Source organism: Elaeis guineensis, chromosome 13, assembly GCF_000442705.2.
Source record: "Elaeis guineensis isolate ETL-2024a chromosome 13, EG11, whole genome shotgun sequence".
Taxonomy (NCBI): domain Eukaryota; kingdom Viridiplantae; phylum Streptophyta; class Magnoliopsida; order Arecales; family Arecaceae; genus Elaeis; species Elaeis guineensis.
In genome coordinates this window covers 26764630-26836718 of record NC_026005.2, presented here as the reverse complement: position 1 = coordinate 26836718, position 72089 = coordinate 26764630, and the positions used below count along the sequence as shown (strand labels likewise).

The following is a 72089-nucleotide window of genomic DNA, read 5'->3' as shown; positions in this document are numbered from 1 at the left end:
CAATTAAAAACCACCGTCTGATTTACCTTAGACACCAACTGGTTTAATTAGTTTCGATTAGATCAATCTAACAGTTCGCTAGACCGCTTAGCCAAGAATCAAATCCATTTGTTCTCGTTAAAGACATGGACTTGACCAACTACAACTATTGTAATTGATCTAGAGAATCTTTGACCTAATCTAAGACAACAATTGATTAGATTTAGGCAATTCTCTAATTAAGTCCATCTTTAATCTAACCATAGGTCTAACCCAATTAATGGACCTAATTCTCACTAACCCATTAACCAATGTGTTAGGTTTGTGTCTTAGGTTCTTCAATTCACAATCCTAAACCTAATCAAACAACTTCTTAATTCTTAATTAAGTTTTGGGCTGATTGGTTTGGCTTTTCAAAAAATAATTTTCATATTTGTAAAATAATACAATATGATTCTACCAACCATATTGCATGTTTGATTCATAATCAAGATACAAGAGAAATAAACATGAAACTACTTTAGATCTAATCTAAACAGGTTCATGTAATTGAAACAATTTCAACTTTAAACAATTTCTTTGCACAAAAATTATTAACAAAGAGATTTTATTTCAGATTTAAATATCTTTTAAATATAATAAATTATAAATTTAATCTAGAATCTAATCTAACAAATTTATGATTAAAGATAGATCTACACAAACTAGGATAACCTTTGCACTGTAAGGGGTAACCTTACAGCAGGACAACCTTGCAGTTTGAGATTGATCTAAAATTTTTAATTTCAGATTTAATAATCAGATTATAAATTAGATCTAATTTAAGAAATAATCTAAGCATGATAAATAATCATGTAATAAAGAACCTAGGCTCTGATACCAATTGTAGGAACCAGATCTAGGGTTTCAGAGTTAGATCTTGAAATTTTTTCAAGATCAGGCATCGGAAGACTAAATAAATCAAAATTATTTTTTAAAATCAAAAATCCTTAGATCTAAGATTCTATTATATAATTATTACATAATATTAAATCAAAAATTAAAATATAAATATAGCATGAACTACATGTTGATCATATCAACATGTTTCTATACTACATCTAATGTATGTATTAACAATAGATCAGATCTATTACCTTGCAAGTTAGACGTTCTAACCTCGCTGATCTGGCTTGAGGATGATGTTGCAAGCCGCACATGCATCCGGCCTCTAGGAGTCGTCCACACGAGCCCACGAATCTCGATCAGAAGTCCTACTTCAGAAAATCAGCACAGTATGCTAGTACTGCGCTGATCCTTCTTTGATGGTTGATCAGGTGCCTCCTTCTTCTTGATTTGGACTCTTCCAAAGATGAAAAGTAAAAGGAGGAGTTTCAGATCTGATACGCTCTCAGGAAACTCAAGATGGAGGGAGGAAAGATATGAAAACAAACAACCCTAGAAGAAGACCCTCTTCTTCTTCTCGTTTTTCTCTCTAGACACCCTAACTTGTGTCTTTTATATCTCCACGATCCAAAGGTCTTTCTCTCTAATTTTGGATGGCCCAAAGGTCTCTCAAATCTCTATCTTTTTCGAAAATTTTATGAAAAACACATCTTATATAGAGAGATATGATAGAGTCCTTGTCTAGGTCAAATACCTAGTCAAGGCTTATCCAAACATGGCAAGTTAAGGGGCGCCCAACTCTTGAGCACCTCCTCCATATTTTCGTGCATGGATCACCAGCAAAGGGTGCACAATGTATACCCTAAAAGCCATAAAAATTTTAAAAAAAAATTGGATAAATTTGATGCAAAATTGAAAGAGTTTTGGATTTCTAAAACTCTATCTCATAGAATTCGAAATCCGAACTTATTCTTTTTTTATTTGATCCAAACCACCTTCCATGTAAGAAAGAAGAGAGGAGACCTTTTGTGAATGTGGGAGAGACCTGGGAGAGGCTTTTGTCGCACAAAATAAGAGGAGATTGGCGTTGAATGAGAGAGAGGGCATGGGGAAGGCTTATGTGGTGCAAGGTGGAATCCTAGTCTTACTAGGATTCTATCTTATGACTTGTTTTAATTTGGTTTCTCAATCAAATCAAACCAAAATTAGATCAACCCAATTAAAATAGATCTTAACCCAATTAAGAACCTAATTTAATCAGATTAAATTAGATTTAAATCTGATTTAATTTTTAATCAAATTAGAAATTAGATTGACCCAAGTCCTAGTTGAACTAGGATTAGTTTTTTCTTGCACTTGGCTTATCCAATAAACCAATTGGACTTGATCCAATCAAGTCCAAACTAAATATAATTAAATCATATTTAATTAGACTTAATCTCAGCCCATTGGCTTAATCAAATTAAGCCAATTAGTAATCAAATTACTAATCGATCCTCCTGCAATACTTGCACTGGGTTAAATGTCAATCGTATTGATCATTTAATCCTAGAATAATTCTTAATCATTGATCAACCATCCGATCAGATTATGAACTCTAATGTGTATGACCTCATAGGTCCGAACGTAAGTCGGTAGCACAAGAATAAATTTCTATATCAATTGAAGTGACCATCTAGCAATGATACCCGACGATCGGATAGGTCGAATGTGTAGAACAACATCCTTAGAACCCATGCGGATATAGTTTTCATATAATTCATCCCCTTGACCAAAATGATCATAGGACACCCCAGAGTTCAACTATCAACTCTGATCAGGTTGTCCACATTGTATTTCAAAATATCAAATCCATCTGATGGATTACCCTGGCCAAGGTTTTGCTAAATTGAAATACAGCGACTCATTCTTCGCCAACTCTTGGAGTGGTCAATCCCATCTCGATCACGCTCTGACTTCGCAAGTACTTGACTGTGTCCAGAAGCCTTCTATCTCTGAATTAGAAATTCAGTTAGTCCAGTACCAAAGCACAGTGAGTTGCTTGCAAGTCACTGAGGCGATCTCAAGTCTAAGGGACACTTATACCTATATCCCATCAGAGACATTCTCGACAACAGAATACTCTGGAGTTGGTCGCGTTCAATGATGATGTACCAGTACATCTCACCTGTATGGCATACCAGTATCTCCACACTCTTTGGTTAAGAGGACAACCAACCCATATAGCCTACAGCGACCTATGCTCGATAGAAGCTGTCGTCCTTATTAACAACCTATCATTTGGTCGTGAACTATTTTAAGGACTAATCGATAAATCCTCTCTTTATCGAATCTAAATAGTCCTAAGGACTTCATCATAACAACGGAGTTCATTAGAAGATAAAAGTTTATGATAAAAATACCAAATATATTTTATTTATTAACAAATCAATTACAATACTTGGTTGCTCAACCGTCAACAGCTTGACGATTGGCTTTTTGGGACACATTTCCCAACAAAGAGGTCATTAGAGAGTTTTTATGGAGTATCCACCTGCTAAATTAGGCCTCAAGGTGGGTGCCAAGATCAGATTGGGCGTGCGCCCCATGTGGATAAGGATAGAGTCCCATGAGATGAGGACTCTATGCCTTGATCGACTCAAACTGTTGGGCGCTAATCTCACTGTGTTTATCCAGTGTTGGTGCCAACAGTAGGAGGGTTTGGTGAAATTTTTATCTAATATGATCAGATGACATCACTCCACCAATCAAAATTTTTTCAGAATTAATTAAAATTTTTTGATTGATCGAATGATGTGGCACTGCATGGCATAGCAGGGTCTATTTAAACCCTATCTGCGCCTAGGGTTTAGAGAATCTACTCAATCTCCAGCAAAAGCCTGATATCCCTCCACTTCTCTATACCTCCTCTGGTCCTCTCTCTCCCCTCTTCACATCCAAAAAGTTGGGCATCCATCTGGTGCTTGTCCAAGATGTGGTGGCTCCCTGATCGGAAGGCTGCAGAGATTTGTCGAGAAGCTGCTGCTCCAGCTTCAGAAGATCTTTTGAAGATCTTCTAGATCAGATCCAGATCTAATTTTTAGAGCAGAGATTTGCAAGGAGAAGACAATCCAGATCCTGCATGAGTGGATATCGATAGAGGTCAGGCGACTGTGTGGCTATTTTTGAACCTCGAGCATTGCTGCAATCATCTACAGGGTAATCTAGTTATCCTAGAGGTATTTCCATAATCTTCAAGTTTTAGATTTAATTTTAGATTAAATATCAGATAATAAGAATTAGATCTAATAGACCTTAGATCTAAAATAAAGTAAGATAATTTTTTTTTAAAATATTCCGCCTCAGATCTCATTAGATCTGGAAGATCTTACAAGAAAAAAGGCGGTTTTTCCTTCAACTGATATCAGAGCTAGGTTGATGGCTCTATTTCAGATCTAATTTAGATCTAATTTTTATTTTTATTTATTTGATATTAATAAATTTTAGATATCACATCAGATATGATTGGATCTAAAATTAAAAAATTTAAAATTAAATCTAAGTAGATCTAACATGTATGAGATGCATGACTAGACTAGAAATAGTTTAAACTATGAATAGTTTTGAAGTTTTATATTTTAATATGATTAAAATATAAATTAGATCTAATTTATTCTCTAATTTTTTGATATTATAAATATTATATTTAGATCAAAAAATAAAAAATAAAATTTAATTAATTCATAAGATTGATCTGCTGCATGCCTAGACTAATTGTAGAATTGTTCTAGTAACTGTCTAGAAAAAATTTTATATTGAATAGTTCAATTTAAATTTTATTTTTCAGATATTGCATGTATCGGATCTGAAAGTATGCTAATTAGATCAGATTTTAATACATGAGATGTATGCAAAGCATGTATAAGTTAGATCTGAAATTATATATATGATATGTAACTTAGATCTAACTAGTTTTATAGTTAAATCAATATTTCTGATTAAGGTGTTCCTCATAACCGTCTGGTCATAAGAATAAAGTAGGGTTTAAGACCCTCTCCTCCCATTCAATAGGGTATTCTTATGGCGTGTAGGGGTGCTGTGCGTTCATCTTTAATCAGAAATTAAACTTACTTTTCTGCAAAATCCTAGATCCTAAAATCCTAGAATTTATTTTACATATTTTGTTTATGAATTCAAGACTTAATTAATGAATTAAGCTTATAAAATTAAATTAGGTCTAAAATTGAGAATTTTATATCTAAGTCATTTTCATAAAATTGGGTTCATGCTTGGGTAGCTCAATTAGGTCTAGTGGTTGATCAAACCGAATCAAAAGTTAGTTAGGTGGGATCATGAAAGCTAATAATTGACCAGCCTAATAGGATTAAGTCTAGATCAAGGTCGAATCACATTCATATATAACTCGATCAAGTTAAGACCTAATTTAGCTCAATGGTTAGAGCATGGATTGTAGGCTAACCCAATTGGTTCTGGTTCAACAATTTGGTGTCTAAGGTAAGTTGGGTAGATGCGATCGAATAGTTTTTAATTGGGAGCTACTCGACTCGAATGCATTCTTGTCGAGTTAATAGCATACCCCTTCCACCGATCTCACTTTCCTGGTCATATGTGTCGACCCAGTTCTGATTTGAGGTGACTAACAATTCAAGCTAACCCATGCCACTAGGTTAGTCATAATTGTTATGACTATGTCAAGTCAAGTTTAATGAGACCTAAATTAAATCTTTCTAAGAAAATATTAAGTCTAAGGTCTTCCACCATTGTGGATGTGCGGGCCCTTCCCGGGATTGATTGTTCTCGGCTGGTTACAGTGGTTCAGTTGCACCGGGAATATGCAACCATATCCATTAGGCATTGGATGCTACAGATTAGAGGATGGGTTGTGCTCAATATTCCGGATACGGTGAGGGACTCAATCAGGAATCTAGTTCGTACAAATGGTAGGTCTGACTTAACTAAGGATTAGAGCAATATTCCGGACACGGTGAGCTTCATGAATTAGAGATCAAGTTTTGGGTGCACCATGATTAGAGAATCATTGGACAAGAGTTGTCCACTCATCGGTTGACCCATCACCAATAACTGTTAGGTGAGGTGGTGAGCCAGTCGGTGAGACCGCACCACCCACTAGAAATCACTAATCATGAAAATTTTCACATCTCTACCTAGGGAGTGTAGGGATCTGAGAAAATAGTGGGAGCCTAATTTGTTTAAAAATGAAACCCCTAAATAAATTAGTTAAGTCTGATTACAAAATCTAACTAGAAACTTTTGACTCTCTACAGAAAATATGTCTGCATCCAACCCCCTGACCAAAATACTAGACACCCACAGATTGATTGGACCCAATTTCAAGGACTGATTGAGGAACTACAGAATTATTCTGAGTTTCGAAAAACTAACTCATGTCTTGGATCAGGACCCACCTACCATGCCAGCACGTCCGACTACTGAACAGAGAGCATCTCTGAAAAAGTGGATGGATAAAGATAACAAAGCCAGGTACTACATGTTGGGTGCAATATCTGATGACTTACAGCGCCAACATGAGAACATTATGACTATCTGCCAAATATTGGCTCACCTACAAGAGTTGTTTGGTGAACAAAGTCGCGCAGCCAAGTATCAAGTCTGCCAAAGACTTTTTAAGGCTAAAATACGTGATGGGCAGTCAGTCCAAGATCATTGTTTGACAATGATCAAAGACTTTGAGGAGCTTGAGAAGCTTGGTATCATCTTAGATAAGGATTTTTAGATTGATGTGATCCTTCAGTCCTTGTTCGATGCATATGGTCAGTTCATCATGAACTTCCATATGCATAAGATGCAGTATACCTTGGCTGAGTTAATAAACATGTTGATTATGGCTGAGCTTTCTTTGAAGAGTTCAAAAGGCTCAGTCCTTACTGTAGAGCGGACTTCTTCCAAGAGAAAGTCTTTTGGAAAGAAGAAAAAGTCTGTGAAGAAGCAAAAGGTGGATGGGAAGAAAAAGAAGACGGAACCAAAGAAGAAGGCTACTGAAAAGAAAAAATATTTCCACTGCAATTCAGATGGCCATTGAAAACGAAACTGTCCTCAGTACCTGGCCACCCTGAAGAACAAGAAGGATGGTCCTTCTAGAGGTATGCTCGTTATAAAATCTAATCTAACAGTTTCCTCTGCATCTAGTTGGATACTTGACTCTGGCTCTAGTGTTCATTTGTACACTTCTATGCAGGATCTTGAGGAGAGCAGGAGGCTGAGGGATGGGGATATGATCCTATGCGTCGGGAACAGAGCAAGAGTTGCTACTGTGGTCGTGGAAATCTACCCTCTGTAATTACTGTTAGGATTAGATTTAGTTCTTAGAGACTGTTATTATGTGCTTGCAGCAAGTAGGAATTTGATTTCTGTTTCATGTTTAGCACAAGAAGGCTATGTGATTAGCTTTCATAAGGACCATTGTACAATATTTTATGAAAATAATAAAGTTGTAAATAATTTTCTTATTAATGGTCTCTATCAGCTACATATTGATGTATCTGTATTTAATATCGAGCAAAATGTGAATGCCACAGAAATTAAAAGGCCTAGAGATAGTCTAAATAATAGGTATTTGTGGCACCTAAGACTAGGTCATATAGCGGAAGACAAGATTAACAAATTAGAGAAATTCGAATAATTGAGTCCATTGACTTTCGAGTCATATCTAGTTTGTGAATCATGCCTTCAAGATAAAATGACCAAGCTCCCTTTTGTGGGATATGGGAAAAGGGCCACAGACCTACTTGCCCTAGTACATACGGATGTGTGCGGCCTATTTGATGTACCGACTAGAGGCAACTATGTCTACTTCATTACCTTTACCGATGATATATCTAGGTACGGATATGTGTTTTTAATGAAACACAAGTCTGAAGTCTTTGAAAAGTTCAAAGAATTCAGGCATGAGGTAGAAAAACAAACAGGAAAGCCCATTAAAGTTCTTCGATCAGATCAAGGAGGTGAATACCTTAGTCTGGAGTTTCTAGACTATCTTAAGGATAATGGCATAATCTCTCAATAGACTCCACTTGGAACGCCACAACTCAACGAGATTTCAGAACGAAGAAATCGGACCCTATTAGATATGGTCTGTTCCATGATGAGCTTCACGGACCTCCCTAAGTTTCTTTAGGGATATTATCTCATGACAGCAATATATGTATTGAATAGGGTTTCCTCTAAAATTATTTCTACCACACCGTATGAGATATGGCATGGTAAGAAACCAAGTCTGAGTCATCTCAGAATTTGGGGTTGTCCGGCTCATGTCAAGAGACATCAGGCGGACAAGATAGAGTCAGATCTTTTAGAGCTCGGTTCATAGGATATCCTAAAGAGTCATTAAGATACTATTTCTATATTCTGAAAGATCACAATGTGATTGTGAATCGACATGCTATTTTTTTTGAAAAATAGTTTATTCAAGATGGTGGCATCGGAAGAATAATTAAGCTCAAGGAGAATGTCTCCCAAGAGCAACGAGCTAAAGAACCTGAGAAACCCAATCAATTAGAACCAGTCCTAACACAACCTCTTTCACCTCGTAGATCGACTAGGATTTCCCATCCTCCTGAAATGTACTTAGGTACCATACAAGAGGATGTAGAGGAAATGTTCCTCATGGAAAATGGAGCTCATGGTAATGACCCCAAGACCTATGACAAGGCGATATCAGATATCGACTCCGAGAAATGGTTAGAGGCAATGAGATCAGAAATTGACTCGATGCACTCAAATCAAGTCTGGATCTTGGTAGATCCACCTGAAGGTATTGCACCTATTAGGTGTAAATGGATCTTCAAGAGAAAGGTGCAGATAGGAATGTGGAGACATTCAAGGCTAGGCTCATAGCGAAAGGTTATAGTCAATGCGAAGGCATTGACTATCAGGATACCTTCTTGTCCGTAACCATGCTAAAATCCATCCGTACATTGCTTGCTGTTGCAGCCTATTTCGATTATGAAATATGACAGATGGATGTAAAAACAGCATTCTTAAATAGATATCTTAAGGAAGATATCTATATGGAACAATCGCTTGATTTCACATCCAGTGATGATAATCATAAGGTCTGCAAGCTGCAAAGGTCCATTTATGGACTTAAGCAAGCATCTCGAAGCTGGAATACTCGTTTCAATGATGTGATCAAAATGTTTGGTTTCATCAAGAACGAGAAGGAACCATGTGTATTCAAGAAGGTCAATGGAAGTGCAGTTGTCTTCCTCGTACTGTACGTTGATGACATCCTCCTAATTAAAAATGATATTTTCATGTTGACCTCAGTCAAAATATGGTTGTCTAAGGAGTTCTCTATGAAAGATCTAGGAGAAGCATCCTTTATACTGGATATTAAGGTCTATAGAGATAGACCAAATAGGATGCTAGGACTTTCACAAAAGATGTACATTGATGTGCAAATCTTAAAATTTGTAAATAAAACTGCAAGCGCACGATGTGCAATGTAGCACGACCAGCGAGTACGGGTCGATCCCATAGAGACTTGGTTTAAAAATGATTTTCAAATCTATGCTCAAGCGAGCTTTAACGAAAATCAAAAATCGAAAGTTGTTTGCTAAAGACAATAAGATTAAGGATCTAGGGTTTTTGAATCCACTAGATCTAGATTAGGGAATTCTACCTAGAATTTTTCTTATTGATCCTAACGACTACTCCTCTTGTCTTTCCCAAGCATAGATTATGAAGGGACTAAGGTCCAACGATAACCCATCAAGATTCTTTACAGGGGAGTAGTAACTAGGATCCCTTAGGGTTTTCTCCTCCTATGCACTGAATCAAGCATGAACTATGAAGGGACTCTGACCCAACTGTAGTTCATCAAAAATTCTTGGCAAAAGAGGAAGAAAAAGAAACCCTAAGAAAAAGAAAGAACCCTATGTAAAATCCCTACTCATGATCTAGCTTCATCGCAAACCCTAGAAGGGATGCTTAGCTAGACATGATCTAAATCTACTTGCAAAATTTAAATACAGAAAAATAAACTACCCTAATTTCATAAATAAAACTATCCTAATTGCATAAATTTAAACTGCATAATTTAAAACTATCCTAATTGCATAAAATTAAATTGCATAAATTAAACTATCCTAATTGCAAGAAAAATAAATTACATAATGTAAAGAGATAAAATTGCATAAAAATAAGATTTTATATATAAAAAAAAATTATTACAAAAATCTCAAAGCTCGAGGCTTGAGAAGAAAGCTAAAAACTCCACTATCTAGGGTTACAAACTTGATCGGAAGGAAAGAATCCCCCTTGTAAACAAGGGCCTTTGGGGGCTTTTTATAGGCATTTGGGGGTTGTAAGGTTTTCAAAACTTTAGATGTGAGACTAAGAGATTTTAGAGGGATGTTAGAGGGGTTTAGGGGCTCAAATCTCGCTCAAAAAGCACTTAAATCCATCAAGAAACCCTAGAAATTGTTTCAACCGTCCGATCTTCATCTAAAGGACCCAATTCATCTAATAAATCAAGCCGGAAGCGATTCTGGGCTGTCGGATCACGATCTGGGTGAAGCGCTGCCGTTGGATCGCGCTGCAGAGATGGGATCAGATCGGATGCATCGCGGACCGTCCGATCAAGGCGTTGGAAGATTTCGTCCATTGGATCGCGCTGCAGAAGGATCCCGTGTTGTCCTAGTGTTTATTGATTCTTGCAATTGCCTTGATTACTGTTGGATCTTGACCGGCTGCGATGATGGCCGTCTGATGGCGCAAAAAATGTGAAGCATTAGATCTTGATCAGAGAAGATCGGACCATCGAGTGATGTGAAGTTACCAGGTTGCCCTTCGGACCTTCTTCTCTCTCCTCATGAGCCTTGGACCGCGCGCGTGGATCGGGCTCGCGATGCGTTGCGGTGAGCCGAGACTCGCTGATTGGCTGGTTTATGGTGTGCCGATGGGTCCATGATCCAGGCGCCTGTTGCTGTGGACCAGGCGGCTAACCAGATCACCAAATCAGTTGATTTTTGATCAATTTTGACTTGATTTGACTCGGGTTTGACCCAATTGAGTTTTCTTTCTTCATTCTTCAATTTCTGGGTCAATTTAACTCCGTTTTGCATAAAATTTAGGTCGTTAGAATTCTCTTTCCTTGTTCTTTCTATTGATGACCTCTTCTTCTGCAAAATATAATAACAAATATCAATTTTTTAATAAAGTTAGATAATTTAGATATTAATTGATACTTTTTATGTCAATTTGTGACATAAATCACACCCCCCAACTTAATCATTGCTAGTCCCTTAGCAATGTACCAAAATAAGATCATATTCCAAAAAGATCCTTCCTTTGCAAATTAATTTAAGATCGAAATTCAAGAAGTTTTCTAGTATTACTAAGTAATGAGCTTCGAATTAGAATCGATAGTCAGTCTACTTAGTAGCTTTCTTAGATTACACTTAAAGTTTTATAGCACTTGTGTGAGTGATAACTAACTTAGTATTTTAGTATTAACTTGTACAGACCAATTGTATCATTTTTCATAACTTAGTTCGATTAATTTTCTATACACCCCAGATTAAACAAAGAACTAAGGTAGCTTTCACACTTTTTTTTTTTGCTTTTTTTTTTTTTTTTGCTGAGCATCCTGGTCTTTCCACCACTGTTTGACACGAATCTCAACACTTGACTTAGGTGAAGAGACCCAGTTACTAGGCTTAGGGCAATCCACATTTACTCTGTGTTTTGCATTTTATTTCAGGCAGGTAGCTCTTTCCTTAAATTCAAATTTTTTTAATTGGGGTGTAGAGAAAATTATCTAATTTGAATAATACTCAAATCCTTAATTGGCCTTACAATTAACACCTACTTTACCTTGTTAGTGTGCATGTGCAATTGGAAGTGCTAATAGTCTTTAAATGATCTAGGCCACCAAGAGTCTAACCAGCTAATCTTCTCCGTGACTCACTACATTTATTAGCAAATACTTTCTAACTTACTCTTATTTCTTTTCTAGATTAATTTATTTAAAAAAAAAAATTTTTAATATATTAAATGCAAGAAATAACTCATAGTGGAAGGAAAAGGAAATGATAACACCTGATTTTGTTCAAGCTCTCCCCCCAACTTGACCGACATTGTCCCAAATGGAGTTTATCTAATTTATTTGTCCTAAGCAAACTGAAAACAAAGAAAGTATTAGAAATTAAATAAGCTGGGTTGCCTCCCAGAAGCGCTAAGTTTTATGTCTTCAGCCAGACCAAACCTCAAAGCAATTTAATCAGAATAAGTTGGTTCATAAAGAACCATGGCATCTTCAACAGTCTCGACAGATAATTCCAAGAATGGTTTTAATCGTTGACCATTAACTTTAAAGATAACACCATTACTTGGGTTTCTATCTCAACAGCTCCATATGAAAAGACTTTCTTTACTAAAAATGGTCCTGTCCATCTAGACCTAAGCTTTCCTGAGAACAGATGTAATCTAGAGTTATATAAGAGCACCTTTTGTCCGATATTGAAAGTTTTTCTCATAATTGATTGATCATGAAATGCTTTGGTTCGTTCCTTGTATATCCTTGCATTTTCATATGCTTCATTTCTAAGTTCTTCTAATTCATTCAACTGAAGCTTCCTATGGTTTCCAGCGTCGTTCAAATTTGTATTTAGTTGTTTGATGGCCCATATGGCTTTGTGTTCTATCTTAATAGGCAAGTGACATGGTTTACCAAACATAATCCTATAAGGAGACATTCCTAGATTGGTCTTGAAAGCGGTTCGGTATGCCCAAAGTGCATCAATTAATTTCAAAGACCAATCCTTTCTATTGGCACTAACAATTTTTTTCAGGATCTGTTTGATTTGTCGGTTTGACACTTCAACTTGCCCACTGGTTTGAGGATGATATGGTGTGGTCAATTTATGGGTGACATTATACTTTTTCATCAATATTGCAAAAGGTCGGTTACAAAAATGGGTTCCCCGATCACTAATGATTGCCCTAGGAATACCGAAACGGGAGAGAATATTTTCTTTAAGAAACTTAATGACCATTTTGCTATCGGGTGTTCTACATGCAATTGCTTCTACCCATTTTGAAACATAATCAACTGCTACTAGAATATATTCATTTTCAAAGAAATTTGGAAATGGTCCCATGAAATCGATCTCCCAAACATCAAAAACTTCAACTACCAAGATTGGGTTGAGTGGCATCATGTGTCGCTTGGTGATTCGACCTATTTTCTAACATTGAGCACAACTTTTACAATATTCATGAGCATCCTTAAACAAATTGGGCCAATAAAAACCACATTGGAGAACCTTAGTAGCAGTTTTCTTAGACGCGAAGTGATCCCCACATGCTTGATCATGACAAAAAGATAAAATATTCATGACTTCGTTATCTGGGATACACCTTCTAATAATTTGATCAGGACATTGTTTAAAAAGATAAGGATCATCCCAAATGAAATACTTCACTTGGGCAAAGAATTTATATTTATCCTGCTTAGTCCAATGAGAAGGTATCTTACCTATGACTAAATAATTTACAATATCAGCAAACCAAGGTTCAGTAGACACAGACATGAGTTGCTTATCTGGGAAAGATTCATTGATGGGTGGTTCACTAGATGGTGCGACTGGAATTCGGGATAAATAATCTGCTACAACGTTCTCAGTGCCTTTCTTGTCCCTAATTCTAGGTCAAATTCTTGAAGGAGCAAAATCCATCTGATCAAGCATGCCTTGGCATCCTTCTTTGCTAGGAGATGTCTAATGGCTGAGTGATCGGTGTAAACAATGGTGTGGGTCCCAACCAAATAAGATCTAAATTTCTCTAAAGCAAAGACAACGACAAGAAACTCCTTTTCAGTTGTGGTATAGTTAAGCTGCGCATCATTTAAGATTTTACTTACATAATATATCACTCTAGGCAGCTTATTTATCCGTTGACCTAAGATTGCGCCCACAACATGATCGGACGCATCACACATTAATTCAAATGGTTCAGACCAGACAGGAGGATGAATGATTGGAGCTGATACAAGTACTTTTTTTAGAAATTCAAAAGATTCCAAGCACTCATGAGTAAATTCAAATTTGGTATCCTTTGCCAAAAGATTAGTCAGTGGATGTGCTACTTTGCTAAAGTTGGCAATAAACCTTCTATAGAATCCAGCATGACCTAAAAATGAACGTATTTCTTTCACAGGTTTAGGTGGTGGAAGACTTGCAATTAGATCTATTTTGGCCTTGTCCACTTCAATCCCCTTTTTAGAAATGACATGGCCAAGAACTATTCCCTGTTTGACCATAAATTGATATTTTTTTCAATTGAGAACTAAGTGCTTCTCCTTACATTGTTCTAGAACTAATTGCAGGTGATTCAGACACTCGGAGAAGGTTAGGCCAAAAACAGAAAAGTCATCCATAAAAATTTCTAGAAATCATTCTATCATATCTGAAAACATGTTGATCATGCATCTCTGGAAGGTTGCCGGTGCATTACATAGTCCAAAGGACATTCGTCTATAGGCAAAAGTACCAAATGGACAGGTGAATGTAGTTTTTTCTTGATCTTCAGCGGCTATGGGGATCTGGTTGTAACCGGAGTATCCATCCAAAAAACAGTAAAACTCTTGTCTGGCTAGTCTTTCCAACATTTGATCAATAAATGACAAAGGAAAGTGATCTTTCCTTGTCGCAGCATTCAACTTTCTATAGTCTATACAGACCCTCCATCCCGTTTGGATCCTAGATGGGATAAATTCATTTGTATCATTTTGGACCACTGTTACCTCAGATTTCTTGGGTACTACTTGAACTGGGCTTACCCAAGAACTATCAGAAATAGGATAAATTATTCCACTATCTAGGAGTTTCAGAATCTCTTTTTTAACTACATCCTTCATAGCTGGATTAAGCCTTCTTTGGGCTTCTCTTGTTGGTTTAGCCTCTTCCTCTAAGTATATTCTATGTTGAACTATAGAAGGGCTTATTCCTTTGATATCTGCTATAGTCCAACCTATTGCTTCTTGATTTGCTTTTAGAACTGACACTAACTCCTCTTGCTTAGGATCTAGGTCTGATGCAATAATTATAGGCAAAGTTTCTTTGGGTCCTAGATATGCATACTTGAGATGTTCTGGAAGGGGTTTCAGTTCTAAAATGGGTGCTTCCTCTATCGATGGTTTAGTTGATGATTTCACCATCTCAATGATTGGTTCAGTAGGAAGTGTCGATTCCTAATTAATCTGATTTTCTTTAAGTATTTCATTGACATCCTCAGACTCATGGATTAACCAGGGGTTAGACTCTAGGTCGACTTCATCATCACTAATGTCAATGGATTCATAAATACCATCTTGGACTACATTGACATCAGCATAAGAAGAGGATTCCTGTTCTAAGTTAAAAACATTAAACTCAATGGTCATATTCCCAAAGGATAACTTCATTAGACCATTTCGATAATTGATTTCAGCATTGGCCGTAGCTAAGAATGGTCTTCCTAAAATGACAGGTATATGTCCTTTAGGATTCGCAACTGGCTCAGTCTCTAAAACAATAAAATCTACAGGGAAAATGAAATTTTCAACCTTTATCAGAACATCCTCGACCATTCCCTTAGGGATCCTGAGAGATCTATCGATTAACTGTAATGTGATCCCAGTAGGTTGAAGTTTTTCTAATCCTAGTTGCTCATACACCGAATATGGAAGGATATTCACACTAGCTCCTAGATCTAGCAAGGCCTTTTTTATATTGATTTCTCCAATAACACAAGAAATTGTTGGAGCTCCAGGGTCCTTATATTTAATTGGCACATGGCTAGATAGGTATGAACTGACACTTGCAGCCAAAAATGCTTTCTTTGGTACATTAGTGGTCCTTTTCCTAGTGCAAAGATCTTTTAAAAATTTGGCATAAGTTGGAACCTGATGGATTATATCTAAAAGAGGAATATTAACTTGGACTTGTTTAAATACCTCTAAAATTTTGTCTAAATGTTCAGATTTATTAGATTTCAGTCTGTTTGGAAAAGGAGCTCTAGGACTTTTAAGTACTGGACTAGGTGAATTTTTAGTTTCTGGTGCTTGAGGTTGAAAGGTAGTAGTTTTAGAAGATGACTCGGCAGATGAATCCTCTATATCATCAAGTGCAACTACCTTATTGTCTATTTGTTTTCCCGATCTTAAGATATGAATGGCATTTACACCATTAATTTAGTTTCCTTGTTGGGGTCGTGGACCATTTTGGTTCCTAGGATTTGGCTCAGGTTGGCTAGGTAACCTACCATGTTCTCGTTCACTAATGGTCGAAGCCAGCTGACTTGCATTTTCAGACGGGCTATAGCTTGGGTGTTATTATTTATGAGTTGATCCGTGGTTTGCATAAAGCTGGTATGTGTCTTCATCATGGCTTCTAGGCTTTTCTCTAAAGAGATAATTTTCTTGTCATTATCATGGAAGCCTGGCGGGTTGTTCATCACTGGGTTGGACCTTAGATTTTGCTGATTGAAATTTGAATTGCCTACATTAAGATTCTGGGACCATGAGAAATTCGGATGATTCCTCCAACCTGGGTTATATGTGGGTGCATAAGGATTGTTCAATGGTCCTTGATAGGTGGCATTCACCTGTGCACACTCATTCGAGTAGGAACATTCTTCTAAGACATGGTCGGGTGCATTGCACCCTTTACACATGGGTGCAGATATTTGATTTACATTGGCTGGTCTCTGTAATTCTAAGGCTTCCAATCTACGTGTTAAGGTTGCAATCTTGGCCTCTGATGTTAGGGTTGGTTGAATTTGATGCATTCCTCCTCTTGAAGGTGTAGCTTTATCAAGTTCCCTAGTTGTTTCCCACTGTAAATTTTTCTCGGCTAGGTCTTTTAAGAATTGCCAAGCTTCAGTAGTTTCTTTATCCATAAATTGGCCTTGGCACATGGACTCTAGCATGGTTCTTGAGTTTGAATCTAACCCCTCATAGATGATCTGGCATAGTCTCCAAGTTTCTATTCCATGGTGTGGGCATTGGGTCAAAAGATTCTTGAAACGATCAAAGTACTTTCAAAATGATTCACCAGCTAGTTGGTAAAATTGATTTATTTCATTCCTAATCCTAGCTGTTTTATGATGGGGGAAATACTTTTTCAAAAATATTCTCACAAAGCCCTCCCAGGTAGTGACAGAATGGTTTGGCAGACTATAAAGCCACTTCTTAGCATTATCCTTAAGGGCAAAGTTGATTAATCTAAGTTTGACATCATCCTCTGTTAATTACAGTTTCATGGTTGCACATACCTCCTCAAATTCTCTAATAAATATATAAGCATCCTCTAATCCTGTGAATTTTGGAAGCATATTTATGATTTGAGATTTGATTTCAAAATTATTAGCTGTGGATTGTGGCAACCTGATACAAGATGGTTGGATGGAGCCAACTGGATAACACAAATCCTTAAGGGCCATGGGTTGGATTGGTTTAGCCATTGGAACAACAGGAATTGACTCAATTCTAACTAGACGATCCGACACTCTTCTCCATACACGAGGTGTACGTTCTCGATGTTTATACAATTTTTTTTTTATAAAATTTTTATGTATAAGAAAAAAAAAGAAAAAAGAAAAAGTTCTAAAGAAAAGATCCTAAGGAGTCTTAAATCTAAAAAAAAGTAACCAAATTAATTTAAATTTTAATAAATTTTTTTTTTATTTTTCAAACAAGTGAAATAATAAATTAAACTCAATCTATCCTAGGGTTAACCTAAATCTAGACAGCTCCTAACTGTTCCAAGATGACCCTTCAAGCCTTCCAAGTGGAGATTGATCAACTAGTTAGCCAGGTAAGTATAAGAGGTGGGAAGTTCACTCATCGTTGCCTTTCTAGACACCAAACGAGTTGGCCAGGCCAGCAACTGAACCAATTTAACAAACCACCCTTAGAGATTTGCCTAGACACCAACTAATTAAACAACTCAAACTTGGTAGAACTCTTAGGGTTCCTTATCCTATTGAGCTCGAATTCCTTAAGATTGATGTCTAATTGATTTTAAGATTAAAGGTCTAGGCAATGCAATATGATGGAGATGGTTTTTGGGCTAAGGAAGGGTAATGAAATCCCCACCTTATCTTGTTAATAGGTTGATGCCCTTAGATTAATTATGAAAATGCAAATGCAAATAAACAAGATGACCAAGAATGTAAAAGATTTTAATTTAGATTTTTTTTTATTTTGATATTTTACTTCACGATTATGAAATATCTTTTGTTTTATTTTATTTTTTTTTAATTAAGTAAATTCAAATGATTAGGTCTAAAAGGAAAAGTAATTAACTAAAAATAATAAAAGAGAAATTAGAAGCGTACCTGAGTTTTTCAGCAATCACCAACTAAATCTAGAAACCTAAAGGAAAAAGAAAGAGAGTTATAAAGCATGAAGAATAAATATTTGAAAATAATTTAAAATGCCAAATCTCCGGCAACGGCGCCAAAAACTTGATGTGCAAATCTTAAAATTTATAAATAAAATCGCAAGCGCACGGTGTGCAATGTAGCACGACCAGCGAGTACGGGTCGATCCCACAGAGACTTGGTTTAAAAATAATTTTTAAATCTATGCTCAAGCGAGCTTTAACGAAAATCAAAAATCGAAAGTTGTTTGCTAAAGACAATAAGATTAAGGATCTAGGGTTTTTGAATCCACTAGATCTAGATTAAGAAATTTTACCTAGAATTTTTTTTATTGATCCTAACGACTACTCCTCTTGTCTTTCCCAAGCATAGATTATGAAGGGACTAAGGTCCAACGATAACCCATCAAGATTCTTTACAGGGGAGTAGTAACTAGGATCCCTTAGGGTTTTCTCCTCCTATGCACTGAATCAAGCATGAACTATGAAGGGACTCTGACCCAACTGTAGTTCATCAAAAATTTTTGACAAAAGAGGAAGAAAAAAAAATCCTAAGAAAAAGAAAGAACCCTATGTAAAATCCCTACTCATGATCTAGCTTCATCGCAAACCCTAGAAGGGATGCTTAGCTAGACATGATCTAAATCTACTTACAAAATTTAAATACAAAAAAATAAACTACCCTAATTTTATAAATAAAACTATCCTAATTGCATAAATTTAAACTGCATAATTTAAAACTATCCTAATTGCATAAATTAAACTATCCTAATTGCAAGAAAAATAAATTGCATAATGTAAAGAGATAAAATTACATAAAAATAAGATTTTATATAAAAAAAAATTATTACAAAAACCTCAAAGCTCGAGGCTTAAGAAGAAAGCTAAAAATCCCACTATCTAAGGTTACAAGCTTAATCGGAAGGAAAGAATCCCCCTTGTAAATAAGGGCCTTTGGGGGCTTTTTATAGGCATTTGGGGGTTATAAGATTTTCAAAACTTTAGATGTGGGACTAAGAAGTTTTAGAGGGCTGTTAGGGGGGTTTAGGAGCTCAAATCTCACTCAAAAAGCACTTAAATCCATCAAGAAATCTTAGAAATTGTTTCAGCCGTCCGATCTTCATCTAAAGGACCCAATTCATCTAATAAATCAAGTCAGAAGCGATTCTGGGCCGTCGGATCACGATTTGGGTGAAGCGCTGCCGTTGGATCGCGCTGCAGAGATGGGATCAGGTCGGATGCATCGCGGACCGTCCGATCAAGGCGCTGGAAGATTTCGTCCGTTGGATCACGCTGCAGAAGGATCCCGTGTTGTCCTAGTGTTTATTGATTCTTGCAATTGCCTTGATTACGGTTAGATCTTGACCGGCTGCGATGATGGCCGTCCGATGGCGCAAAAAATATGAAGCGTTGGATCTTGATCAGAGAAGATCGGACCATCGAGTGATGTGAAGTTACCAGGTTGCCCTTCGGACCTTCTTCTCTCTCCTCATGAGCCCTGGACCGCGTGCATGGATCGGACTCGCGATGCATTGCGGTGAGCCGAGACTCGCTGATTGGCTGGTTTATGGTGCGCCGATGGGTCCATGGTCCAGACGCCTGTTGCTGTAGACCAGGCGGCTAACCAGATCACCAAATCAGTTGATTTTTGACCAATTTTGACCTGATTTGACTCGAGTTTGATCCAATTGAGTCTTCTTTCTTCATTCTTCAATTTCTGGATCAATTTAACTTCGTTTTGCGTAAAATTTGGGTCGTTAGAATCCTCTTTCCTTGTTCTTTCTATTGATGACCTCTTCTTCTGAAAAATATAATAACAAGTATCAATTTCCTAATAAAGTTAGATAATTTAGATATTAATTGATACTTTTTATGTCAATTTGTGACATAAATCATACATAGAGGAGGTGCTAAAAAGGTTTAGCATGAAAAACTCCAAAAGATGTTTGGTACCTTTTAGACATGACATTCATCTCTCCAAGAAGATATGCCCTGGCACACCTGAGGAGATTGAACGTATGAGCAAGATCCCTTATACTTCGGCAATAAGAAGCCTCATGTATGCCATGTTATGTACACGACCTGATATAACCCATACTGTGAGTGTCACAAGCAGATATCAGTCGAATCCAGGTGAAGAGCACTAGACTTCTGTGAAATGTATCCTTAAGTACTTGAGAAGGACTAAGGATATGTTTCTAGTCTTTGAGAATGGAGAACTCTAGGTTCAGGGATTTACAGACTCAGACTTTATGTCTGATATAGATGATCGAAAGTCGACATCTAGGAGTCTGTTCATTTGCAATGGTGGTACAGTTAGCTGGAAGAGTTTCAAGTAGACGGTGATTGCTGATTCTACCATGGAGGCAGAGTATATTACTGCATCGAAAGCTACGAAGGAGACATTCTGGTACAAGAAGATTGCCGCAGAGCTTGGAGTGATGCCATCAGATGCCATCCCTCTTTACTGCGACAATAATGGCGCCATAGCCCTAGCTAAGGAGCCAAGATCTCACCAGAAGTCTAAGCATATCGAGTGACAATTCCATCTGATCCATGATTACCTCGAAAAAGGTTATGTCGAGGTTAAGAGAGTCCACTCCACAGACAATACAACAGACCCACTGACAAAACCATTAGGCTAGCAGAAGATTGAAGCCCACCTTGAAAAGATGGAACTTAGATATGTAGCCAATTGGCATTAAGTCAAGTGAAAGTTTGTTAGATGTGTGCCCTAGATGCCAGATTGGCTGACACATTCCTGTACAAATATAAGGATAAATTTATAATTTTGACTATAAATGAATAAAAGGGTTATTCTACTATCACATTGTGTACATTATGTCTGTGATACATCCTTTGAGTTAGTAGGAATGTTAATTCATATTTTCAAGAGTTGAAAATTTAAAGCATAAATTTACATAACAAACTCATAAACAGCTCCTGACTATAGGATCATCACGAGGATGGTGATCGATCCGAAAGGTTGGTGTACGATCGCTTCCTTAGAGTAGATGTGTCTTGAGTCTATGTTGTGTAGACATCGAAGTGAGAGTACAGATATTCGTTGAGAATGAGAGTACTGAGCGTGACCACCTCGAGCAGTCATAAGGAAGTCTACCTTCTCGTCGATGACTAGCTCGATGCTGCAGCTGTGTGTTTAGTTCTTTGACCCGAGGTACATCGACAGTTCACCTTGAGTGTGTTATAGTTTGACTACACCATAACTCGATCTCTTAGCCATTCAGAACTCTGAGGTGTATATTGGCTGTAGCATATTCATTGTAGGAACCAGATCGCACCAAGAAAGGATATATCAACCTCGATAGATGAGAGGAGTAGTCCTATGATGATCGAAAGATCGAGTCCTTAAGCCCATGGCCATGGCAGAGTGAAATAATGAAAAAGAGTTTTCCATTGGGATTTCACATCAGACTCGGATCGATCGATTGATTCATATGACTGATGTTGGATTTGACGAGTTCACCTTAACCCTAATTCAGTTGGGACTCATGATAGAGGAACTCAATCACACAGGTAGCTGCACCGAGAGGTTCGTCTTTATTTCTGATGGATTGCCACCATATACTGCTAGGTGTCACTGATGGATTTTGGAAGCAATTAGAATGATATTGATGATCGATCATTCTAAATTATCTGAATCAGAAGAGTTCTAGTCCATCGAAAGGAGTTTCGATAATGTCGATGATGAGATCATGACATGTCTCATTACCATATGAAAATAAATTTAATTGAGTCACACAAACAAAAGTTAGGATCTGGATGCCATCAATCAAGCTAACCCAGTTCGATTGATTTGGATTAGATCCAATTAGGTTCAAGAAAATCGTGCTAGCACACGATTGAGCCTAACTTTCTCCTCGTGCAATCTTTTTCATCTCGACTGAGCCAAATGTGATTTGACTCACCCAGAGAATCTTGAGAAGGTTTCTCTCAGTCTGACTGGAGCCAGTCCAGTTCAGAAAAGTTTTATCTTATATCATGAGATGAATTTAAAACAATACCTGCCAATTTCTGTTACCTGTCATTTTCGTTTTAGGACATCGATCAAACATTGACTTATGGATCTTAAACTGAAGGCCACTTGGCAAGAGATCATTAGAGAATTTTTGTGGAGTGTCCATTTGCTAAATTAGGCCTCAAAGTGGGCACCAAGATCAGATTGGGCGTGCGCCCCAAGTGGATAAGGATAGAGTCCCATGAGATGAGGACTCTATGCCTTGATTGACTCAAACTGTTGGGCGTCAATCTCACTATGTTTATCCAGTGTTGGTGCCAACAGTAGGAGGGTTTGGTAGGATTCTTATCTGATATGATCAGATGACATCACTCTACCAATCAGAATTTTTTCAGAATTAATTAAAATTTTCTGATTAGTCGAATGATGTGGCACTGCATGGCGCAGTAGGGTCTATTTAAACCCTGTCTGCACCTAGGATTTAGAGAATCTGCTCAATCTCCAACAAAAACCTGATATCCCTCCACTTCTCTACGCCCCTTCTGGTCCTCTCTCTCTCCTTCATTTTGGATTTCATGGCCTCAAGCCACTTCTCAAAGTTAGACCCCTGCATTGCATCCATATAGATGATCGGATCCTTGTTATTCTCGTAAAGCTCAATAGAATCACCGTCCTGGATCAAGAAATAATAGTATCTGTCTGACTGATGCGATATTCTACTGGATCACCTCAAGGGTGCCTCTACATCAAAATTCGGGTTTGATCTAATCAAATTCGATTCAGATTTAGTTATTTGTATCGATTCTTCTACCTATCGAACTTCATCATGCTCAACTTTAGAAGTATTAATTCCTTCACTAAGAAACTTTTTTTCCAAAAAGTATGCCTTATTACTGACAAACACCTTTTATTCATCAGTAAGGTAGAAGTAATATTCTCTCATTTTCTTGAGATATCCTACAAAATAATACTTATTAGACCTAGGTCTGAGCTTGTTGGCCTGTAAATATTTGACATAAGCCAGATATCCCTAGACCCTGAGAGAGAGCATCAACCTATGCCCTGATCATACCTCATATGGTGTTTTATCGACAGACTCACTCGAAATATTATTGAACACAAAACAAGCTGTCTCAAGTGCATATCCCAAAAAGAAGATTGGCAGACTCACAAACCCCACATGAATCGAACCATATCTAACAGAGTTCGACTCCTCCTTTCAACCACTCCATTGTGTTGTGGTGTTCTAGGAGGTGTCTATTGTGAGAGAATCTTATTCTCTTCTAGATATATCATAAACTCATTAGAAAGATATTCTCCTCATTGATCTAACTGAAGAGTTTTAATACTCTTTTCAATTTATTTCTCTACTTCATTACGGAATTATTTGAATATTTTAAATGATTCAGACTTATATTTCACAAGATAGATATATCCATATCTAGATAGATCATCAGTAAACATAATAAAATAGTAATACCCACCTCTGGTATTAGTGTTCATAGGTCTACATACATCACTATGTATTAGGCCTAAAATTTTACTGACTTATTCATCTTTTTCAGTAAAAAGTGACTTAGTCATCTTTTTCAGAACATAAGATTCATAGATCAGCAATGATTCACAATCATTAATGTTGAGGATATCCTCTTGAGCCAACCTATTTTTTCTATTCTTATTAAAATAACTAAGCTTAAAATGCCAAAGGTAGGCATCCATGATATTATCTAATTTAGGATATTTATTTGAAGTATAGATTACCCTAACATACTGTAAGAGAATATAAATGCTATTTTTTAATTATCTTCATATTATTGTAACACAATTCATAATGATATCACAATAATCATTCTTTATTAAGAAATAATAATCATCTTTGGCCAAAAGACTAACAGAGATTACATTCATCAAGAAAGACAGATAATAGTGACAATCACTCAAAATGACACTATAAGAATTGAAAACAAGCTCGATAATTTCCAAAACTAAGATTGAAACTTGACTTCTATCTCCAACATTTAGGAATCTTTCGCTATTCTCAAATTTTTTACTAACCTAAAGTTTTTGCAATGAATTGCAAATATGAGTCAGATTTTCGGTATTCGATACCTAGGTAGTAGTGTCACATACAGAGAAATTATAAGGTGTTATCATATAAGCACCTTGACCAGCAACCAATTGCTGATTTTTTTTTTGACCTATTTGGATCCAGAAACTAAGAAAATTTCTCTTCCAATGATCGAGCTTCTTACAAAAGAAGCGCTCTACTAGACTTAGATCAGCCCTAGACTTCTGCACCTTCTTTCCTCTTTTAGAGAACTGACAACCTGCTGAGGAAAATTCATTCAACATTTGAAGGATTTTTTCAAACTGTGAATCTATGAATTTGCTACTAAATTCATTGTTTATAGCCACCCTCATTATACTCCGCATTGTGGTTCGATCACTGAGCCACTTCTGGTGTCTCTGACCGCATCACATATGTTAGACGCAAGTTCTTCAGATGTAGGCTCCATAAGGACATAGAGAATCCTTTCATGCTCAAGAACAATTCTCAACTTTCGATACCAACAATCGAAGTTGGATCCCATAAGCTTGTCACTATCTAACGATGTATAGAGTGACAAGGTACTAGCCATTTCTAAAAAGAAAGAAAAATATAAATCTATTAGTATATAAATTATAAATTCTAAAGATTTAGACTTTAGTCTAAAGATTCTCTCACTATTTTATATGAATTGTTAGTCTCTACCTTCAATTCGAGAAATTATCTTAATTTCTTAGCGGATAGTAGAATCCACACAGACTGCATACGGGCCCGAGTATGGCTCGACCAACCCTTATGCATCTATGGGTATGTTCTTAACCAATTATTTCTCTAAATATTTTTTAATAATAATTTTATTTCAAATTTTATTTTAGTAGGCTAGGATCTTCACTGAAAGTTTTGATTAGGTCCAACCATTAATATGACCCTACTTATGATTCTAACTAGTGAATGATTCGATCCGAGTATGGCTCGACCAACCCAATCATTCATTAGATAGTACAATAGAGTCATCATATAATGAATAATAATTTCATCATTCAGAGAAATATCAAATGTAAGGCACCTTCAATGTCAATCTGAAATAATAAACCTATTACCATTCACCTTAATGGAAGGCTATGAACTTGTTATCCCCATAACTTGTTCATTTTAAGGACCTAATAATTTAAAAGATTTGATTAACTATTTAAGAGAAGAGAAGAGATTGACCAGCTAATCATAATTCTTCTACTGACTTCACTAAGTTGGATCAAAGAAGACTAGAGATGAGCTGGTTAAATCGATAAGTCATAAATCCTCCCACTGACTTCATCAAGTCATGAAGAAGACTATAGACAAGTCATTCTATGGGCACCTAAATCAGTCATACTAATTTTTTAACTAGCATGGGTCAACTCAAATCACTTAATGATCTAATCAAAATATAATTTATTATGTTGGTCAGGTAAGTGAGATTAGTGGGAGGGATATGCCATTTGCTCATCATAGACTCAATATAGTTAAGTAGCTCTCAATTAATGACCACTGATCAAAACTGCCAAACTTATCTTAGATACTAACTGATTAATTAGTTTAGATTTGATTAGCCGAATGACTCAGACTCAATCACTGAGCCACAATCAAGATCTATTTGGTCTAATCAAAGATATGGACTTGACCAACTATAACTATTATATTGGATCTAAAGAAATTCTGATTTAGTCTAATTCAACTTTTAGTTAGATTTAATCATTTTCTCCAAATAGTCCATGTTACATTTGATTCTAACCTTAGGTCTAACCCAATTAAGAGGATCTGATTTGAGCTAACCTAGGCCCCTATATTTTATATAATATTATTAGATCTTTAATTCATAATTTTAGATCTAATTGATTCAACCCTTAATTCTCAATTAAGTTTGAATCTAACATGGGTTCAGGTTGGGTTTGAAATAATTTTAATCAAATTTTATGCATAATTTTTTAATTTTGAAACTGAATCGGTTTATCCCTAGACTGAGCCAGCTCACTACAGTGGATCGACTAAATTTGCTACTTAGTCGACTCACTGTAAGTGAATAGTAACCTGTTATAACTACTTGCTACAACTAGATTAGCTCAGTTGGAAATTGGACCGACTAACTAGGAGACTGAGTCAACTCAGTCCAAGACTGAGTCAGCTCGGCAGACGTGCCAGCAACAATTACAAAGTTTTAAATCAAAAAATTTTGCATAAACTAAAATAAAATCAATCATAAATAATTTTTTAAATCTAATCTAAATCTTTTATGATTTTAGATTTTATTTTTTATGATTAAAATAATTTTAAGTATTAAGATTAGATGTTACTATCTTTCATACAAATTGTATCACATACAACAAAATCTAGGGTATTCAGATTTAGAATTTTGTAAAAAAATAATTTTTTTTCTTTTACATTCTTCTTCATGAGATATAATCACATGGCACCCCTACACATCATAAAAGCATCCCATCAAATGAGAAGAGATGATCTTTAAACCCTACTTGCTCTTATGATCAGACAGACCTAATGACCAACCTAATCGGAGTACTTGACTAATCGATCATCTAATCTTATATGAATAAGACTGATCAAAATTAGATCTGAACATAAGCATCATTTAGATCTAATCTAAATAATCAAATTTTAGATTTTAAGAGCATAAAAAATATGTTATGCAATCTATGGCTCTGATACCAATTAAAAGAAGAGGTAGTTCCATGCATGCAATTTTAAAATTTTAAAGCAGAATCATGTTAGATTAAATAATTTAATCTACACTATATGTAAGAGATCTGATCTAAACTATCATGCCAGGATCTATAACATGATTTAAGATATAATTAAAATTTGAAAATAAAAAAAAAATTTGCATCGATCACATCGATGTCCTAGATCAGATCTAACTATTAAATCTGATCTGATCTAATAAATTCAGAACCTATTACCTTTGTGCGGATTGATGAATACCACTGATGATCACATAGATTGAGATCTTACTCGATGTCGTATAGCTGTACAAGATGTTCGACCTCTATGGATTGTCCACACGAAGCCCTTATCATGATCAGCCTTTTCGGGAGTGCTAGCTCGTATGAAGATTATCTGATGGTAGATCTGATCTGATCTCTATCTTCGAACAACGTGGATCCTTCTGATACTAAAGATAGATTGAAGGAGGATGTAGGTGGTGGAAGAAAGATAGAGAAACACCTTTTTCTGCTTTGGATTCTTCTCTCTCAAAAAAACTCAGCGTCAAGACCCAAATCGCTCACCCAAAAGGAGACGGATCTCCTCTAAATTTCACATGCCAACAAGTTGGTAGACCACCCCAAAATTCTCATGCCCTAATAGAGGTTCGGCCCTCTTTCTCTCAAGTTTCTCATAGTGGAAAAACATCAGCAATCGATGCACAAAACTAAAGGATTTTTATGGATGCCGATCAAGAGAAGATTGGATAGGATGTGGACATGTTTTAGTTCAAATTCAAAATCATTTTGAATTCAAACTCAACTGATCCAATCCACAACCAATCCCAATTCAAAAAAGGGCCAAACAAATGCAAATGGCATGGGAAAAATGCCAAGAGCACTTCCTTTTGTCGCACAAAGAGGAGTCCTTCATAAGGTGGTTGGTTGGGGTGGATTAGGATAGGAATTAGGGTTTCAAATTCAAACCTTTTGAATTTAAATTAAAACCAATCAAACTCTATCGATAGTGGGTGACAACATGAAAATTTGCTGGCATTATCCTCACACACAAACTAGCTTTGTGCATTGAGAATTGGCATGGAGAAAATAGGTAGGCGCAAGGGAGTTTCTGAATTCAAACTTGAATTCTAAATTCAAGTTGATTTCAAATTTAATTTAAGTTTGATCCAATCAAACTCTATTTGATTAGAAGTGATCGAACCCAATCTAGCTTGATCCTAACTCAATTAAAAATTAATTGAATCAAATCCTCATCAAATCAGGATTTAATCTCTCTTAGCGATTAGGTCATCCTATAACCTAATCAGGTCTAATCTAATTGAATTCAATTCAATTAGATTTGATCCAAACTTTAATGCTCAATCAAAATGAGTTAATCAATAATCTAATTACTAATTAATCTTCTTAAATTTTATTACCTCTTAGCAAATAATTTTATTACAACCATTACACAAGGTTAATCATCAATCATATTGATGATTTTACCCTCTAATGATTCTTAATCGTCGATCAACCATATGATTGGAGAGGAACTTCTAGTGTATATGATCTCATAGATTCGAACTTAAATTGATAGTACAAAAATAAATTTTTATACCAATCGAAATGACTATCTAGCAATAGTACCCGATGTCTGGATAGGTCAAATATATACAAAGGAACATCCAAGAACCTACTGGCATATGATTACTGTTGGTGCAAAAATCTGCCTGCACTGGAGAAGCTGGAGTCGAGGGAGTCGCGGTCACCGCTGGGACCTCCAAGAGAAGTCTAAACCGGAGGTGGGGTTGCTCCGGCAAGACCCTCCGATGCTCAAGTCAGTTCTCTGCCTCAACAAGAATGGAGTGCTCGAACGAAAATTTTAGCAGAGTTTTTAGGTAAAAACGAGAGCTTAGAGAATAACGTATCTAGGATCTCTCCTTTTATAGGCGGAGGGAGCAACAGACTGATAGCGATGTCTGTAACCGTCTGGTTGTGGGCTGCCCAGGGTCAGGCGGAGTTTGTTGCGAATAGTAGTGGAGTAGACCCATGGCTATCACCGAAGCGCGCCATGTTGAGTCTGCTGCAGGGAGTGGAGCGGCATCCATTATCGCGACTTCCTAGAAGATGGAAGAATCATGCGGTATCCGTCGCAAGAAGTGGAGCAGGATCGTGGGCATCATAGCAGTCTGCCAGGGAGTAATGGAGCCGTGCGGAATCCATCGCAGAAAGTGGAGCAGGATCGTGGGCATCATAGCGATCTGCTAGGGAGTAATGGAGCCGCATGAAATCCATCGCAGGAAGTGGAGCAGGATCGTGGTCGTTGCTGCATCACGCCAGGGAGTGCAGACCTGTCGGCTGAAGTTCGGCTAGAGTGTCTGGCGGAGAGGGGTGGTTAGCTATCCATTTGAGAGGAGCCCGGAGTCCGGCTCCCGTAAGAGTCCGGACGAAGTCTTCCTTTAGCCGAAGTCGGGGACGAGGCCCGGCTCCCGTAGGGGTCCGGGCGGAGTCTTCCTGTAATTAAAGTTAGGGGCGAAGTCCGGCTCCCGTAGGAGTCCGGACGAAGCTTACCAGTGGTTGAAGTTGGTGACAGAGCCCGGCTCCCGTAGGAGTCCGGGCGGAGTCTGCTTGCGGTCGGAGTTGTGGATGGAGTTCGGCTCTCGTAAGAGTTCAGACGAGGTCTGTCTGCAGCCGGAGTCGGGGACGAGGCCCGGCTCCCATAGGGGTCCGGGCGGAGTCTTCCTGTAATTAAAGTTAGGGGCGAAGTCCGGCTCCCGTAGGAGTCCGGACGAAGCTTACCAACAGTTGAAGTTGGTGACGGAGCCCGACTCCCGTAGAAGTCCGGACAGAGTCTGCCCGTAATTAAAGTCAGGGGCGAAGTCCAGCTCCTGTAGGAGTCCGAACGAAGCTTACCAGCAATTGAAGTTGGTGACAGAGCCCGACTCCCGTAGGGGTCCGGGCGGAGTCTGCTTGCAGTCGGAGTTGTGGGTGGAGTCCGGCTCCCGTAGGAGTCCGAACGAGGTCTGTCTGCAGTCGGAGTCGGGAACGAGACCCGGCTCCCATAGGGGTCCGGGCGAAGTCTTCCTGCAATTAAAGTCAGGAGTGAAGTCCGGCTCCCGTAGGAGTCCAGACGAAGCTTACCAGCAGTTGAAGTTGGTGACGGAGCCCGGCTCCTGTAGGAGTCCGGGCGGAGTCTGCCTGCAATTAAAGTCAGGGGCGAAGTCCGGCTCCCGTAGGAGTCCGGACGAAGCTTACCAGCACTTGAAGTTGGTGACGGAGCCCGGCTCCCGTAGGGGTCCGGGCGGAGTCTGCTTGCGGTCGGAGTTGTGGGTGGAGTCCAGCTCCCGTAGGAGTCTGGAAGAGGTCTGTCTGCAGCCGGAGTCGGGGACGAGGCCCGGCTCCAATAGGGGTCCGGGCGGAGTCTTCCTGCAATTAAAGTCAGGGGCGAAGTCCGGCTCCCGTAGGAGTCCGGACGAAGCTTACTAGCAGTTGAAGTTGGCGACGGAGCCCGGTTCCCGTAGGAGTTCGGATGGAGTCTGCTTGCAGTCGGAGTTGTGGGCAGAGTCCGGCTCCCGTAGGAGTCCAGACAAGGTCTGTCTGCAGTCGGAGTTGGGGACGAGGCCCGGCTCCCGCAGGGGTCCGAGCGAAATCTTCCTGCAATTAAAGTCAGGGGCGAAGTCCGGCTCCCGTAGGAGTCCGGACGAAGCTTACCAGCAGTTGAAGTTGGTGACGGAGCCCGGCTCCCGTAGGAGTCCGGGCGGAGTCTACCTGCAATTAAAGTCAGGGGCGAAGTCCGGCTCCCGTAGGAGTCCGGACGAAGCTTACCAGCAGTTGAAGTTGGTGACAGAGCCCGGCTCCCGTAGGGGTACGGGCGGAGTCTTCTTGCGGTCAGAGTTGTGGGCAAAGTCTGGCTCCCGTAGGAGTCCGGACGAGGTCGGTCTGCAGCCGGAGTCGGGGACGAGACCCAGCTCCCGTAGGGGTCCCGGCGGAGTCTTCCTGCAATTAAAGTCAGGGGCGAAGTCCGGCTCCCGTAGGACTCCGGACGAAGCTTACCAGCAGTTGAAGTTGGTGACGGAGCCCAGCTCCCGTAGGAGTCCGGGCGGAGTCTACTTGCAGTCGGAGTTGTGGGCGGAGTCCGGCTCACGTAGGAGTCCGGACAAGATCTGTTTGCAGCCGGAGTTGGGGACGAGGCCCGGCTCCCGCAGGGGTCCGGGCGGAATCTTCCTGCAATTAAAGTCAGGGGCGAAGTCCGGCTCCCATAGGAGTCCGGACGAAGCTTACCAGCAGTTGAAGTTGGTGACGGAGCCCGACTCCCGTAGGGGTCTGGGCGAAGTCTGCTTGCGGTCGGAGTTGTGGGCGGAGTCTGGCTCCCGTAGGAGTCAGGATGAGGTCTGTCTGCAGCAGGAGTGGGGACGAGGCCCGGCTCCCGTAGGGGTCCGGGCGGAGTCTTCCTGCAATTAAAGTCAGGGGCGAAGTCCGGCTCCTGTAGGAGTCCGGACGAAGCTTACCAGCAGTTGAAGTTGGTGACGGAGCCCGGCTCCCGTAGGAGTCCGGGCGGAGTCTGCTTGCGGTCGGAGTTGTGGGTGGAGTCCGACTCCCGTGGGAGTCCGAACAAGGTCTGTCTGCAGCCGGAGATGGGGACGAGGCCCGGCTCCCGCAGGGGTCCGGGCGGAATCTTCCTGCAATTAAAGTCAGGGGTGAAGTCCGGCTCCCGTAGGAGTCCGGACGAAGCTTACCAGCAGTTGAAGTTGGTGACGGAGCCCGGCTCCCGTAGGAGTCCGGGCGGAGTCTGCCTGCAATTAAAGTCAGGGGCGAAGTCCGGCTCCCGTAGGAGTCCGGACGAAGCTTACCAGCAGTTGAAGTTGGTGACGGAGCCCGGCTCCCGTAAGGGTCCGGGCGGAGTCTGCTTGCAGTCGGAGTTGTGGGCAGAGTCCGGCTCCCGTAGGAGTCCGGACGAGATCTGTCTGCAGCCGGAGTCGGGGACGAGGCCCGGCTCCCGTAGGGGTCCAGGCGGAGTCTTCCGACTCCGGCTGCAGACAGACCTCGTCCGGACTCCTACGGGAGCCGGACTCCGCCCACAACTCCGACCGCAAGCAGACTCCGCCCGGACCCCTACAGGAGTCGGGCTCCGTCACCAACTTCAACTGCTGGTAAGCTTCGTCCGGACTCCTACGGGAGCCGGACTTCGCCCCTGACTTTAATTGCAGGCAGACTCCGCTCGGACTCCTACGGGAGCCGAGCTCCGTCACCAACTTCAACTGCTGGTAAGCTTCGTCCGGACTCCTACGGGAGCTGGACTTCGCCCCTGACTTTAATTGTAGGAAGATTCCGTCCGGACCCCTGTGGGAGCCGGGCATTGTCCCCAACTCCGACTGCAGACAGACCTTGTCCGGACTCCTACGGTAGCCGGACTCTGCCCACAACTCCGACCGCAAGCAGACTCCACCCGGACTCCTACGGGAGCCGGGCTCCGTCACCAACTTCAACTGCTGGTAAGCTTCGTCTGGACTCCTACGGGAGCCAGACTTCGCCCCTGACTTTAATTGCAGGAAGACTCCGCCCAAACCCCTGTGGGAGTCGAGCCTCATCCCCGACTCTGGCTGCAGACAGACTTCGTCCGGACTCCTACGGGAGCCGGACTCCGTCCACAACTCCGACCGCAAGCAGACTCCACCCGGACCCCTACGGGAGCCGGGCTCCGTCACCAACTTCAACTGCTGGTAAGCTTCGTCCGGACTCCTACGGGAGCCGGACTTCACATCTGACTTTAATTGCAGGAAAATTCCGCCCGGACCCCTGCGGGAGCCGGGCCTCGTCCCCAACTCCGGCTATAGACAGACCTTGTCCGAACTCCTACGGGAGCCGGACTCCGCCCACAACTCTGACCGCCAGCAGACTCCGCCCGGACTCCTACGGGAGCCGGGCTCTGTCACCAACTTCAACTGCTGGTAAGCTTCGTCCGGACTCCTACGGGAGCCGGACTTCGCCCCTGACTTTAATTGCAGGAAGACTCCGCCCGGACCCCTACGGGAGCAAGGCCTCGTCCCCGACTCCGGCTGCAGACAGACCTCATCCGGACTCCTACGGGAGCCGGACTCTGCCCACAACTCCGACCGCAAGCAGACTCCGTCCGAACCCCTACGGGAGCCGGGCTCCGTCACCAACTTCAACTGCTGGTAAGCTTCGTCCGGACTCCTACGGGAGCCGGACTTCGCCCCTGACTTTAATTGCAGGCAGACTCCGCCCAGACTCCTACGGGAGCCGGGCTCCGTCACCAACTTCAACTGCTGGTAAGCTTCGTCCGGACTCCTACTAGAGCCGGACTTAGCCCCTGACTTTAATTGCAGGAAGATTCCGCCCGGACCCTTGCGGGAGCTTGGTCTCATCCCCAACTCCGGCTGCAGACAGACCTTGTCCGGACTCCTATGGGAGCCGGACTCCGCCCACAACTCTGACCACAAGCAGACTCCGCCCGGACTCCTACGGGAGCCGGGCTCCGTCACCAACTTCAACTGCTGGTAAGCTTTGTCCGGACTCCTACGGGAGCCGGACTTCGCCCCTGACTTTAATTGCAGGAAGACTCCGCCCGAACCCCTACGGGAGCCGGGCCTCGTCTCCGACTCTGGCTGCAGACAGACCTCGTTCGGACTCCTACGGGAGCCGGACTCCGCCCACAACTCTGACCGCAAGCAGACTCCTCCCGGACCCCTACGGGAGCCGGGCTCCGTCACCAACTTCAACTGCTGGTAAGCTTCGTCCGGACTCCTACGGGAGCCGGACTTCGCCCCTGACTTTAATTGCAGGTAGATTCCGCCCGGACTCCTACGGGAACCGGGCTCCGTCACCAACTTCAACTGCTGGTAAGCTTCATCCGGACTCCTACGGGAGTCGGACTTTGCCCCTGACTTTAATTGCAGGAAGACTCCGCCCGGACCCCTACGGGAGCCGGGCCTCATCCCCGACTCCGACTGCAGACAGACCTCGTCCGGACTCCTACGGGAGCCGGACTCTGCCCACAACTCCGACCGCAAGCAGACTCCGCCCGGACCCCTACGGGAGCCGGGCTCCGTCACCAACTTTAACTGCTGGTAAGCTTCGTCCGGACTCCTACGGGAGCTGGACTTCGCCCCTGACTTTAATTGCAGGCAGACTCCGCTCGGACTCCTACGGGAGCCGGGCTCCGTCACCAATTTCAACTGCTGGTAAGCTTCATCTGGACTCCTACGGGAGCCGAACTTCGCCCCTGACTTTAATTACAGGAAGACTCCGCCCGGATCCCTACGGGAGCCGGGCCTCGTCCCCGACTCCGGCTGCAGATAGACCTCGTTCCAACTCCTACGAGAGCCGGACTCCGCCCACAACTCCGACCGCAAGCAGACTCCGCTCGGACCCCTACGGGAGCCGGGCCTCGTCACGAACTTCAACCGCTGGTAAGCTTTGTCCGGACTCCTACAGGAGCCGGACTTCACCCCTGACTTTAATTGCAGGAAGACTCCGCCCGGACCCCTACGGGAGTCGGGTCTCGTCCCCGACTTCGGCTAAAAGAAGACTTCGTCCGGACTCTTACGGGAGCCGGACTCCGGGCTCCTCTCAAATGGATAGCTAACCATCCCTCTCCGCCAGACACTCCAGCCGAACTTCAGCCGACAGGTCTGCACTCCCTGGCGTGACGCAGCAACGGCCACGATCCTGCTCCACTTCCTGCGATGGATTCCGCACGGCTCCATTACTCCCTGGCAGACCGCTATGATGCCCACGATCCTGCTCCACTTCCTGTGATGGATTCCGCGTGGCTCCATTACTCCCTAGCAGACCGCTATGATGCCCACGATCTTGCTCCACTTCCTGCGATGGATACCGCGCGATTCTTCCATCCTCTGACAAGTCGCGACAACGGACGCCGCTCCACTCCTTGCGGCAAACTCCACGTGGCGTGCTTCGGTGATAGCCATGGGTCTACTCCACTACTCTTCACAACAAACTCCGCCTGACCCTGGGCAGCCCACGACCAGACGGTTACAGACATCGCTATCAGTCTGTTGCTCCCTCCGCCTATAAAAGGGAGGACCCCAGATACGTTATTCTCTAAGCTCTCGTTTTTACCTAAAAACTCTGCTAAAATTTTTGTTCGAGCACTCCATTCTTGTTGAGACAGAGAACTGACTTGAGCGTCGGAGGATCTTGCCGGAGCAACCCCACCTCCGGTTTAGACTTCTCTTGCAGGTCCCGGTGGCGACCGCGACTCCCTCGACTCTAGCTTCTCCGGTGCAGGCAGATTTTTGCACCAACAATTATCATATAATTCATCCCTTTGATCTTAATACTCAGGATAACTTAAAGTTAAACTATCAACTCATGATTAGTGCATCGTTATTATATCTCAATCTAATAAATTCTATAACTACTTACAAGGATTGCTCTGGCAAAGGTCTTACAATTAAAACACATTAAAGCATTATCTCCAACACCTTAGAGTGGTCAATCCCATCTTGACTCACACACGGACTTCACAAATACTTAATTATGTCAAAAATTCTATCATCACTAAATTAGAAATTCATATAGTCCGACATCAAAGTACAGTGAGTTGCTTACAAGTCACTGTGGTAATCTCAGATTGGAGGGATATTTATACCCATATCCTTTCAGAGCTATTCTTGACAGTAGAATACTCCTAAGTTGATCATGTTTAATAAAATATATTTATATATTTCATCTGCATACCATACCAGTATCTCCATACTTTTTGATTAAGAGGATAACCAATCTATATGGCATACAACGATCTATACTTGATATAATTATCATCCTAATAATAATGTATCGTTTGATCAAGAATAGATTTAAGAACTACACGATAAATCCTCCTTTATCATTTAAAAGTAGTTCTAAGGATATTCATCATAACATAGAAGTTCAAACATGGAAGATGCATAAAATTTATGATGAATAAAGCCAAATAGCTTTTATTATTAACTAATTTACATACAATTACAATGAAAACTCAATCATATACAAGTTAGATAATTGGTTTTGGGACATATTTTCCAACGCCATTATATATCATATGATAGCACATAACATTTTCATCATGGTCATCAGATGAAAATAGCACTCGGAGAGAAATTGCAATATTATAAAAGTTTGAAGACCTGATTGTAGTGAATCGAAGTTCAAGATTAAAATAAAAACCTTCAAAAAGCCTAAGATTTTTAAAGTAATTAAGTCATAAATAAATGGAGATCATGGTTATTTTTTAGATTTTAAAAATCATAATGCTTTGTTTGAATTGAGGGATTCGAAGGAAAAAGAACGGGAGAGATTTCCTTTCCCTTGTTTGGATATTAATTTTTGAAGGAGGAGGAGGGAAAGAGAGTGGCACTCCTCTCCCTCCCTTTTCCTCCATTAAACTAGTTTTCTAATTTTCCTAATTTGAGAGAATTGGGAGAGAAGGAGACATGAGACAGATAAAGAACAAAAATGCCTCTAGGCCTTCAAATAAAGCTAGAGCTTCTTTTACATTTTTCTTTCATCATTCACTAGCAAACTTCTTTCTTCCTCTCTTCTACACAAACTAGAGATGACGTCCATAGCTGAACTCAAGACGATGTCCATCACTCATCTCTTGGTCTCTTGCTGATGAGGTCGTGTAGAAGGTTAGTAGCTCGATTTTCTACTTTCTTTTTCTACTGATCCTATTATTTTTTTGCCTACAGTAATCGTAGTCTCATTGATGTCTTTGTCCTTGCGAGTCATGGAGGACATGAGTCTTCAATTGTTAGGGAAATGAGTCTTCCATTGAGGACATGAGTCTGTAGTTGTTAAGGAAATAAGATACTTCATGTAATTGTTGTTTCAACAATGTTAGCTATACTTAAACATAAAGAAACTATATGGTCATTCACGATTTCATGATTTTTCATCATATTGCAACTTACAATGGTTCATTTCACTTCCATTTTTTCTTATTTTATTCTATGCTTTCGCATTTTTCTTAGTTGTTCCATGTATATTGTTCTATATTTTATTCTTTTTATTTTATAACATATAATATTTTGGATGGTAGATGGATCCTCAAAAATTTTAAATGGCTATTATCGAATTTAAATGGAGAGAAATTAGATGAAGAGAAATTTATAGAAGAACGATTGCTCAACTAATATGCTTGGTCACTTAATGGGTCGTTCTCAAAATGCGGTTGTATGACAAGTATATTAGTAGTTGTTTCAACTCTAAAAGGAAAGGGATGCGTGAGGAAATATTGAGTAAGATTATTGGAAGTGATCAAAGGTATAAAATAATACGAATGGGACCTAAAATATTTCTAAACTTGTGTGATTTGCTATAAAAAGATGGTGGTCTAAAACCAACGAGAAGAGCAACTATAGTGTTAGAAGTATGTCTTAGAAGTCAATATGGCAGATGTATTATATTTTTCTAAGGTACAAATTTATACTTAAAATATTTTCATTCAAGTATGATGTATCCTTGAATCATCCAAGAAATTAATGCTTATGATACATATTCTTAAAGAGTTAAGAATTAGAGGTATGTCTAATTAATTTCTAAATTACTTTCAGTCATAGTATCATCATGGAGATGGTGATCGATCTGGATAAACCGATATACAGATTGCTTCCTTTAGAATAGATGAGTCTCTAGTCTACAGTGTAGAGACACTGAGTGGCAAGTACAGATAGTTGTTAGAGAACAACTAGTACTGAAGGCGATCATACAAGAGATCATATAGATTTTTATCCAATCATTAATGATCATCTTGATGCTACAGTTGTGTGAATGATCCTATGATCTGCAGTGCCATGACTGCTCATAGTGAGGCTGCTAGAGTTTGACCACACAAAAATATGACCTCTTAATCACTTAAGTCTTTCTAGTGTATGTTGGTGACAGTTAGTTCACTGTAAGAGCAGGATATGTATCTAGATAGAATCTATCAATCTTGATAGAAAAGAATAGTCCTATAAGATTTGAGAAGCTAAATCCTTAAGTCTGTGACCATAGCAGTATGATGATGGAAAAGAGTTTTCATAAAAATCATAATTGAACTTGAGGTAATTGAATCTATCATATCACTGATGTAGACGTTTGATAATTTCTTCATAATCTGCTATCAAATCGGGACTCACAGAAACTACATCTAGAGGTTCTGTATTTAATTTTGCTGCGTTGCCACTACATACTACTAGGTATTATTGGTAGATTGTGAGAGCTCACTAGGATTGTTCTGGATCGACGATCATTGTTGAGTGAGAGTAAAATTATTCCGATCCATTGAAAAAAAATTCAATGATGCTATGATATAGATCATGGTATATCTCACTATCAGACAAAATTGAACCTATGGAGTCACACAACAAAAGAATTTGACTTGGATTGAATAATTGAGCTTATAAAGTCACAATCGAGTTAGGATTTAGAGGAATCTAATTGAATTTAGGAGAACCTTACTAGCATATGGTTAAACCCAATTCTTCTTTAGACTTGGATTGCTTATTTAATAAGAATTAATTCAAATCAAATATCTGCATTGAACCTAATTAAATTAGATTTAATAGACTCCAAATATTAGGTGCCCAAATAGTTTGGATCAAGTCAAGAAGGGGCCTAATCCCCTAACTAACTTCTTGATGGTCTGGATTTAATCAAGAGGCATGCCACTTGACGAGATCAAGTTGGGGTGAGCCCATATGTTGGGATGGCATGGGAAAGAAAGAAAGAAGGAGAGGAGGCTCACGCTCTCCTATCTTTTGTGCATGGAGAAACCCTAAGAGGGTACCAAGAGTTGGCGCCTCCTTATCTCTATTAGGCATGGACAAAAGATGAGCATAAAGAGGAGTCCTAATGCGATTAGGAGAAGTGTTTCACACCAAAATTGATTTTGGTTAGGACTCTAAAAACTTCTCTATTTAAGATACCCTTCTCTAAGTCTTTTAATTAGAATTTTTAGATCATCCCAAGCCCCTTCCATGGCCTCCATGCCCCCTCTTTCTCCCTCTTCAAGTTCCCATGCCTAAGGAGGTTGGGCGTCCCATCATCCCACACTCAAAGAGGTTAGGCATCCCCTCTTCTAATCTGATTTTTGTGTCTCGGTTGCTTCAAAGATCAAGAAAGGGAGATCAAAAAGAAGAAGAGAAAAAGAGGATCAAGGAGAGATCAAGACTTGATCAAAGATCCAAACTTGATTCAGTTTTGCGAGAAGATCCAACTTAGAGAAGAAGGATCTGTATCAAAAGAACCAATGCTGGTGATCCTAAGTGGATACCCCTAAACACCAGACATTTACGCGGCTAGATAGAACTTGTTCATCTTCTAGATCCAGATTTGAAAAAAGAAAAAGCGAAATAGGTATGTGATCTAATCACATATTTTATTTTCATATTAAAATCAGTATATGTTATTTTCAGTATATGAACTAGATCTTTAGGTGTCTTAATATATGTATGTTCTAGATTAAAAAAGTTTTAATCTATTATTTCGCTACATTTTTAAAAAAAATTTAAAATTTACATGCATAAGCATCCTATGAATTTCGACAAATTAATAGAAGAGCAAGTTGTGAAAATACTTTATATACTAATACATAATGCTAGAAATCATGAAGTTCAATTTTAATTTTGAAGGTCTGGGGAAACTATAAGTCATCTTTTCCATAATGTGTTGAAATTTATAATTGAATTAGAAGAAAAGCTCTCAAACAATCAGATGGCTCACAAGTTTTGCCACATTTTTCAACAACAGTCGATTCTACCCATATTTTAAGATGAAATCATCATCCTATATTATAAATATCAAATAATTTTATATTAGATTATTGTTAACATAGACGTGTAATTTTAGGATTGTGGGGGAGCAATCGATAGAATTCATGTCCATATAAAAATATCTATTGCAGATGCTCCTAAATATCATGGTAGAGAAGATTATCCCATCTAGAATATATTAGCAGCATGTGATTTTGATCTTAAATTTATGTATATCTTATCAGGTTGGGAAAGAATATCAACTGACTCAAGAATCTTAAAAAATGCATTATCAAGAGAAGATAATCTTAAACTTCTTGAAGATAATCAAAATAATTTTATATATATATATATATATATATATATATATATATATATATATATATATATATATATATATATATATATATATATATAATATTGTACTCATTAATTAACAACCATATGTGATGGTTGTAAATTTGAATAGATAAATTTTATCTTGTTGGTGCAAGGAACCAGCTGACAAATGGATTAATTGTACCTTATAGAGAAGTGTGTTATCACTTGAAAGAATACTCGAGAAATCTATCACAAACTATCCGAGAGTTGTTCAATTTTCGACATGCATCTTTGCATGATACTATTGAACGAGCATTTGGTATATTAAAGAAATAATTTTCTATTATAGCAAATACAATGGAACCTATATATGGGGTTAAAGCTCAAAAATATATAATGTTATCTTGTTGCATTTTGCATAATTATCTAATGAGTATAGACCTAGATGAGGAGCTTATTGCTGAAGTAGATGCTGAGCTTATAAATCAAAATCAAATAAAAAATAAAAGGCGTGCTTAAGACAATGATGATGAAGATGTTATTCAAGGAGAGATTATAAAAGACCATATAGCTGCAACTATATGGAATGCTTATATTTTGTAACATCACTGATTTACTGTCATATCAAACTGTTTGTATATTATGTTTACTTTCTTATATTCAATAGGTAAATCTATTTGATTGTTCATACTTGTAATGTCAACATTAAATTATTTGATATAATATTTGTTTTAATGTTTTTGTATATACTATATGTTTATGTTATATTATGTGTTTCTGTGTATTTTTTTTTGTAAATGTGTGTAGATCAACCATGCTAAGAAGGAAGAATGATACAAATGATAACTCAAAGAAGAAAGAACTTATGTTCTGAAACTCTACCATGGATGATGCACTCATGAGGCGTTCATGCATCAACATAACATGAGAAATAAAGTGAATGAAATATTTACAACAATAGTATATGAAAATTTAGTGGTCGAGATAAATGAAAAACTGAATAAAAATTTGGACAAGGAGAAGGTAAAAAATAATTGGAAGACTCTAGAAGAAAATTTTTCAAAATATTTTGATTTTTTCAAAAAATTTTCAATGATCAGATTAGCTTGGGATCCAACTACTAAGATGTGGACTATTGAGTCTGAAGCGTAGGAAAAGTTAATTAAGATTTGTCTAGATTATTTGTCTTTATTCATTTATATGTCAATATTTAATTTTGATAACATGTTTATTTGTCTTTCAATGGGCTCATCTTAAAGCTAAAGAGTGGAGGAACAAACTTATTCCATATTATGACAAGATGGTGATTCTTTATAGAAATGATAGAGCAATGGGAGATATTGAGACAGTAGAGAGCTGAAATATCGATAATTCTCTATGATTAAGGATGATTTTATCGATACCATTGATGGTATTTATCATTTGGTTTCTCAGATGAGATGACCATTGAGAATATAAGTGATAATATGGAATTCAATGAGCAACAAGAAGTATATTTTCATACTCCATAAGGTGCAACAACTTCAAAAATAAAGAAAAGTAAGATGTCAAAAGAAGAGGAGTTTGGAGGTATCATAGAGGCAATTGATAATATGGCTGAGGCAATCAAATAGGGAAATGAGGCAATTCATGAAGGAAATAAGATTTTTAAGAATGCCATGTAGCAACTTTCAATTCAAAAGGATGAAATTTATAAATTTTTTATCGATTTGACTATTGCACCTGAACATCCGATAGATGTTTATTTTTTTTCTTATCAAGCATCCTGATAAGTTGAGAGAAATATTGGATTTTTTAATGAAGAAGAGGAAAGATATGTTGATGCGAATGGTTTTTGGTTGATGCGAAGAGAAGTGTTGAAGCAAATAATTTTTGGTTGATAGAAAAAGAAGTGTTGATGCGAAGTGTTGATATTTTTCTTTTTATTAGTTATTTAAGATGCTAATTTAGTATTTGGAACCTATATTGTTGAATATTTTTTCATGAATTAGCTAAATTCTATGTAGGTTGATTTTGACTTCACAACTTGACTTTATTATGGCAGTGGCATGCTATTAATTTGTATATTGCCTATTAATAGAATAGTATAGATTTTTATAGTCTCTCACCTGTGTTAATTCCACTTGCCTCTCATACCTTTTGTCATTCTCAATCCATCTATAATTCAGCTTGCAGCATAATTTCTCTAAGTTGGATGTAGCTATTGATGCTTGAGATCTCCATATAATGATTTTTTTTGAATTAGATTTTAATTGAAGCCCCAAATCTATTGCTTGATTACTAAAAAAATCTGGTTCATCATGTCACAATCATAGACAATGGACTTGCATAAACAGTATCATAATCTATAACATAGTTAACCCATGTCATCAAATAGCTTTTGAATATTAAAATCAGTAGGACAAATATTTAATCCACTTACATGTTTGCAGGCCAAACAAAAAATATTCTAGAAGTTAATAACCAAAAAGCAATAAAAAGCATGCAAAAAGAAAAAAAATTGAAGTGTGTGAGATTGTTTTATTATAGATTGTTAATAATCTTTTGTTTTATCATAGACTGTGTATTAATTTTGAATAATCATTCTCTATAATCTTGAAACATATAAAATGGTTACAATGATATTTTTGATTTAAAATACCTATCCTCTTTCTCCTTTCCTTTCTCTTACGAGGGTTATCCAAATAAAGATGATGTTCCCCTCCCTTTTCCTCTTATTTCTTTCTTTTTCTTTTCTTTTCTTTATGAGGGCTATCTAGACAAAGCTTAACTCATAACTTAATGCTTTGGTTAGGAGAGAAGCATAGGAGAGAGAAAAATAATAGAAGAGAAAGTTACTTCTTTCCCTTGGTTGGGAGTTTTTTTTATAAAAGAAATGGAAAGAAAAGAAGAGAAATGGAGGGAATATAAATCTCTTCAAATCCATAATCTTTTTCTTCTCCAAATCAAGTGGAATTGGAGAAAAAAAAATGAGAGTTAGTGAATCTTTTATAATTTCCATCTTACCTCTTAATAATAAAAAATAAAATTAATACTATATTTCAATCTTAAGGCTTATTTAAAGCATCCCATCTAAACCTCCTATCCAATTGAGACTCCCATTGATGGAAAAAATCAATGAAAACAAAAAGAAAGATAAAAAATATTAAAAAATAAGATTTTTTTAATTCTTTTTTTGGTTTTGTTGGACTTCTTTTAAGGGTATAATAATAAAAAAAGGTTGTAATATTTTCTTTCTTTTCCTTTATTTTTGTTTCCAATCAAATAGAAAAAAATGATTTTTATTGTTTGCTTTAAACTCCCTGTCAAGAAGAAAGAAATATATATATATTTTTTTTCTTATTAATACTTTTTTTTTTCTTTTCCTTCCTTCTCCAAACTCCCAAGGCATAAGAAAACATGACTCTAAGGTTGTATTTGGTAGCTGGCAATCTATCTAGATTACTGGTAATTTAATGTGATTATCTGGATTACCATATTTGGTATATTTTTTGGATTGGTAATCTCTTTGGTAAACTAGATTACCAAAGAGAGTAGTGGCTATCTAGATTATCACTACTTTGATAATCTTCTAATAAAATTTTTGGACGTAATTATCCTCATAAAAAATAAAAAAAAATTATACGGACACCTCCTCAAGTTTACCTCAATTTTATTTACACCCTCTCAAATTTAAAATGTTTCAATTAGACTCTCCAAATTATCCAAATGTATCAATGTGCCTCTTCCATCCATTTAAGTGATAATGCCGTTATGTTGCCCTTCGAAAAGATGGAAATGCGCATCCCTCCCTTCAAAATATGATGCCGGCCCTCCATATTTCAGCATCCGTCATTTTGCATCCCTTGCTTCTGGTGATTATTCTTCGATGAGATTCCAGCGACGACCATTTTGAAATCAAATGGTCATCCCCAACCTCCGATGGCATCTGGATTCAGCCGGACTTAAGGTACAAGATATAGAAAATTAGTTTGTCTTCAAGAAGAAACTTAAGGTAATGCCTAGAACTGCATATGGATTCATCTGGACTTACTGGATGGGTTTTGCTCCAATATCAGCAACCATCTTTCTCTCCTCAGAGTCATCATCTTCTGCTTCTTTTCCTTCAGCATCAATCGATTCCAGAGCCTTTTTCTGTGTAAAACCACTTTCAGGTAAGATGGGATGATTATTACAAACATGATCACTGCAGCCATCATCAATAGAGGAGACACTGGCATCATAAGCATGAGAGTTTCTGGTAGTTGATCTCAAAATATTATCATGTTTATCATCATACACTCCACCAGCTGTGTCCTCCTCTAAGGAAGTATCAAGGTCAGTAGATTCTATGGAATCTTCTATTCTATGACTAAGCTTTAAGCTTTCACGACCCTGTTGACAAAGCTTTGAACTCTTATCCACTTCAATATTTGTGTCATTTGTGTCAGGCCCAAGAAGATCAGTCGGTTGAGGGGTGTGTTGATCAAGGCCCCTTTCTTAAGTTCTATTTTCTTGATGCTCTGATGATTCTACCTTCTCATGCACATCGATTAAACCATTTGGACAAGATGATTGAATATTTACAAATACTGGTTTCTCTCTTTCGCTTTCCATTTTTGAAGAGATAGAAACCATATCCTTCCTTGAATAGGACAATCCATAGTTCAAGAAGCCACTGTCTGGTAAGTTCTAGTAAAGTGTTCCCAATCGATCCTACAAAATCTCATTTTGTCCACCAGAAATACAGTTTTTTGCTGCATTACAGAAAAAAGAAAAAGAATTGTCAAAATAAACCTTTGAAGAAATAAAAGAGCAACTCCTAATACCAAAAATTGATTGATGAGAATTCTTTACCCCGAAGGATGGTGCTACATCCACCACACTTGCACACTGGAACATCAGCAAATTCTGTGAGAACCTTAAGACATTTCGGACATCTGACAAAACGGACTCTAGGGACAGTGCTGGCCATATTTTTTTCAAAGAGCTAAATATACCACTCAGTGACTTAAACTAAAAAGCCTAGCAGGATCTGCAAAAGTGTGCCATCGTTCTTTCAGCCCTTCCAATGATTCTGCAACATTGAGATGGTAGAACACTTATTCCAACTTATAAGTTAATGAGCCATTGTGATATGTTGCTCTGCATCACCAAATGTACAAAAGTAGTCAACATATATGAACTAGGAAATACATGAAGATCCTTTCTGAAATTTATATCAATGAAAAATCCCACAACAAAGTGCAGCTAATTTTGTAAAATTTTTGGAACAAGCCTCTTCGGTAAAATTGCTGCGAAGAATATTCAAAAGATTGTGTAATTTCAAATGTTAGTAAAATTTTAAGTCATAATTACAGCAAAAAAGCTTTCGAGTCATAAGTTAAAATTGATAAATGTAAATCCAAGATACAAAATGTAAGTGCATAAATGATATCAGGCCCAGATGTTTCTAAGTTTTGATGATAAAAAATTAACCGGAGAAGGTCTCGGTAAGAATAATCAGATAACTCAGCAGTGGGTCCAATGGGAAAAAATGATTTTAGGTTGGCAGAAAAGATAATGATTTAATTTTTGATAATTTTTATTTGTTCAAAAAATTTTAAAAAATAATTTTTTATGGTTAGAATAGATAAAATTCTAACTTTTAATTGTCAAGAAAGATAAAAATCTTTTTTTACTGAACCAACTCTTGTGACCGACGTGGTGGACGCCAGAGGGGGCGGCGCACCTCGAAGGGGCGTTGGCTAGGCGAGGGATAGTGTTGCTCCTCCTCCTCGCGATGCCATTTAATCTTCAATTTTTGATATTGAAATCAAGGATAATTTTATCATTTTGAAAAAATAGAACACCATGTCAGGATTATATGACAGCATTTTGAGATGGAAAGAAGGAGCATATTGATGCATTTAGATAGTTTAGCGGTTGTAATTGAGGCATTTTAAATCTGAAGGGATGTGAATGAAATTAAGATAAATTTAAAAAAATATTTATATAATTTTTTTAAAAACAAAACCCCCACCTTTTCCGTCGTGTGAAGCCGCTCCCTTCTCCCCTCAACCCCTCGCATCACAAATCGTATCCACCTAATCTCCGTCTCTCGCATCGTCTCCGGTGACCACTCCTCGATCGGTAAGTCACGTATATATATTTTTTTTTGTGTCACTGTAGCTGATAATTATTTTGGGGTGGGTTGTTTTCGAGAATGCCCTGACGGCTCTCGTAGGTGGCAGACAGGAGCATCAGCCGGCAAATCCAGTGAGGCCATGGGTGAAATCCGTCGGTGCAGGAGAGGGGAGGGGTGCGGGTAAAATCGCGCCGGTACTTCCATAAATCATGGATCACTGACATGCTCTATGATTTTTATTAGGGAGGGAAAGAGAGGGGACAGGCGGGCCGGGCCGGGCCGCAGAGGGTGCAGGGGGCGGTCGCGCGGGGTGCGGATTGTGCGGGAGGTGCTCAGGGTGGCGCCGCAAAAGGTGGGGTGAAGGGGCGGGGGCTTGAATTTGCCGGGGCTGGGGGAAGGAAGGAGAGGGACGACGGTGGGGTGGGGCCGGAGCAGGAGGTTGGATCTGGACCGGAGCAGGAGTTGGGTTTAGGGTATAACTCATCATAGCAGGAGGTTGGATAAGGCCATAGCAGGAGGTTGGATCCGGACCGGAGCGAGGTCTTATTCTCTGGTTTGGCCGCTGGGTCCGCTGGGCTCTTATACTCTCGAAGAGTCCAATCCCTAATCAAAAATCGGCGAGGGTTCTCGACTACTTGTCTCCCCTCTTCCACCGCCTCTCCGGTCCCCGAAGCTCGTCCCTCGTCGCCAGTCGCCGGTCGTCAGTCCAAGCAAGGCGAAGGCGATCCCCCTATCGGGCTGACTGCGGTTCCATTGAGGTACTATGATCTCTTTGCCCCCTCTCTTTCATCTTCGTTCTCGTTTTCGTTTGGACCTATTGCTGTTTTTTTTATTGCTCCATCGCCCACCACCGCCGGATTCCTCTGCTGGAGAGATATGGGACGACGTGTGCTGTTCTTTTTTCCATTTATTTCTTCTTTGCAGAACCGGATTATATTATAGAGAGAGAAATAGGAGGATTTGAACTCCAACTCCTTGGACAGCGAAACCAAAGAGGCCCAATTTGGCCCGATTTATGATCTATTTATACCATTTAAACTCTTCTATATAAATTTCTACCAAAAAAAAAAACTCTTCTATATAAATACCAACACAAAACCCTTGCGCTTGTTCAAGACGGAAAAATTTAACAGGTAAGACCTTTTCCCACATAGATTGATCATTTTTTTTCCTTTTGGTTCTTTTTCTTTTCATTTCATTCTCTTTTTCGGAGATCTGTGGGGAAGGAGAGCACCTGAGGGAGATCAGATATGGGATTTTGTGGGAATTGTGGCGTTGTGAGTTGGTCCCTTGGGGTTTTCGGAGCTTAATCTTGGTACAAGCATGATATTCTGTAGGGTTAAGGAATTTTTTATCGGGAGGTTTCTTCTTTGGCTGCAAAAAGTTCTGTTCTATGATAATATGAATCTAAGATGAGGATTGATCGGGTGGGTTCGGGTATCTGCCAATTTTAAATGGGACAGGTTTGGGATTTGTGGTTGATTTTATAGATTTTAAACAGATTCGGATACAGGTCGGGCAAATTTTGCAGGTACCCTACCTGTTGCCATCCTGCTAGGCTATATTGCACTCTCTCACCTTGCCCCTCTCTGTTAAGGGGCTTCTTTGTTTCTTTGTAGCAGGAGATTGAAAGCGGCAGCAGGAAAAGGGGCATCTAGGGTTTGGATTCCGATGGCTTCTCATTCCCATCTGGACGATGTAAAGCTTTCTCTTCGATCCTTCCACGACCTCTCTTCCTTTCTTTTTTTCACCTTTTCTTTTATTATTTTTTTCGATAATTGGTGATTTTGAATGAATACAGGAGGATGATTTCGGAGGAGATTTTTCTGGAAGCCATAACAGCAATAGACACATAGGTACTTTATTTTCTTTCTTTTCTTTTATTTTTTATTTTGATAGGACCCTAGTCCTCTATCAGGAATATTTTGAATTCAAAGAAAGAGATAATAGAAGAGAAAGAAGCGATAATTTGATCACTTCATGACCTTCAGAAGCCTTTAGGCTAATTAATTTAATTAATTCATTGCTTGACATTGTGACCTTAGGGCATTATATATTTCTAGCCATCAAATTACTTGTCCAACAAGTATAAGGACAAGACTACTCGGCGAAAGAGACATCCTGGATCTTTGGACTAATTTCAAAAGGAAAGCAAAAATAATTCTAATACTTGGTAAATAAGGAATCCTATCATTTCCCCACCCTTCAAATCAACCATGTCTCTATACCATGTCTTGTTGCCACAATCAAAAGGTTTGATGTGTAGCTTCTCACGATAAGTCAACTTAGAGCAATATAAAGAAGGTTGTAGTGTCTGTGTCATACTTCAAGCCTCCACTTGTACCACATGATGAAGTCATGCTTTGAAGGTCATGAGTTGCTTTTAGCATCCCTGATATCAGATTTTTTGTGAGGAACATTGAGATGCGGTCTTTATACGATTCAAAATCTCCAACCATAATCACTTAATAGGTCTTGATTTTTCTTTATCAAGTAGATTATTTAATCCCTCTCTTGATGGCTCAATGGTTTGAGCAACTCATTGAAGGTTCAGTTGTGGCTTGACAGGCTTGGTGCTGAGTTCTTCAATTGAATCTATGACCTCTCGATCTTCAAATGATGTATCCTTGATTTGCAAAATTTTGATTGTAAATCCTTCAACTTCTATGGGGTCGTCTTCATTTGCATTTCTTGTGTCCTCATCACGATGACCTTTGTCCCTCTCAAAATCTACTAGTTCATCATATAGATTGCTTGAGTGTAAAAGGCCCATTGGTTGTTTCAAATCTCATCATTGAGCCTTTTTCCTCTACTTGTGCAAAAGAGATAATTGCTTTTATTCTACGAGGTTGGTGGATCTTAACCTCATATTTGATTTTGGGATGAAGACCTTCAATCAATGTTTGCAGTAGTTGTCTCTTAGACCAGTTATGTGCATAATTAGGCAGTTGCTCAAACCGAATTTGGTAATCCATCATGCTAGTTGCTTGAAAAATTCTTGCACGCTCATCATCAATGATATCATATGTAGTGTTATCAAGATAGTGAACTTACTGGCACTTAAAACTCCAATTTGTTGGGCAAGATTGGTCACCATCTCCGTCAACTCCACATGTTGCTGATTAACTGAAGCAATTTTGCCCTTGAATCGACCATCATATCGTCGTTGAGATGAACTCTTTGAAATTATGTTGTAAGGGCCTCAAATGTGTGCATGATCGGTGTCTGATACCAAGCTGATAGGACCTTGGGTCTCTTTCAATAATATTTTGAATTAAAAGAAAGGGAAAATAGAAGAGATAAAGAAGGGATAATTGTACCACATCGAGGAAAGATCGGGACCTTTAAAAGCCTTTAGGCTAATTAACTTAGCTAATTCATTACTTGAGATTGTGGCCCTTTAGGCATTACATATTTATACCACCAAATGTTCGACAAGAATAAGGCATGACTTGCAAGCAAGGATTGTAGAACTATCTTGAACTATCCAGTTCGGGGCATATCAAGTCACACCGATGATGGATTGGGATGGTTCCAACATTCAAAGTGAGAAATTGGTGAAAGAGGGGGAGAGAGAGAAGGAAAGAGAGCAAGAGAGAGCAAGAGGGGGGAAGGAAGGAGAGGGAGAGGGAGAGGGAGAAAGGGCCACCGGAGGGCCGTGGAAGCTGTCAAAGGGCCGGAGGAGGGGCTTCACCCTCCCAGTCGAGAGGCAGTCTAGTTGTTGACTTCATTGAAAGTTGGTAAAAAAAAAGAAATAGGGATCGTTCACCCTTGTTTCGATCAGAATGAGGGTGGAGCCTCTCCTTCGGTTCTCCAGCAACTTCTGTAGCCCGCTGGCGGCCTCGGCGGCCCTCTAGTAGCCTTCAGTGACAATCCGATAGCCTCCTCTCTCTCTCTTTCTCTTTTTCTCTCTCATATTCTTCTTGTCCCCACCCTCGCTGCCATGTCAAGCCGCGCTCCACTGGCCTTCACCATCTCTCTCCCTCTCCCTCCCTCCCTCTCTCTCTTTTCCTTTTTTTCTTGTTCTCTTTTTCCTGCTCTCTCTCTCTGTCATATCGGTTTGGGCTGGGCATGGAACGGCACATAGACATATCGAACCATGCCACTAGCCAACCGGTCCTGATCAGCTGGCCTTGGTACCAACTTTGGTGAACCTTGCTTCTAGGCAAACTAGATATCCTAGATTATTGGACTAATTTTAAAAAGAAAGCAAAATAATAAACCTAAAAAAAAAAAAAGAAATCTAATACTAGGAAAATAAGAAATTCTATCATTGTTTTTTAAATTTTTACCATCTTTTTTTAGCCATAGTCGGATGTCTTCTTTCCCTTTTTTTACTTGATATTTGAGTGATTATAGGTGATAAAAGAACTTTCGGAGATCTCGATGAGGAGGAGGACGATGTATTTGGTCCTAAGAAGGTAATCTAAAGCAGCCCTCATTCTTTATGTTTCCACTCTCCATTGAATTTGGTGGAATTTTGGGTTAGAAACCCTGTTTGTAGTTTGTGGTTTGAATTGTGATGCTTTGATATTAGAATTTTTAGAGTTAAATGAATGCTACTGCACTTTTGATTGTGATCGATCTAAATTTACTCAAATGCACGAGAAATCAAGCCATGATGTGAGACTGAACTTTATCCAGCATAAAGAAATCTATTCCATGTAGAGAGAAGAGATAGGTAGTATAAATTATAAAATAGTTTGGAACCCGATGGACCCATTCAGGTTATGCTGGGTTTCTCAAATTTGATAATCATGTTCTTGTTCTTTCATGATTGTTTGAGTTTTTTCGTTGAGCTATGCAGAAGAATCTGCTTCAATTCCTCTTGGTCGCAATGCACTATTTCTCCCTTATTTCATAAAGGGAGTGTATGTTCATCTGTAACTACCTTATGGATCCTCCCAGTGGAGGAGAAAAAAAACAAACTCTCGAACATTTTCCAAGGATAGGCCAGGTTGTTTCTTGTGGTTCGGGGTCGCAATAAGGGATGGACACAAGAATAAAGAGGCTTCAAGGCTTTTCTGGTATTTGAAAAAATGGTTGCTGTTTTGTGCTACCTAGGTGTTCTCGCACCTAGCACTTCCCTTGATACTTTGATTTGGCATTGGATGTTTTGATACTATCCCATTGACTTGTGCTATAAGATGTGCTTTCTTAGTTATGTACATATGTCTAGGAGTGTGAATTGCCCATAAGGTTCACATTTATAAAAGGTTATACAAAGGCACAGATTTCGGGGCAGAGGGGATAAAATGAGGAAAACAAGTATGCTTCCACTGGCAGTGTCCAGAACTAAGGGATCTTTTTGCCCAGTGAATGCATAGTCTAATTCTCTGCTGAATAGTCCATTAGACATGCAAGGTGACAATAATACTTGTCATCCAATGTGACATTGTTCAATATTACCTCCATTGTAAGGTAAGACATTTAGCATTTTTCATCATTAAAGAACATATCACTCTCCTGTCATGAAAAGCACTAGACGTTCTATGAAGTTGAATTTTATCAATCTCCAGCTTGTAAAACCAACTATGGTGTCTGCCACCATTAAAACACATACACACTGCAACTCCATATTACTATCATATCCTTTTTTTTTCATGTTATTCATAAATAATTGGAATATTACCATATGTAATGTCCCTCTTCACTTAGCTTTAGAGATTTACCATTGTTTATTTTATATGATACTTCATGGTGACTACAGCTGAAATTCAATGCAATTCTATTTCAAGAAATGTTAAAAGATAAGATCTTATCTAGAAAATTATATAAAATGTTAAGAATATCATTTCTAGAAACAATAAAGGAGTAATTAGCAAAACATCAACAAATAGAAAAGATGAAAACTATGGAGACCTTTAGTTGATGATTGGTTGCTAGTTGTCAACAAGTAACGAGAATGATCAAACATAAAAGTTAAAAACATTGAAAAGCTATAGCAAATGCATGGCCAACTAGCTACATCAGTTTTAGACTTATATGATATCTAACATAACATGCATATCCATGTAAAACATTTTCCAACTACATTTCAGTTCGACATATTTTTAATTGCTTTGGATGTTGCTGTATGTAATACTCCCTGTCTTCTGCATCCATCTCTCATGTTGCTTCTTGTGATCATGTCTATTTCATGCTGTATCATCTACATACATATGTTCTGCTAAAATAATGGAATTTAGGTCTGAAGTGGTATGAGGAAATTAAGCTTCAATCCTGGACAACTGGTTCATTTCCTCATAATGCAGGGAAAATCAAGGGTCGAAGAAAGTGGACCTGGTGCAGCCACAGGGATGATTCTGTCTCTACGTGAAAGGCATGCGGGAATTTATTAAATTTAGAAATGTTGAATATCTCTTTCAAGATATTATAGCAAAACTAGCCTCTGCTTTGTCATCATGCTAACCTTACAATTTGATTTTGCATGTTGTTTTCTCAGTCTGCAGAACTATAAGGATAACCTTGCAACATGCCAGGTATGTGATTATGTAGAAAAGGGAAAATAATTTTAAATGTATCTCGTCTTCTTGAAATTGTTACTCTTTCAATCTTGTCTAATTTTTACACCTATTATTTTTTTCAATTTTAAATGTTCTGTTATTATAATTTTCATGAAAATAGAGGGTTGATATGCTTTTAACCAGTTTAAAGTTTTAATTGATTGCTTTCTCAAAGATGAGATGTGATTGAAATCTTTGATTTTTTTTTTTTTTTACATTGGTATGTTCTGTTCAGAACGACATCATTTCCATGGCTTGTTTAACTCATACATTTTATAAGCAGTTAAACTGGTTTAATGAGTTTTAGCATAACTTATGATATTCTGGATTTATCTTTTTCTACATTATATGGTCTTATAGAGTGATATCATAAGTGTGCTTTTTGTGGCTACAAAACAAGAATATCATATGCCATGCCATGACTGCTGATCTACTGATTTTTTTCAAGTCAGCATAGGTCAGAAGTTAATATTCATGAAATTTGCAATGAACTTCCACACTTTGCAGATTGTATTTTCATATCAGTCATTATTGAAACAACTACATCGCATTTGTTCCAGGCAGAGTTAGAAGCTGCAAGATTAGAGATTCAGAAGTGGTATTCTGCATTTCAGACTGGGCCAGTGACACCACCAGGCACATCTCCAGGTTAGCACTTGCTTTACTTTTTCCTTCATATGCAAGTCTGTTTCAGTTTAGGGAATGATAGATGATGCTTTTGCCAATGTAGAACCTGGATTGGTGGTAACTTATCTCCAGAATTTGAAGTCTTCTGAGGAGTCTTTAAAAGAACAGGTTTGTCATATGTTTCTCCTAAAATTGCCTAGTTGCAGCTCAACATATTATGTTTTCATGTTGCCTATTTCTTTTCAGTTAGAGAAAGCAAAGAAAAGGGAGGCTGCATTTATAGTAACATTTGCAAAACGAGAGCAGGAAATTGCAGACTTGAAGGTAACGTTCTATATTGAATACCTTTAAAGCATCATTTAGTAAGATTGACTATTTGTATTTATGCATAAGGTCTGTAAGCTGTGTACATTTCTTTTAGGGAATGTTAAGCTAGTTATGTACATTCTCAACGGTTATCGTGCATTTTGATAATTAATTATCGTGATGTATCTATTGTCTCTCAGTATGCTGCATTCTAAGTTGGATCCATCCCCTCCCAATCCCAACACCATGCAAAACCAAACAAAAAGAGGAAAAGAGAAAAACACCATGATACACAACAAGGAGAAATAGAGTGCTACTGTGTAGTTGAAAACAGGGATCAGTAGCATTGGGTACTTGGTTTTTACAAGGTGTATGCATCCAGGAGAGTTAAAAGTTTCACGAGGTTGTAAAGAAAGTGGTGATTCTTGAGTAATCATGTGGCAGCTGACATCCGTTAATCATATCAGCATAATTCCAATTGTCATAAGGTGCTGCAGGCCTCTTGTACATGCAGACCACCAGATGCTTAGGTGGAAGAAAGAATATGATTTTATTTGTCACATGCTATCTCTTAAATAGCTTCACTCTATCACATGTCTAGCCACCCAACCCTCCTGTTAGCAGAAGTCCTTTTTTATTTTCCTCATTTAACATTCCCTATTGTCAGATTTTAAATCTTTGAAAATGTGGGCTAATTTTCCTAATCGCAGATGCCACAAGGAAGAAAATATTTGCACCCCCTCAGTTTAGAATCCTTTAGGAACTCTTTTATTTTGTCATTGCTTAAACTTTCCTTATTTTCGACAAAAAAACTTTATTGGAACAATTTCATATTTGCATCTTGTTTGCTATCATCTAACTTTGCTATTCAGTGTGTTTGGGTATATACTGTATTATACATGTTGTTAAATTTCAAAATGGCTTACTACAACAGTTAACTAAATCCTATCTTTTGTGTTGGTTGGTTATCTGAAAAATGGTTCCTGATAATCATGTTGTTTATTTTGCATGACCACTTTAAATAGTGTTTGCTGATAGTCATTGTGTAGTTTATTCAGCTTAACTTCTTCTTTGATAGCCGTTCGTTTTTCATTGTCATTTTCTTGGGATATCTTTGACTGATAAGGTTCTTGCCTGGTAAAATTCCAGTCTGCAGTTCGGGATTTGAAGACGCAATTGAGACCACCATCGATGCAGGTACTGTGACATGAATAACTTTTTTTTTTTCCTGTCCCAAAGTTAGGCTTATTGCTGGGTCTTCTGACCTGTTTTTAGAACTAGATACACTTGTAAATATAAAGAAGTATTAGTGAGCTAAGTATCTTCTTACCTAGTGTAGGATGATATATGCTTTCCTATCCATTGACTCTCTAGATTGTATTCATCTACAATGTGTCCTATGTTAATATCACACTTTATCTGGAGTACATGTATCCCTTTCAGATTTTCATCCATAATGTTAATCTTTTAAAACATTTAAACTTTGTGATATACAATTGCAACGGAAAGTAGATTCTATGCTATTAGACAGCTCAAACAACATTCACTATCGTTGTATATACATATTGAGATAAAAACTCTACTTATTTTGAGATTGGCTGTACAACTTGCATAACCATCTTTCCTGATTCATCCTAATACTTCTGCTTTCATTTGGCAGACTAGGAGGTTGTTACTTGATCCAGCAATACATGAGGAGTTTACACGTTTAAAGGTGCTTTTAAACTCTCAATAAGGAAACATTCTGTTTTCAATCTTCAATTGAATGCTAGCTCCTGTTCTGGTGTGGCTAATGGCTTTCTCCTCTTCATAAATATATTTTCAATGCACTTCTCTTTGAATGGGTTCTTCCAGTTGCACCAGGATGTCTTGTTTGAACCTTAAAAGGAAGATTGTACTGATGACTCATGTTTCCCTTTTGTTTTATGGACCAGAATTTGGTTGAAGAGAAAGAGAAAAAAATTAAGGAGTTGCAAGACAATGTTGCTGCTGTCAATTTTACTACATCCAGCAAGCTAGGACAGATGTTGGTGGCCAAGTGTAGAACCTTGCAGGAGGAAAATGAGGAGATTGGCGCAATGGCTTCTGAAGGAAAAGTAAAAATTACATTCTTGGCTTACCTATGATAGTTAACAATATTTTGAATATTGTATGCCATCCCATGTTTCTTGTTCTTTCATCCATTTTTTCACATCTCTGTCCCGTATGAGGTGCATTTTTCCTTCTATTGACCTGTAACATCATGATTATTGAACATTATAAGAAACATGAAGTCATGGAGTAGTTTTGTCTGATTCACAGAGGGACTTGAAGTTCATGTTAATTGTTATTAAAAGCTGTTAGGTGGATTTATTGGTTTGTACTTTTCATATTTTCCCAAAGCAAAATCAGATTCTGCTGAATTCATGATTCTCAATGTTCTGTGTGTCCGAGGGAGAGATTATATATGTATGTATGTGCATTTCCATCTGATGCTTGATGCTGACCAGTGGTTTTGAATTTATAGATCCATGAGTTGGGAATGAAAATTGCTGTGCTAAAATCTCAAAATACTGAGCTCAGAAGCCAGTTTGATGGTGAGTAATATGCCATCATGTCATTTTATTATTACTTTTATTTATTGCCTTCTTCAAGTCGTCCATTTTAGATCTCACTTAGAGGGGAAAGTGAAAGAAGTAGCTGCATATGGGTTCTTCTATGTGAAGATTTTGCATTCTTCATTACTGTAGATTTCTTTTATCTCTCCCTTCCTTGATCTTTGAGACTTGAAGTTGCCATTGCATATGGTGCATGTCCCTTAACGTTAATTTTTGATTCTTTCCTGTTTCCTCACTCTCATTACCTGTAAATTCCATTTCTGTTTCAATCCTTCTTCAGAACACTTGCCCCGCATGATCTGTTTGAACCGCACCTTTTAATGGCTTAATATGACAATCTAGAGAATCTATATATGTTTCGAAATAAGCCCTATATTTTCCAGTGCTTTTTGTATCTTTTATAATTAATCTTGGTTATTTATTACTTAAATTAGCCAACAAGTTGTCTGAAATATATGGCTGGCTGATGAATCCATTTTCGATCTCTCCAATTACTGGCTACCTCCAGCCTCTTAAATTACAGACTGGTAGTCATCTTTGTCATCGCTAACTAGGTTTTCTCATAGAAGTTGAATTTTTCTGTACATTTACATAACTTTGTTTGCAAGCCTCTTAGAATTTTTTTGATGTTTGATGTCTTTTTAATTTTGGCATGCAGCAGTGTATAAACATATGGAAGGGCTAACAAATGATGTGGACAGATCAAATGAAATGGTAAGATATGTAACTCCTTGTCCATCGGTAATATTTATCATCAGCACTGCAGGGGGGAAAATATGGGAACTGAACAAGGTGCATTTCAATTGTAGTAATGCATCCACCCCCCCCCCCCCCGCCCCCCCAACACACACACATGTGGACATTTTCACAGGCATGATCAGCTTAGTTATGCCCGTAATCAATAACTTGCTGATCCATACTGCTGATCATGATCTACAATGTTTTTAATGGCTCAAACCATAGTCAATAATGCAGACATTTTCACAGGCATGATCAGCTTAATTAAGCACACACTAACGGACTTGGCACATATTCATCATGTGATCATTAAATGAAACTTTTTCAAAAAAGATGGAAATATTTGTCTTGATTAAGATTCGCCATCTTGGTACCAATCCCATATTAGTATCATTCTATTAAAATGTCGATATGCGGTTTGGTATGGCACGAGATGATATCCCGAGTGTCCATACAGTATGGGGTGTACTGGATGGTTCGGCCCGGTATAGTATTCCATAGTCTTGCTAAATAACGTGGGACTATCCAAACCATGTGCATTTTTGTCTGCATATGTTGTTGGACCTGTGAGCATAATGGTGTGGCCCATCACCTTGGTTCACCTACAATTCATTTTATGGCAGGGCATCTAACCCATGTCTTGGCAACATTGTATAGATGGTTATTAGATGGTTGAACAGATATTTTGCAGCCTAATTTCACTGCACACAAGTTCTGTATCCAGGTTTTCCATAACATATTTTTCTTCTGAATCCTTGTTTGATTTTTTCCATAGCCTATGTGACTTTGATAAATCGCTTATAAATTAATTATGAAACTTATCCAGCAAAAATATTGTTAACTACAAGGTATGGAGTTATTAGTCACATGCTTCATTTGGAGATAGTGATAGACTGGGAGCAATTTTATGGAGCTCACCTTCTATCTTAATGACCCTATTATTTACTCCAGCAAGCCTTAATGTTGACTGTATGTCATCCACTTCATCCAAGGCCTTCTTTGCCATTTATTGCTATCAGGGGATGCATATGGCTCTCACAGCTACCTATGAGTAGAGATTTCTCACACAATATTATATTAGGACACAAGAATGATTGATTTGTGAATTGTTGGTGCATTACATGCATAATTGTAGCGGGTCTTTCTAGTCTCTGTAGGATGCTAGCCAGAAGAAAAAGACCTGACTCCTGTATCTAAATAGCTTTACATATGGGTCCGTTCTAGAATTGTTGCATGATGACACAAACTTGCATTCAAAATATCTGAACTTTCAACAGGTCTGCAAATCATTTTTCACTAAATTTCCTAGCATATGATAATTATCCATTCATGCTTTTGTTCCTGCCTTCTAAGAAATCTTAGAATTCGATCTTCTCCAAACTTCTTGGGAGATAAGCTATGCTGTCTGTATGGCCTAATAACACCCTTTACAAAAGGAAGAGAAATGCTTGTATCATCTCTTTTAACTAAGATTAGACTAGGTTACAGTTCTCTACAAGCTACACATAGATTTGGATCCTAAGAGAGGAGCCTATGGTTTAAAAAAAGCTAGCATCAAGCCTCAATAAGCTTTATGGCAATTACTGCCCACATATGAACGCCGCCCCCATCCCCCCACAAAAAAAGGGGGAAGAAGAGGGGACAGTATCAGCCATGGATTGCTGATTAAGGCTTCATGTTTTGGATTTGAAAACGTGAGGAAGACCTAAGATGATATGGCTGGAGGTTGTGAGGAAGGATATGGAGATGCTTGGAATAATGTGAGAGGTGGCTCTATATAGGAATACTTGAGGATCCATAAAACCAATCTTGAAGGGTTGAGAAAAAGCTGCGCGATCATGGTTATAGTTTATGTTTTGAAACTGAAACACCTTTTATGAGAGAGCTTTATGTGGTAAGTCATATTTATATTAGATTGTCATTGCTCACTTTATAAAGTATTTTCACAAATGAAGAAATGAAGATAGGCATAATGGTTATAATCCTGATTGCTGTATGTTGGCATGGTTAAAGATAAAATTAGATTTAGTTTTTGGTCAATCCAACAATATGGGAGTCTAGTTTGCGTGCTCACAGATGCTGTCATAAATGTTGCATTTCAGGTATATATTTTGCAGGAGAAGCTAGAAGGGAGGGACTATGAGCTGAAAAAGTTGAAGGAAATGCGATCGCGGAAAGAAACAACACAGGAAAGAGATGAATTTGCTGATGAAAAGAAAGCAGTCTATGGTGCAGATTCTGCAGAAGCTGAGGCTTGAGAATCTTTATTTTTGGTTTTTAAATCCCAAGTATTTGGAAATACAGTGGTTGGCATTTGTTGAGAAACTTGTTCTTCACTCCGGTGTATGGTTGTATCTACAAGATTAACTTATTTGCTGGTGGACCGGTGGCTGATATTTTTATACTAGCCAGGTGATATGTTCTTGGTGGATTCTTGTCTGCCAGTCACCGGTGATCATTATTCATGCTTTATATGGCTGATCTCTAGTTAAAACTTTCCCATTTCACAAGAAGATGAAGTATTGTGTACGGGATGTCTGCATGAGGCGGTCTGTGCATATGATTATCCTGTAATGGGATAAATTTTTAGGGTGTGCGGTGCACAGTTCAAAATACAGGTGTTACGTTGATCTCTGATTATGTTTGTACAAACATTTCCCTTGTCAAATTAGTGAGAGTGACCATGGTATCTGTTCTCCAAGATATTTAAGAAGGCTCTAACTATTGGTGATTTAATTTTGGCTGAATAACGTTACAAACTAATCGTTGCTAATTGAATTAAGTGACATGTGATGTGTTTGTTACTCATTGTTTATCTTTTGTCCAAGGACGACTATTGGATTTCACGTGATGTATGAATTGGGATAATGGGTGCTGTTGTTATAGGTTCTTGTTGTGGGTGCGATTTAGTTGTGTCGTGGTGTAAGCTTGGGTTTAGATTTTTGATATTCATGAAAGGGTCATTGTGGTAATTTCATCATCTGAGCTTTGAGCAGCCTGTCTTAAAAATAGATCTGCTCAAAACCCGGCCTGCCTTAGCTTGCGAAATTTTTTGTGCATTGTTTGCGGTGCAGAAAATCTAACGTGGAGTGCATCTTGTATTGTTTTATTGGATTACATGATCATTATTTTTTAATATATATTTAATATTTATATTTATATTTTTTTTATTAGAAATTTTGAATGATAAAAATATTTTTTTTAAAAAAAAATTATGACATCTTGTATCGATATTATGGTATCTTGCATTGAAATTATGATTTTTTGCATAGGATGTCATAATATTTTTACATGATGTCATAGAGAGGGAAGGATATTTTCGTTATGAAAAAATTGATAGTAATTTTTTAATGACGAAAATATCTTTCTTTCTTTATGACATCTGGTGAAAAAATAATGATATCCTGCATAAAAAGTCATAATTTCAACGTAGGACGTCATAATACGTCATAATATCCTAGAGGATGTCATAATTTTTTCGATAGGAGGTATTTTCGTCATTTAAAATTTTAAATAAAAAAGTAAAACTGCAGACATTAAATGCATGTTGAAAAGTGGTGGCTACGTAGTCCAATAGGACAAAGCAATGTGCTTCACGTTAAATTTTTTACACTGCAGACGGTGCACAAAAAATTTCTTGCCTTAGCTCAACCCCTTTAAAATGTGCATTTACAGTCCGGTGGGTCAGGTTGGGCTTACAAATTGAGCTCGGATTTGCAAGTGGTCGGAGCTTGAATTTATGTTAAGTTGATCCCAATCTGTTTCTCTCAGTTTGATCCAAATTTTAAATATTCATAAGAGGTGTAAGTCCGATCCTTTTCTCTTTTTTTGACTCCCAAGTTTCACCTCCCAACCCTAAGCCCCCAAACTCCAACAACCCCATCTCTGTCCGTGATGATGGCCACACTACACATGGCATCCGAGTTTCAGACCACTCACAACCTCCACCTTCATCTTAACAAGTCCTACCATCGTCTCTCCACTAACGGTCCCAAGCTCTCAGTTTTCTACTACTTTCACGAAGACTAGCTTCTACATCTGATCTAATTTCTATAACTGTTGCCTCATCGTCGGGCTCCACACTATTATCATCACTGTTGACTACCACCTCATGCTTGAGCATTGTCTCACCGATTTCATTGTGAAATGCCCAGGGTTGTTCCCCTGTTCTGCTTCTTTTTCGTCAAACTTGCTCTCTTTGGCATGCTCGGCAACTCTCCTCCTTCCCCAACCTCTCCATCTCCTCAATCATCCCATCTTTCTCAGCATGCTCGGCTCTTTTTGACCAAGCTAGGACTAGGATTTTTCCTCCCCGTCGATGCGCCTCCTCATCTGAAAGCCCGAAGCCCAATATATAGCAGGCTTGGGCTTGGAATGGAGGCCCAAACACTTAGCCGGGCCAGGCTCGAGTCTGGAAAATGATTATCTTGCCTTGAGTTAGAGTCCAGCCCAACCTGCCTAATAAACAGGTCTACTTAAAAAGTAGCACCCAAGAACCTAAATTGCAGGGATGAAGCTGTTTTTGTTGAAATAAATATTCCTCACTAATTCTCACTCTCTTCGTAGTTCAAGATCAGCAGTCTGGTGACAAGCAAAAGGATTTGGATTTTTTTTTTTTTTTTGGCCATATATAGACTTGTGCATTCCACAAGTTTTTCCACATTCAAAGCTGACATGGCCAACCAAGTATCAACCTGTAAAATACGAAACTGGTAAATAATAAAGCATATATTTACTGACCTCTCGTTAATTATTTCCACCAGGTAATTGAAGTCCGCTATTGTAGCCGAGTTCAAAGGATAGGAACATGTAATCTAGGAACTGGTAGATGAAATTATGCATATAGGGACCTTCTGCGAATCTCTCATGAACCACGTATCGAGCTGCAGAGCCGACTTTATATAAACCTGTTAGTTAGTGGTTTTTCATTTTTTTTGGTAAGAAACCTGTTTGTTAGTGGTTGATAAATAACTAGATATTGATTGGGGGAACTTATGCTAGTTTCTCCACGTCCATGACCATGGCCTAGCGGAACACCGTGACAGGCGCCCATCTTATAGGGACGGTACAATTATACGGACGGGTAAATGGTTGACCTTTTATATAGGGGCGTTCTACAGATTTCTCTTAGGACCCATTTCTATTTGCAGCAGCAGAGCTCATCAACACCATACGGTTCCTGTAACAGGAACTACGAATAATTAATGATCCGCTTAGTCGTCTTCTGTTAATTTTTGACAACGTATTTAAAGTCTGCCTCCTAAGTGCCGCGGCTTCTCCTTCTCCTACCTAGCACCATTCTTCTTCTTCTTCTTCTCGATCAAATCCATGGGGACCACGCTGGCTGAGGAATGCGGAGCACGTGGAGACTCTACCTTGGCATTCGCCTAAGGGTGGAGGACGATCCGGCGACGACGAACGGTGGACCAGCAAGAACTCCTTCCGGAATATGTCCGTGCGGCGGGCCTGATGGATGGTGCGGCCCACCCTCGCCATTCCTTACGATCCTAGTTTATAGCCTCGGTTCCCGCCATTTGCAAACGGAAAGGGAAAATTGAAATTTTGGCAAGAAGAAAAACGAACAAGAGTGAACAAAGTGTACAACGAGACCCTTTTATTTTTTGTAATTGTACATAAAATCTTTAGAGCTTTTGAAAGAAAAGACCTATATCCTCAAAAAAAGGAAAAGAAAAGGAATAAGAGTGATAAAAGCAAGAAACAGAATATTTTTTTTAGCAAACGCTAAACCACCAAGCTCTGTTTTGTGAGGAAACAAACAAACAGCCCTTATGTCAAGCTGGAAGGCAGGACAGACATAAACACGACACCATCCTTCACAGCTGTGGGGGGACCTCGCACACTCCCCATCATGGGAAGCCGAGCCATATGAATATCAAAGCCAACAACCAAGAGGACTCAGAGAGTGGGGGTTGGGATGTAGTGATTTGTTCAGTACAGGGAACCTTCCAAAACCTCCCATACTCGTTGAAAGGATGCTGCACAATATCCGAAGCCGGAGCAAAGTCTATGGCAAGGTAGAAATGAGAAGTCTCCGCCAGTATGTAGAACTGAAGCACGATGCAGAAGATAATTCACAGTGAAACCACACCAAATAAATTCACACGCAAATGTCATATGTCCGATGTCATTGTAATGGCCTATCAACAAGTCACATGATAAACTATCAAAAATAGCAAAAGCTTCAGGTTTAACTTTGACCTGAGAATGGCGATAGATGAGTATTACCTTTTAAGCTTCAATGCTGGGCAGGATTCCATCCCAAACCAGCATAGCCTTTGTTACCAACAGCTTGCAGTGGTTCCAAGATACCCTTTGTGGTGTTCCCCAGAGCCTCTCCCTAGAGAAGACACATTTCGTGGAAAAGAAAGAAACTAAAATTATTCAAACTAAAAAAATTATAAAAGTCAAAAATGTCCCACAGCCAAGCATCTAGCCAAAACGAAAGAAAGGAGTACAAATTCTGTTTTAAATAGGACCATCACTGGATACGCTTTGGCCCCTGGTTGGGTGGACCCTATATGCATATACACATCCATACGGACATGTGTGTTTATGTGCGTGCAGTGAGAAATATAAATAAGACATAAAAATACCGGTGATTCTTTATGTAATTACCATAGTGCTGAGTTGGTAACACATTTAGACCATAAAGATGCATTTTTTTTGAAACATAACATATCTAGGTGCCAACCCAATTCATAAATGAGAGATGCACGGGGTAACACAAGCTTAAATGATTCTTAAACATACATGTTTCCAGCCCATGCTCTCAAGAATCCTTCTAGCATAACTTCCAGTTCCAAAAGATATGTCCGCTGCTTCTGCAGCAGCTTCTTCCGCATCACAAGGCTGTGAAGGTGATCCCAGCTCATGAAACTTACTGTTCTCCACATTCTTTTGTCCTGGGCCTATACCAAAACCTCCATGTAGCATTCTTCTCTCAGCAGCTCTATCTCTATAAGCTAGATTCTGGTGCTGTAACCATGGCAGGAAGACATGAATACCTGTTACTGTCGTGCCTTCAAAGCCACATATTTATTATGAAAGAGAAGTGACATAACACTGTTAGCCAACTACCACAGACGTAACCACATCTCCTAATTGACAAGGCATAACAGAATCACATGCAAATTTAAAGCCCATGTGGATACCCCTCTAAATTGCAGATGTCAGGTTCAGATTGTATATTTCTCGTGAAAGAATGATTGATGTTCTTTCGCAACATCAACAACTGGATCATGCCTTGCATGGATATCAAAGCTGAATCATTCTTTCGCATGAAGGATCCAACCCAAACCCACAGATGTCATCACATGTTCTGATCATAAATGCATAACAGATCCATGCTGTTTAGGCAAGAAATAGTAGACAATGACTAATGGACTTATCCAAGCAGATATGCAAGGAGGCAGCACAAAAGATACATTTTTGTACTAAATGAGATGTATTACTTTCATAACACGTTAAAATTGTTGATAAACTTTAGTAACAATGGTTGAAGCTTATGATTATGTATAACCTTTTAAGAGATCCCTAAGAAATGTTTACATTTTAAAACCATCATTCATGGTTTTTCTGGAATGAATGAATTGCATTGGTCAATATATCAGGTGTCATGAAACAGGTGTTCATCCTATTGCATAACACCGGGCCCCAAATTATTTCCATCATCATCACACAAGTGACTTTTTTTTCATGGGACTTGGCCTTGATAAGGACAACTCCATAAAAATGGTATATAAGACATGTTTCGTGCAATTATATAAAAATTTCTTTTTATGATGGTAAACAGCAAATCACCTTCTTTACTGTAACAGGAACCTGATCGATGCGAGCAGACAAATTATCTTGATTGGCTGCCTTTGCAGTGTCAGATCCATAGAATGGATTTGAACTATGGTGCATGCTACTTTGCAGATCAGCATATAAATCAGGGAAGCCCCAATCTTTGGTTGGGTTAGAAGAATCATACTTTGATACAGAAGTCAAGTGTCTTGGGCATGGGGTCCTCAACCTGTAAACTTTCCCTGAAAAAAAAAAAAAAACACAAGCGACAAAGTAAATAAATATCAGCATTCCGCAACAGCATTTAACATTGATAAGAAAGAACAATGATTGGAAGCTGGATGGTGATTGCACCCATTGGTGTTAAAAGAAAAGGTTAGATATTAGTGGCCAACTACTCCTGGGTAAGTTGGCTCAGCACCTGCCTCTCTTAAAGTGGAGACCGTGTTTTTGCTTCTCTGCAAAGCAGTCCTGGAGACTTTTCAAATACTTTCACAGTGCCAGCTGGTCTGACAGGCCCAGGTTGTGGTTCAATAGTCTCACATATGTCAGCATATTTACCCATAAATAAGGGATTAAGAATATGAACAACTCATAAAATGGATAACTACATGATGAGAAGGCACAATCCTGTTTCAGACAATGCAATTCTAACCTAATAAACATAAAATAGCAACCAAAATTCAAAACCAAAGTAATGGGAACAGAGTAAAAGTGCCATCATTTGGGATCACCAATATCATCTGAACATATTACTGGAGACATGAATTATGGATGTAAATCTGGAGTCCAGAGTCCACTTACATGGATAAGTGCAAGACTTATGTCAAAAAAAAAAAAAAAAGATTATGGAGTGTATAGGTAAATCAGTAACAGAAATTACCATACCTCAGAAAGAATAAAAAAGTTTTAATCTTGTGTTATATTTCATACCCTGATGTACCTAGTCTGGCATTAACTTCAAACAAGAAAGGGGAAAGAAAAACAATCAGCAGCCATATTCAAAACACTGCAAGGAAAGATGCAGTGCTTTTAACTATAACATCCATGAAGACCAAATTATATTTTACAGCTCTACTTCCAAAAAAAGGTGACAGGTAACTAAAACTCCCTTCGTATCAAAAGAAAGTGAAGGTCAAGCAAATGCTTTCCAATGGAAAGTCAACAAGTCAGCACTCAATAGGTTTTTCACATGCTAATCATGAATGCATTGTAAACAGAGAATATGAGTGAAAAAGAGAGTGAGCAAATGTGTGTGTGTGTGAGAGAGATAGAGAGAGAGAGAGAGACCTGATGCAACACCTACTAGATCCAAATGAACTGCACGGATGGCAGCAGTTTTTAGGACACCACCACCAGCTGGCACAGAAGGATGCAGCTTACTGGAACGCCTGACCAATCTTCCTATCAGTTTAGCTATCTGATGTCTTTTCTTTGTGTGCTCTTTAACAATTTCCCAGTCCCATAGATCAACTGTGGCAAAAGATGGTATGCCCTCATCATCTAAGGTTGCAACCTGGCCATACTGAGCTTTCCAGTTTTCTTCATCCCATGATGCATCTGATTTTGAAGTAAAGTTATTACTGAGAGGGGAAATCACATAGATAGTCATGCAGAAAGGCAAATTGGATCACTTCTAAAAATATCTTTTTTCTTTTCCTTTAGGACTCGATTGGTCCACAGGAAGAAGTTTTCTTCTCAGGAAGTTACTTCTTGGGAATATAATTTTATCATTTTTGGTTGACCATGCGAAATTGGCTTATGTATGGTTGAACATCCATTTTCCTGAAAAAACTATATAAAATATCTATTATGCCCTTAATAGATATAAATCCATACCTTTTTGCTCCCAAACTTTGTATAAATAGTAATATTATATTTATATTAATATAAATATAATATTAATATATAATAATATAACATTAGATCATAATAATTTATTATATTAATATAATACTAATACATATGTATGAATATTATATTAATATTTTAATATAATAAATTTATTAATATAGATATAAGTACGATATTAAATATAATACTATATTGATATAAATATTAATATATAATAAATATTATAATATTTATATTAATATAAATATTAAAATTTTGCTATAGATCTTAAAATGATATTTTTGAAAAGAAAAAAGGATCATTAATAACCATCCCGTGGGAAGTTTCAAAACCTATCTCTCCTGTGGGTTTCCATTTCCCATGAAACATGAAAAATATTTTTTTATCGAAAGAGATTTTTTCATTTTTTCTTATCTTAAAACTCCAACCAAACAAAGGAACTCCTCTCTACTTCTCATGAATTGCCTTCCCCCCTCTCCATTTCCCATGAACCAAACAAGTCCTTAATCTTTTCATGTTGATGGACAAGCATAACTTAAAACCATGATCTCAACATTGCAACATTCCTGTTAACAAGTTCTGGTCCAGAAGCAACAAAATTATGGTTACAGTAGATGGAACAACCAATGCACAAAAGTTTCAAATGATTACCTCCTTCTAAAAGTCTATTGCTCGACCTAAATACATTTTGCTCATCCTCAGAGATCAACTCACCTTCTACTTGCTGATATGTAATGCCACAGTAACAGCCGGGCAACTTACCTGAGGATGGCTGATCAGACTGTTCTTCATAAGAGATCTGACTTCCTACTCAATAAAACCCTCATTAAGTAAGTGTTCATCATATTAGGTCTCTTCACAACAAGCGGTAGAAAAGTCAGCAACAGTGCACTTGACAATTTTAGTTATACTCACTGTTTGTTTGTGAAGTTGTTGATAAGCTATCAGCATGGATATCTGAATTGGAATAACCCGATAAATATAGATTAATCAGTGTTTCTTCTAGCCTGGACAAACAAAAAACTCATTGATTAAATAACCCTATTAAAAGCAATCAATTTTTGGTGAAACACATCATGAGGTTTCCAGCAGCAGACCACTCAGATGGAGGACTTGGAATATCAGACTCATCACCGGTTGCATGTGCAGGCATATCTACTGAAAAGCAACAGAAAAGGACAATGTTATGGTTATTTAGGGTTAGTGCATGATAGTCCCATAATATAGAGGTGGCAAACTATCATGCCTACACAACACTTTGAGATGTAGAGTTTTCAACACAAGCGAATTCATCACAAAACATATATATGGGCCACCATGTCAGTCAGCGAACAATACATAATTCAAATACTCACTAATTTATTGAGTGAAAATGGATCAAAGATTCAGAATTGCAAAACATAGTGGTAAAGCAGCCAGTTTAAAAGAGAGGTAAACTAGGCTTCAACAAGACCAAAGAACTTTTGGCAGTATGGATATGGAATTCAGCACTTACAACATACATTTCTTGTCTTTGTTACCTTCACCCGGAGCAGAGCTTGTAGATTCAACAGCTTGAGATTCATCACCCTGTTTAGAATTAAAGGAAATCATATAAATAGCCTGCTAATATGACAAAGACCAGCAGAACAGAACCCCTACCTTGATACTTGATAATGGAACATAGTTTCCATCCTCATATGTGTAGTAAAGACCATCTCTACTACTGTAATACCATCCAGCACCGGGATCATGATAAAAGCCGCTACTGCAACACAATAAGCCAAAACAAATTAGGACTAATGGAAATGACTAAATGGTAAACAAGAAATTCACTATTGGCTATGCAAAAATCAGTAGAAAAACTAAATGAAAATGCCAAGCATAGAAGTAAGCTAAGATACTGAAACTTGGGGGCCAAACATGACAATGGATGATCATTATGCATGAAGCTAATTTTTGCAGTCAAAAAACATGAATTACCACACAAGGAGTGTGGCATCTTGTATGTAGCAAACCCACATAAAACATTAGTTGATGGAAAGTCCATTGGATGGGTGAAAGACCCCTTGATAAAAATGAACCTTAAAAATCCCAATGACAAATTAATTCTCTATGTGATATTACAGATAAATGGACTTTACATTTTTTCAGTTTATTGCTGTAGCGTTGTAGAGTAGTGCATTTCCCAAGATCAATTCTTGCCTTGTTTTCTCTTCGTTTAGACTCGTTACAGGACTAGCTGAGTTTTGGTTGGCTTGCTTTGTTGGTGCGAACTCATCATCATTTGCATGACTTTTGCAGTAGATTTCAATTCTACAAACAGGTCTTCCGACTTTTGTAGTGAGGTCCTTTTCTTGCCAAAAGCTGCCTACCCTAAGAACTCAGCATTTACAAAAGTAGGGCTGACAGTAGGTAGAAAGCTAATCTAGAAACTTCTAAATTTCAGTACTTCATATTATGGATCATACTGCAGACTCCAGACATGTAGAGTAAAAATTGCAAGCTAAGTTTGTTAGTGCCACAAACTACTGAAAACATGTACGAATATATCAAGTGCATCTATTGTTTGCTTATAGGTATATGTATAAAGCAAGCTAACATAGTGCCTCAATTTTCCCATTACATAAATTTATTGATGAAGCTAAACATGTTTGCCACGTTATTTTTCTACACTGTGATTACTGCCTTGTCCCACCCTCATGTCTTTTCCGTCTTCAGCCTTGCTACAGCAATATACAATCTGCTCATTTGATTATAAATGGGATGTCTACTTTTATCACCACGATCAAACAGGCTCTCTTCAATGTCTTGCAATCACATTTCCATTCCGTGAGCAAGTCCACCATCCTCGTTCCTGGTGTATCCAATTTGTTCCAAGCCCCACCTCTCTTCTTCGTCGATGTCGCTAGCCTGCAAATTCCCCACTCTTCTTTGCAATAAGAACCAACAAACATGATCATGTCACAAAAGTTAAACCCTAAAATAAACCCTGAACCAACGAGGCAGGCCAAAGGAGGACTATATCCTAAGAATCCTCTTCCTATATGTTTCCTCAGTTCCTTCTTAGATTTCCCTTGAGGATTTTCATACCAGTTAAAAGATTCTGCTTTTGTGTTGATTCCTCAGGTACAAGCACCTCCGACCCAATCAATAAACTACCCTAATTCTGATGAAACATGATTCACCGAAAATTAAGGGACGGCGTAACTCTCTGCCGAAACCTTCACCAAGACTTGCGAAATAAACGTCATCAATACGGCTAAAGAAGATTGAATTTTGAAAAAAGAATTCCAAACCCTATACAAAGCACTGGGATTCGAAATTTTTTTCAAAAAAGCCCTAGAATTACGAGGACGGAGCGATTCTTTCGAACCAACCTGGCATGGTAGTAGAGCTTCGACTCCTCGTCCCATTCGAAGGAGCAGTCGCTCTCCCGAGCGCCACCCTCCTCCGCCATCTCTCCGGAGACCACCCCACCACCGTCCCGATACCGGTTCGTAAAATCTAAAATCCGGCAGATTAGGCTCGATTTCGGGTAATCTATTTGAGCAAGCCTAAATCAATCCGATAAGTTCGCAACTCAAGTTCCGTGGGCATGGTCCTATAGGCCAGCAGGCCCATATATAAAATTTAAGCTAAGATTAGAATGGATTGTTAAAAAAATATAAACTTTCGGACATACCAACATGAAATATGTAGGAAATCCAGTTCAATCCCAGTAGATTTTCCAAACAGACTCTAAATGTTTTAGTTTTTCTATCATATTTGCAGGTTTAAGCAATATCTGATAAATATTTCTACTCACTGGTATTTTTTTGAGAATAATATATGACAAGTGAAGTTGGTTCTGATCAATTCAAGTCCCCAGCCTTCCGGTGGAAAAGCGACATTCATGCAGATATATATTAGCAATCCAACCATGGAAATGGAAATGACTGCTCAAAATTCTAGTTAGGGCAATGAATTTCAAATGACATCTTCTTGTATGTTTTTTTTCTTGTTGTTTATGGATGACACTTGTCGATGCAAACAATAATACCATGCATATCGATGTCTCTTTACGTGTTTTGGTTACATTATTTTTCCTGAATCCCTTGCAAATCAAAGAGAAAGGATACATTTTGGTTCTTCTATTATTTATTTATTTTTAGTACTTGGTCAAAATTTAAGAAACCTCTGATAAAATTTTCAACAAAAATACAATGTTTATCAATTGGTCCACCAGGGGATAAAACTTGACACTACCACTGCTTTGCACAAAATAATTTAGGCTTACCTTTTTTTGCTTCGGTGAATATGGTAATATATTGATTTGATGGGTGCGTGCACACCAACATTGTCAATAGTGTTAATAATGCTGCATCCAAACAATGGAAACTTAAGGAAGCCTCCATCCATCCGGGAGAACATGATAAGAAAAGCTGAAGAAAGCAATGAAAGGTGAAATATATCTAATGTTGGTACATGCAGAGTTGATTATCATATGACGAATAATTGAAAGTGTTCCCATAGAAATTGTGGAATATCCATTTTGACCTATTTGTGATAAAGCACAAATTTTAAGCTGCAGACCACGTAACACATTCTAATTGATGAATTCTTATTCACTAATTGCATACAACAAGTAGTTGTGCTAGGCACGCTTTAACTTTTTCGCATGCAAGGTGTTGCACCAGTGCACGTGAGGTGGTGTAATCATTCATCAATATAAGCTTTGTGAGAAAAATATAAGATATATCCTAATGGTGGCACGTCAAGTATTTCCCGCCTTCAATTCTGATTCAGCATTGGCTAAACCATCTAAATAGAGTATCTTAATCTAGAAGAATTATTGGATTTGATATGAATCACTTTTGTTAGTAGAAAAGATTGGATAAAATCCAAAAGCAAAACATGTTGTATCGAAAAATTGAATAATGTTAGTTTCTAAAGATCCCAAATCGCTAGTACCTTATCAATTTAGATTTTTTTTTTTTTTTTTAAAAAGAGTAACCTTTTGATCTCTACGTTCCAGTGCCATTTTTTAAGAGTAATATGCACTGGATGATCAGAGACAATTTTCATCAATTTGAGCCTTAAAAATGATTGGTCGAGATGAGATTTTTTTTTTTTTCAAGAATAACTCTAATTGAATATATCTCTCATTTTGAGAAGAATTAAGCAAACTGGTTGAATATGAAGCCAATATACAAGTCAAGATTTACCTTATGTAAGATTTTAGCTTTTTATAATAATTTCTAGTTATATCTATTTTGGAAATATGCAACCTCATTTAAATAGAAAAGGAATTGAATTTGAATTGTGTAAAGATTGACTTCATTTATATGAATAGAGGCTTTGTAACTCTATTTTATAATTTATTAATAAAATAAAAGAGGACCTAGATTCTATTTTTATCAATTTTCTTATTCTCTATATTTTCTTTAAATTGACTCGAGTTGAATTGATTGAAGGAATTTGTTCATTCTCCTTGATCAGATCAGGTTATATTTATGTG

The 72089-nt window shown here is 38.4% G+C and overlaps 2 protein-coding genes, 1 long non-coding RNA gene and 1 other non-coding gene across 16 annotated transcripts; 2 read left to right on the top strand and 2 right to left on the bottom strand.

Moving 5' to 3' along the window:
- The first annotated feature begins 16873 nt into the window (after positions 1 to 16873).
- Positions 16874 to 16980, top strand: LOC140853526 (small nucleolar RNA R71). The gene has a single exon (XR_012136596.1). It is a non-coding gene; the product is annotated as a small nucleolar RNA R71 (small nucleolar RNA).
- Positions 16981 to 43374: 26394 nt separating this feature from the next.
- LOC109505112 (uncharacterized) lies at positions 43375 to 46344 on the bottom strand. The gene is made up of 4 exons (XR_003799202.2): positions 46072 to 46344; positions 44907 to 45194; positions 44104 to 44806; positions 43375 to 44013 (listed from the first exon to the last, which is right to left on the bottom strand). It is a non-coding gene; the product is annotated as an uncharacterized lncRNA (long non-coding RNA).
- A 149-nt stretch (positions 46345 to 46493) lies between these two features.
- LOC105034929 (FKBP12-interacting protein of 37 kDa) lies at positions 46494 to 59655 on the top strand. 6 transcript variants are annotated; one of them, XM_029261774.2, is made up of 15 exons: positions 46494 to 46934; positions 47774 to 47874; positions 47978 to 48032; positions 50536 to 50597; positions 52431 to 52498; positions 52622 to 52658; positions 53243 to 53330; positions 53413 to 53477; positions 53556 to 53633; positions 54765 to 54812; positions 55276 to 55329; positions 55550 to 55711; positions 56122 to 56191; positions 56871 to 56926; positions 59053 to 59655. In XM_029261774.2, exons 2-15 carry the CDS (start codon positions 47848 to 47850, stop codon positions 59206 to 59208), a joined length of 1026 nt encoding a protein of 341 aa, XP_029117607.1. In that variant the 5' UTR covers positions 46494 to 46934; positions 47774 to 47847; the 3' UTR covers positions 59209 to 59655. The 6 variants fall into 6 exon arrangements, with proteins under 6 accessions (XP_029117607.1, XP_029117604.1, XP_029117605.1 ...); XM_010910266.4 differs by having other exon boundaries at positions 46560 to 46934; positions 56874 to 56926; XM_029261771.2 differs by having other exon boundaries at positions 46557 to 46934; positions 47799 to 47874; positions 53413 to 53633.
- Positions 59656 to 62538: 2883 nt separating this feature from the next.
- On the bottom strand, positions 62539 to 70159 carry LOC105034930 (uncharacterized). Of its 8 annotated transcripts, none has more exons than XM_010910269.4 (11): positions 69970 to 70159; positions 68252 to 68357; positions 68113 to 68179; positions 67708 to 67768; positions 67526 to 67617; positions 67262 to 67417; positions 66047 to 66316; positions 64772 to 64998; positions 63722 to 63946; positions 63197 to 63308; positions 62539 to 63018 (listed from the first exon to the last, which is right to left on the bottom strand). In XM_010910269.4, the coding sequence occupies exons 1-10, from the start codon at positions 70047 to 70049 to the stop codon at positions 63207 to 63209; spliced, it is 1386 nt and encodes a 461-aa protein (XP_010908571.1). In that variant the 5' UTR covers positions 70050 to 70159; the 3' UTR covers positions 62539 to 63018; positions 63197 to 63206. The 8 variants fall into 8 exon arrangements, with proteins under 8 accessions (XP_010908571.1, XP_010908572.1, XP_010908573.1 ...); XM_010910270.4 differs by having other exon boundaries at positions 62539 to 63108; positions 67708 to 67765; positions 69970 to 70157; XM_010910271.4 differs by having other exon boundaries at positions 62539 to 63108; positions 68131 to 68179; positions 69970 to 70157.
- Between the last annotated feature and the right edge of the window lie 1930 nt (positions 70160 to 72089).

Excerpts from the sequence above, each read along its gene's own strand:
- LOC105034930 (XM_010910269.4), bottom strand. The coding sequence starts at position 70,049 with ATGGCGGAGGAGGGTGGCGCTCGGGAGAGCGACTGCTCCTTCGAATGG. Across the intron at positions 68,180-68,251 it reads TTCCATTATCAAGTATCAAG|GGTGATGAATCTCAAGCTGT; the intron begins GTAGGGGTTCTG and ends AATTCTAAACAG. Across the intron at positions 67,769-68,112 it reads AGGTAACAAAGACAAGAAAT|TAGATATGCCTGCACATGCA; the intron begins GTATGTTGTAAG and ends GTTGCTTTTCAG.
- LOC105034929 (XM_029261771.2), top strand. The coding sequence starts at position 47,848 with ATGGCTTCTCATTCCCATCTGGACGAT. Across the intron at positions 55,330-55,549 it reads AGGAGTTTACACGTTTAAAG|AATTTGGTTGAAGAGAAAGA; the intron begins GTGCTTTTAAAC and ends TTTATGGACCAG. Across the intron at positions 55,712-56,121 it reads CAATGGCTTCTGAAGGAAAA|ATCCATGAGTTGGGAATGAA; the intron begins GTAAAAATTACA and ends TTGAATTTATAG.